This window comes from Prosopis cineraria, unplaced genomic scaffold (assembly GCF_029017545.1).
Source record: "Prosopis cineraria cultivar Desert tree isolate PC_DT_omini unplaced genomic scaffold, ASM2901754v1 PC2, whole genome shotgun sequence".
NCBI lineage: Eukaryota > Viridiplantae > Streptophyta > Magnoliopsida > Fabales > Fabaceae > Prosopis > Prosopis cineraria.
In genome coordinates, this window is record NW_026555333.1 from 42,801,444 (window position 1) to 42,873,025 (window position 71,582).

Here is a 71,582-nt window from a genome sequence, read left to right on the forward strand (position 1 = left end):
ATACCTCTTTTATATGGTAGAGAATTTTTTTCCTAAATTTTGCTTTTCCATTTTAAAACTATTTCTATTTAAGTTTATTAAAGACACTTATACATAATTTTAGATAATAGGATAAGTAAACTTTTACAAGGCATAAGTGAATTTTTTTGAAGTGGGGGGGGGGGGAATTGAAATTTTTTAGGGAGGCAACTAAGGTATCCTAAGTAATATCTTCTTAGCTTAGAGTGGGCAATTGCCCCCTCTATGATAAGGGGGGGGAATTGAAATTTTTAAGGAGGCAACTAATTTCCTAAGTAATATCTTCTTAGCTTAGAGCGGGCAATTGCCCCCTCTATGATAAAGGTAGATACGTCCCTAACTACTAAGAAAGTTATTGGCCACAGCCATCATATGATAACCATTCATCTCGGTAGGTGTCACCCTTACTATGGCTAATATTACCAAATTATCATCGTTGTAGCCATTGCCTCTTACATCGTGGCTTGAGGCATAGATGCTTCCTCGTTGCAACCAACACTAACACATGGTTGCCATGACCACAAGTATATGTTGCTACATTGAGGCCTATGTTATTAGCACAGCCATGTAGTAATCAACCTCTAACTTAAAACACCCGTAATTAATCACTCAGACCTCTAGTTGTAATAATCTAAGTATCCACATGTAAATAGTTAAGAAATCTAGCTATTAGATCATTTTCCTCATAATTCGATGCCAAACAAGGATCTTGAAACGCTATGTGCCAACCTGAGTATTAAACTCTTTGCACAATACAAGTGTTTCCCCTTACAACATACTTACTCAAAACATAAAAATGTAATCATGCATGAGTACTCCATTCAATACTACAACATACCTATACAAGTAACTCAAGTTAATCATAATGTGCGCACATTTGCATGGTTGACCTCCTATTCAAAAATGAGGTCAACAATATTATAACATAAAAGAAGTCGCACATCTAAAGATTTAAAGATAGATCATAAATAGATAAACTTAGGAAATATCTAACTAAATTACTTAAATTATTTTGGTGGAGTATACTATCTTTAAACATACTTAGTATAAGAAATCTAATAAACAACCACTAAAATTGCCTAAGTTAACATTTAAGCTCCCATGCAAATGAAATATAATTCTCACATACACAAAGATATGCATTTGTCTTAGAGTTGGCAAATTAGAATTCAATTACACTAGAGTAAAATTAGAGAATATACAAAGAAAACTATAGTTCTTGCACATTGATGCCTCTCCCTTTCTTTTAACCTTCTTGTCCCTTGGAAAACATTAAGTAATGGAGTGAAATTAAATAATCTCAATAATTAAAAAAATTTTAAAAAAGTATATTACAGTATGGCAATCACATATAAGGAAAAGCAATAGCATATACAATCACATTATCACATAAACTACAATTTTGCCATATGTTAATACTTATGATTTATACAATAGCCTTATATCCCTCCTTATATCATCTGACTGAATCCATGGGCTATTAAATCATATAAGCCTAGTTCATGTGATTTAGATTAAACCCGCTCTCTAAATGTGGGGGGTTGCCCAACCAAGGTTTCTACACACACTTTTAAACTAATTGTAAGATTGTCCTTACTAATCCAATACTTAACCACATATACCTTTGGTAATTATGGGAATTAATCCTAAAAGATTACTCAACCAAAATTAACCATTTAAAAGTATTTCAGAAATCTAAAAGCATTTCTTTCAACACTTGAAATCCTAAGTTTAATCTTTGTAAAACAAATCAAATGTAACTTTATTAAGTCAAAAACTAAGTGTAATTGCATATGGAAGCAGGGGATACATGTAGGAGTCAAAAAGACTTAAAACTAGTTGAAAAACATCAAAGAGTGAAAGACAAAGGAATGCTCTATGACATTGTGCACATGTGTTATGGCTTGTTCTTCTTTATGTTGCGCGTCATGATGTGTTGCATAGAATTTGATGGCATTGTGCTGTCAAGGGCAACTTTCAATGGCCCTATTTCTCTATTCGATGTCTGATTGAGATAATTTAGGTGCATTTAGAAAGCTCTTTTTAAAATCTAATTAATAGCACTGGTTTTACTTTTAAATTATTTCACACAAGGAAGTTAGATACTCAAATGCATTTTTTTAACTTTTCACATTTTTTACAATACAAGGGTGTCCAAAACCCCACACATGTGCTAAAAAGCTACCATTAATACCTAAACCATACTCAATGAAATTAGGACTACTTGTTAACCATATGCCCATAATAACCACAAAATCTCATTTTCACTTCTTAACCACTTTAATGCTAAAAATAGCAAGGGAGGTTTAGCATTACATTAATTACTAAAATTTATATACAACTATATAATAGTTTTCTCTATATTTGGATAGTATTTTGGCTTTATTTGGAACATTCAAAATTCTTATACAACAATTCAGGGCCCAAAGTACAACAATCAACTCACACATATAACATGGTGCAAGTATGAAAAAAGAATGCAATTACTAATTGACAATATCTTTCTAATTACATGAAATAAATTTAGATGGGAGGATTTACTATACGAATATCAAGATTCCTAAGCCTCCAAAGCCTTTCCCTTATCTGCACTAAATTAGAGCCTATAAAATATTAAGAGAGAGATGATATAACCATTTAGTAACTAAGGCATACTTATCCCATACATGATAGATGAAAACTCATAAGCATTTAATCACATATAACACATATCATAGTTATCAACTTCATCTTATTTTCGTTTTCCATGGATCATCTTATCAAACACATTGTCATAATACTATTAACCATGTGACAATAGCCTAATCAAACATAATAATGCACATTGCCATAATAATAACAATCATATAACAATACTAGAGTCAACTATTACAACTTGCCACAAATTTATCAACTATGTGACAAGTTGAATAGGAATGCATGATCGATTCTCCCTTATATCCTTCAAGACTAAAACTATAGACTATAAATCAATTAAGGCTTTGTCCTTGTAAATGGATTGCCCAAACTCACCAATTGTGAGGTGCAACATGGCTAAAAGTCACTACACTCACCCTTGGACTATGGCTTTTCCTATTCTCAAATCCCTGGAGTATCGTAAACTATAAACTAATCTCTTGGACAAATAGGTGGAGATAGTAGTTTCAAGTTCCTTGACAAATTAATTAATTAATTAAACCCTAATTAATTAATTAAATTTTGAAATGTTACATATAACACCCAATTGTATGCCCATAATCCTCCCCAAGTGCTTTCGATGTGGGATGTAATAGCTATCTTGACCAATCCATGATGCCCTTGTCACGGGTGGCCACCGAAAGGGCCTACCAACTAGGCAAATTTAGGTCTAGCTTTGATATCACTTTGTCACGAGACTATTATTCTTTTCCTAAAAAGCTAGCTTAGTAGGATGCACACTGCTTATATGCCTAAGACCCTCCCCAAGTTCTTCTAACGTGAGATGCTCTAATTAGAAATCAAAGTAATATCTTTAACTTTCCTCCGCTTTGGTTAGTAGGGATGGATGAAAGGAAAAGGCGAGGGTAGGAAGACTATCAAGGGCTACACCCCCACCCCCTAACTTTTTATTTTTTTATTTGTAAAATGTAGAGATTATATATTTTTGACCCTTTTAAATTAACACATTATAGAAGTTTTGAGACATTAGATAGAATTCTCATTTCAATTTTATATATAATCTTTTATGCATGTATAATCCAACTATTTCAGTAGCTTAAAGGCATAGTTGTCATATGATCTGCTTATTTTCAATAAGATAATGCTACACTTAGTCTTAAAGCATTGATGTCATTTGATTTTAGTTTCATTTTATATTTGATAAAAAAAATTATGAGAATTATTACTAACAAATTTTGTCAAGCATTGCAACAAAAATCTTAAAATATATTGAATGTTATATGCTTGATATTTACAATAAAATCACTTATCTAAAAGTCGAGAGATTATGGTTAAGATATGTTCTTTTAAACAAATTATTTTTTATAATAATCAAACTATTGAAATGTATTATATGAATGGGTTTTACTATGATATACTTAGATATAATCCACATAAAGAATTTATTATAATTGAGCATTATTATCATGTCAATATATTTATTTACTATTATTATCAATTGAAAGAAATAAATAGTAAATTCAGTAAGTAAATAATAGAGTTTTTTATATCAAATAAAACTTTAGATTCCAAAAATGCATTTAAATCATTCAATGCTCATGGAGAAAATGAAATCTTAGCCAATTTCATGATATTTTATATTGAGAAAGAAATTGCTAAAAAATTTTATCATAGACATGATAATTAATTATTCATATACCATAAAAAATTGATGAGCAAAACTTAAAAAATAAAAATATATATTTATTTTTGTTATATATATTTGTAAAATTAAATATAAATATATACATTATATTAGTGATATATATAATATGTATGTATGTATGTATAATTTTCTTTCAATATCATAGATGCTTTGTTATCTCGACCTTTCCTAATAAAATTTTCTAGCTCCACCGTAGGAAAGATATATGCTCAATAGTGGAAATCTAATGTAAACTTTTTTTACATATTATGATCTTTTATAAAAAAAAAAAGATTGTTAGCTTTTTTTGCTAAGATAAAAAAATTTTATTTAAAATTTTAATTTTTTTAATAATTCTATATTTTTCACCTCTACTCTTAAGTGAAATAAATTCCTATAATTATCAATGGTTAATTATCTTAGCGGTAATGTCACTTTCCTTACTTGGAAGAAGTCTTGGGTTCAAATCTAGTATCAGCATGTTTATTAGAAGTTATGATTGATAAAAATATAGAATAATGAGTATTTTTATAATTATTTTTTTAATTATACTTCTATTTAATTTATTACTCTTTGGAAAATATGATGCAACGAAATTATGAAACACTGATACTTCAAATTGCCTCACATATCTATATCAGTATTATGTCTGATATCAATATTCATTAATACTTTTTTTATATGTATCCATAGAGTATTGAAATATTTTTTTAATTTTAAAAAAAATTAATTTTTGATACATATCCAATACTTTTAAATTGTGACTTAATATTTTAAATCAATATTACAAGGCTTTTTTAAAAAAATTAATTTTTTAAAATATTGAGATATTAATATTTTTTTATTCCTTACATATTTTTGTGATTTCCTTTTAAAGTCAAATATTATAAATTTCTTAAAAAAAGTTTAAGATATAATATAAAGACAAAAATTATATTTTTTAATTATAAAAACATAGGAAAATAATCTTTTGGCAAACAAACCCTAAGTAGGGATTTATTGGCAAAGACTAGATTGTAGATAATTAGATATAGATAGAATAAGCATACAATTAATTATTATATTTTTCTTAATTAATATTACTATAAAGGACTATATATGCATATGAGTTTGGATTTTTTAAAATTAAAATTATATTTTATTATTTTTATAAATCTATATATGTATGTTTTGAAAATATATGATATCCTATATTTTTAAAAATCAAAATATTGACATGTCGGATATGTATTGTATATGATATGCACATTGGAATCATTTAAGGAATTTATACAAAATACTTAATGAGGCTATAATTGAAAAATATAAAAAATTTTAAAAATTAAGATTTCAACTAATTTTTTTTTAAGAATCATGGAATAGTTCTGTTGTGGTTAGGAGAGAGTATTATATTATACTCATTCTCGATCACAATATATGTCATGATTATTAATTAATTTATGTTTCTAAAAAAAGTTAGTTAAAATATTGTTCTTCTAAATTTTTTCACATTTTTCCAATTAATCATACCCTTAAATGAAACAAATATAACATTTAATATATTCAAAACATCATCATTAATAACTTGAATATAGTATAACAAAGTAAAAGTATAATAGAAAAAAAATGTATATAAAACTTATTTAGTATCTTATATTCTAGATCAAGCAGGATTTCTAAAAAATATTTTATATATTATGATATGGAGCAAGTTGATTGAAAGTTGTGCGCTCATTATTTTTCCCCTTTCTTTCTTTTTGTGCAAGAAGCAAAGAGATTTCATTAACAAAACCAAAGGATTACATATCCTCTGAAAGCAAAACAAAACGTAACCAACTAATCAAGAAGCTATATAAGAAAAGGAATCATCCAAATAGAGGAAGAAATCAAATTAAGTGAGATTAAGGAGTTATTGACAACCCAACCAAACAGGCACAACTCTTTTACAAACTCCTTAGCTTTCATCCTACAAAACTAACTTTTGAAATCAAGTCACCATATGCAAAGACAGACCTGTAGTGATACACTAAGCCAAAAAGAGGTTCGATTCCTCTAAATCTGTAGTCAATGGTCTCCTCAAAGGACCCCCCCCCCCCCATATTTTCTATCAATCACTGTTAAGACCCTGGGAGACAAAAGGCGGAGAGAAATGTCCAAAACTACATATGTGTTCATTCTGACCATTATTAACTATAGTAATAAGAATTTTTCTAGAAATACCTTTACCTGTGAGTGTAATTAATAATTTTTTTAAATTTTTCTGGTCATTTTTTGTAATTTTTAATATATTTTTTATAATTTTTTAATCAACTAACAGTTAAAATTAATATTTAGTAACAATAAAAATAATATTGCATCATTTTAAAATATTAAAGGGGAACATTCCACCAATAAAAAGTTTAGGTTTCAAACACTTCTGAATTTATAATTTAAAAATAAATTTATTATTTAACCTCACATTTAAGTAGGAGAATGACAATAAAGTTTCAAAACTTAAAATTTATGGCAACTAAATTTTTGACATAATTTCTTAAAAAATTAATTGTATATTGATTCAGATAGTCATAAATTTAAGAGTTTTAATTGTAAATAAAATATTTATAATTGCTGTTATGTCAGTGTTGTCGTCGTTGCCGTTCTCCTTAGTTCCATCGTTCATGCTGTTTCATTTTTATCTTATGTCACAGTTCATTCTTATTTAAAATATGGGAATATTTAATATTTTAATCTTTTTTTTGAAATTTTAAAAGACTTTATTGCGCATCATCATTCCAATACATCTTCAAAATTTATTTAATTAAATAAATATGACAAATTATTTTAGAAATTACCAATGCAATGATTCCTAATAATAAAAAATGTAAATTTATTAAAAAATAGTAAAATATTTTTGACATAAATGTATGAAACTAGAAATTATTATGGTCATAAAATATATAAAAAATGTATATGCAAGTCCTTATAGTTTTTCTTAATTTTGAATTAAGTCCTAGCAATTTATTTTATTTTAAGTGAGTGCTTATAATTTGATCAATTAAATTTTTTAAATCATGAAAATTAAAATTCATGAAATTTTTTTATAAATTCTAAAATTATTTTTGTTTAGAAAATTTAATAATTCATTATTAATTTAAATCTTCAAAGACTAATGTAATTAATAGATCAAATTATACTCCATCTGTTAAAAAATATAAAGTATTTTTAATAGAATCTCACATCCAATAAAGTAGTTACTTATTTTCAAACTAACGATATCTTTTCATATTTATTCTTATTAAATATTCTATAATAAATATAAAGTCATTATCAATAAGAGTACTTTTAAAAAAAGATAATGATTATACCTCAAAAGATTAAAAATGCTTTATATTTGTTAACATCCATCTCATCAAAAAATGTCTTATATTTTTAAATGAAGGGAGTAATATTTTGATTAAAATAAAATAAATTATAGAAACTTAATTTAAAATTGAAGAAAAACTGTAAGAATTTATAAATTAATTCTCCTTAAAATATATAGTATTTTTTAGTGAAAGATAAAAGAAAATATAACTTTAGACCCTATATTTTTTTTATATTTTAAATTTTTATTTTTTAATATTTTATATTTTATTCATTATAAAGATTTATAATGAAATATGAACATAGTGTAGGGGCTAAAATTATATTTTTCCTAAAGGTAAAATACTAATATTTTTTATAATATTAAAAAAATGGAAGAATCCACGTGGCATTATTTCTGGGAAAGCAAGTGAGCCGCGTGGTGGGGAGTGGGGACCGCATTGTCGTTTGCAGTTGCGACTTGAGAAGGCTCCACCGCCAGACGAGTCATGACATTGACACCGATTTGTTTTATTACTATAATGTTACTCTCTTTGTTTTGGGAGAATGGTAGTTACATTTCAAAACAGTAAATTAATATTTTTTTTTAAAAAATATATATGATATATTTAATAAAATTTTATTTTTAATAAAGTGAATACTTACTTTTAAATTAATTCTATCTTTTAAATTTATTCATATTAAATACTCTATAATATATATAAAATTATTTATCAATTAGGATTCTTTTGAAATAAAAACAATGATTATATCTCAAAAGATTAAAAATATCTTATATATTTGAACGGAGGGATTATTAGTTAAGTTTTGATAAATCTTTTATAAAACAAATTATAAGCATCAACTTAAACAATTATAAGAAAAAATTTTGTTACAATCTAAAAGTTTCATTTAATATTTAAATATTTATCTATAACTAAAATTTCTGAATTTGTAATAATTTATATTAATATTTTCAAATTTTTAAAAAAAAATTATGAAGAACTTAATTGGTATTGATTTATTATTTTAGAACCTAAATGTCATTCTTCTCCTTTTTTCCTTTCCCAACTGTGATGTTACTTGCTCAAAAATATTATACACATAATTAATAAAAATGGATTCAGTAGTGTGTTTGGATGTGTAGAAATTTGAATTTAGACAAAATCATTTTATTTATAGATATGAAAGTCCTAGGCCAAATTCATATTTTATAATAATTTATTTATAATTTTAAAATTTTTTTAGACTCTAGTGATTTTCTTTAATTCTATTTATAAGTTACTTTCAACATATTTTATCAAAATTAAGGAAACCTTAAATCTCATCAACTTTATCTCAAATTTTATGGTTAATATGCAATTTAAACTATGAACTATAAGTCCAAGAGTGATTTGAATCTTAAACTTTTAAAAAATATATTATGAATATTAAACAATTAAAATTAGGGTAATTTCACTCCACTATTAAATTTGAACAAATATCTGTCAATTATTTTAAAAATGAAATCTAATGTGCCATTTTTTTCAAATGAGGGTAAGGAAGAGAGAGAAAGTGAAATTTTATGAAAATTATACATTAGACCTCAATTTTTAAAAAACTAACAGATGTTTGTTAAAATTTAATTGTGAGGATTAAATTGCTTCAACTTTAATTATTTAAGGTTTAAAATATATTTTTTAAAAATTTACGAATTAAATTACCTTTGGATATATAGTTTAGGGTTCAAATTGTATACTAACCCTAAATTTTAATAAGTTTCCACTTTTATCCATTAATAAAGACAAAATGAACTATTTTTGATAAATTTTTTAGTATTTAATAAGAGTAGCAATATGAGAATGAATAAAGAAAATAGTGAAGTATCTTATAAATAAGATTAAAATTAATTTTTTTTCTGCCTCATAAATACAATAAAAGGAGTATCGAAATTTTATCTACTCCAATCCTCTTTTTTTTTTTTGTTCATGTTCTCACTATCGGTGTCTGTTTTTTTTTTTTTACCCCTCTCATCTCTCATGTCTTATCAATTAAATAACAGAAATAAGTTTGTTGTTTTTAATATTCCGTTTCTTTTTGCATTTTAGCTCGTCTCTTTTTCATTTTTAAAATTTTTTACACCATCCATATTTAAATAAATAGATTTTAAATCTAAAATTTGAATTCAAATCCATCTATTTAAATGCTACCTTAATTTATAACCTATATTGTAATAAATTTAAATTTCATTGTGAATGAGACTAGTAAGCAATTTATAAAAATCTTTATAAGTGTTTTTAGAAGCATGCCTTATTTCTATTAAGATTGGTCTCACATAAGCTTTGTCTATTAAAAAAATCAGACAATTACATACATAAATAATTAGCAATGAAAAAGGAACGCATAGCAAAATACTAATATGAAATCCTTGTAATGACAAAAATCATCATATATAATACATCAATAAGTTATTAAACAAAAAACAACATAAGTATAAAAAAATTGAGTTTTATATTTTTTTTGGTCAAGTACAAGAATTAGAGTTTATCGATGGTAAAAAAATATCTCTCGAGGTATTAAAAGTAATGAGTAAACTTTCCTTAAGTAAATTACTAAATATACATAAGAATTGACGAGAGCTTATATTATTTGCACTAATTTTAGTTGATTTTTCATACATTTTAAATGATTGTAGATTTTCTAATTCGCTCCAAATGTCACTTTTTAAATTAGGAAAGTTGATAATATAAAGTCTAAACCTAAGTAGGGTATATTTTGAGGGTACGATAATTGAGATTAAAAATAAGTTTTCTTTCATGCAATCATGACAAAAAGAGTCTTCTTAAAATAGGGCACAATATATTAGAAGAGAAAAATATATTAGCAAATGAAGATTATTCACCCTCAACTACTTGCTCTTGAACTCGCTTTATGCGCATCAAGTTACTTGATATGTGCCTTAATATTCTGTACAATTTCAGTGTCTTCTTCTCCAGCATTTGCTTCATTATATTCTTCATTTCTTTATCATTTTGTTCAATTCACGTGATTTTAATTGATGCCAATTGCCAGTGCACCATATTTGATTATTATTTATTTAAATCAATTATTCCCTTGCATCAAAGTTGGTCTTATTTTTTATTTGCAAATGAATATATTTAATATGAAATCAAAATATACATGATAAAATTGAAGAAAAAAGAATACTACATAATTGTTACTCCCTCCGTTTAAAAATGTAAGGTATTTTTTAAAGAGTTGGATGTTAAAAAATATAAAGTATTTTTAGTCTTTCGAGATGTAATCATTACTTTTTATTTCAAAAGTGTCCCTATTAATAGTGATTTTAAATTTATTATATGTTATTTAATATGGGTAAATATAAAAATATAGGGTTCGTTTGAAAGTAAGTAACTATTTTATTGGGAGTGAGATTCAATTAAAAATATTTTATATTTTTGAACGGAGGGAGTAATTAATTTTGAAATATAGAAATAATTTTATTAGATTAAAAAGGCAAGTCAATTTAGTAGGCATGTGAGAATTATTTATCAGTGAATTACTTAATTAGCAGAACAAATTCCATATAATGAAATTATTAATTAATTAAGTGAAATAATAACATAAACGGCTTACAAAGTTGAAAATAACATTAACGGCTAGTAAAAAATTTTAACTCAAGAACTCATTAAAAAAAACTCAAAAAAAGAAAAACGGCTAGTAAAAATTAAAGAAGTTAAGAGGAAGAGCCGATGAGGGAATCAGGAAAAGGCTTATAGCCGTTAGATACATCGGTCATCCAACGGCATAGATGCGATAAAGAATTGACCGTTGGAGCTGGTGTCCGCTCGACTCCAAGTGACACACCCTTTTGGTATATAACAATCCTCTGAATGCAGAAATTCCCAAATTTTCATATTCATTTTCAGAACTCAGAACTTATCACCGACAGAAGGAAAAGGATCATCTGAGAGAGAGATAGGAAGGAAGGAGTTGAGGAATTTTGTGTTCTGAATATTGACCGACGGTGGCGACGGACACGGACTCCGACGGAGGAGAGACGCGCAACAGTCGTCTCCAGGTGTTCCTCTCGTCGCTGTTTTCGACTATTGGAGGCGTTTTCGGGAATAACCTTCAAGAGCGGGACGCAGACATGGCTACGGGAGCTTATTTGCCAAATGAACTGCAAAGGGGTATGCGATCTTCTTCGGCTCTTCTTTGAGATTTTATGCAATCTGTTCTTCAACTTCTTTTTTCATGACTTTCTTAGGGTTTTATGACTTCAAATTTTTACTTTCATTTCAAACTAGAAAGCATACTCCTCGACGAGTCTTGTTAAAGTTTCTAGTGCATCTTTTTGCGTGTATCTTTCTGAAAATCAGGGCAAAAAATATTTCTGAAAGGAAAAGCGTTTTGTAGGTGAAAATAAGCCGAAGAATGTAGCAGCAGAAGGACGGAATCGACGTGTTCTCCAGGATATTGGGAATCTTGTGTATGTTTCTAAGCGCATCACAAGGTTTTGTTCTGTCGTTTTCTTATTTCGCTTCGCAAACCCATGTTTTTTAGTTATTAGTTAATAATAGTTTAATTGTTCTTGTTTGTCTTACAGGCAAGAAGCAGACAAGAACAAGGTGAGATATATATATATATATATATATATATTATTTTGTATTAATGATTAATAATTTTGGAAAGAAATAAACTTTTTTTTTATTTGTGTATCATATTCCAGAAACCAAGCTTTGCAACAACAAAAATATTAGCAGCAGGGAAGACTGTTCACCCAGAAGAACGTGAAGTTATTATAATTAGCTCTGATGAAGAAAGTGAGGAAGGAAAGGAGAAGGAGAAGGAGAAGGAACCAGGTAAAGCAAGGAATACAAGACAGCACTCAGCTAAGAAGAATGTGAAGACCCTCAGTGCAATCCTCTCTGCTCGAAGCAAGGTATTTCATTTCTTCTTCCTCATCCAAAGCTTCTCTGTTTCAGAACACAAATCTTGTCGTACTGTGGATCTGTGATATTGATATCTCAGAGTGGTGTGATAAATTTAAATGACTGATGAATCTCAGGCTGCTTGTGGACGTACTTACAAGCAAAAGGACCACGTGGTAGACGTTGATGCAGCCGACATTGACAATGAATTGGCAGCTGTTGAGTACATTGACGAACTCTACAAGTTCTACAAATTTGCAGAAGTAATAATCAATGTTCAATGTATTCGTATAATAATGCAACCCTTGACTCTGTCTCTCTTTGATTCAATTAACGTTTGATTTTTGTGAACCCCAGGATGATAGCCGTGTGCATGATTACTTGGGATCGCAGCCTGATGTGAATGCCAAGATGAGAGCAATCCTTGTGGACTGGTTGATAGAAGTACATCGTAAATTTGAACTCATGCCTGAAACTCTTCATCTGACAATAAACATTGTGGATCGCTTCCTTTCCATGAAGGTTGTGTCCAGAAAGGAGCTTCAGCTGGTTGGCATCAGCTCCATGCTCTTAGCCTGCAAATATGAGGAGATTTGGGCTCCAGAGGTACACTTCATTGCAACTACACTGGTGTTTGACTCAATTTATAGCTTCTTAATTGGAATTTCATATATAAAGTATCTGAAAAAGCACCACATATTGCTCATTTGTGTTGTGTAATCTAAACTATCAAAGACATGTTTGCTAATATAAGACTTGAGCAGAAACATGATAATTCATATCATATCTTTAGTCTCTAAACATGATGACATGATGGTAATTTTATACAATTCATTGCATCTAGGTTGATGTTTTACTCAATTTATAGCTTCTTAATTGCAATTTCATGTGTGTGTATATGTATAAAGTAACTGAAAAGGCACCACATATTGCTCAGTTGTGTTGTGTAATCAAAGGTAACTGAAAAAGTACCACATATTGCTCATTTGTGTTGTGTAATCTAAAGTGTCCCAGACACGTTTGATAAGGAGAGTTGAATAGAAACATGATAATTCATATCATATCTTTAGTCTCTAAACATGATGTATGTATGTATATATGCGTATAAAGTAACTGAAAAAGCACTACATATTGCTCAGTTGTGTTGTTTCTAAAGCATCAGACATGTATGATATGAGAGTGACTAAAGTAACTGATGTTTTTGCATAATAATGCAGGTGAATGACTTTGTGTGCATATCAGACAACGCCTATAAAAGAGAACAGATTCTGGTGATGGAGAAGACAATCTTGAGGAAGCTGGAATGGTATTTAACTGTTCCTACACCATATGTCTTCCTTGTTCGTTATATCAAAGCCTCTTCTCCCACTGATAAGGAGGTATGTTATTATATTGTTCATTTTGGCTGATCTAAAAGATATTCCAAGTGCCAAATCTTTGTCTTCATTAGTGTTCAACAATTTTTCTTTCTGGCAATGAATTTTTTTATAGATGGAGAACATGGCGCATTTCCTGGCAGAACTGAGCTTAATTCACTATGCCACAGTAATGTTGTATAGCCCTTCTGTTGTTGCTGCTTCTGCTGTGTATGCTGCTCGGTGCACACTTGATAGGAGCCCTTTCTGGACTGAGACTTTAAAACATTACACAGGCTTTTCTGAGGACCAACTAAGGTAGTTACAGTTATTATTATTATTATTTTTTTTTTGGTTTCAGAACACACACACACACACACACCCACCCACACGAAGAGATATATGATTAATGAGCATGTAGCAATGATGTGGCAAACTCATGGTGGTGTAGGGAATGTGCCAAGCTCATGGTGAGCTTTCACTCACTGGCTGGTGAAAGCAAGTTGAAAGCAGTGTACAAAAAATTCTGCAATCCAGATCGCTGTGCAGTTGCTCTTCTTCCCCCAGCAAGAAGCTTGTTAATTCCACATGAACAGATTTGATATTTTAGCCTGGGAAATTTCTGAGAATATGATGGATATAGTAGTAATATGGTTTTTTTATGTAGTACAACATCAGTGTTGTTTAGGAGGAGGATCATGTCTGTAATGATCACTAGGTTTCTTGGTTTGGATTTTGCTGTGTGAAAGAAACTGCAGTATTTGGTTTCTGGATAATTGTTGCCAGAATGAAGGAGAAACGGATATGCTTTTCTCCATTGCATTACGCTAATGAATTTCATTGATATGTGTAATTTTGTCCCAAAAAGAGGTTTACAAATTGAAATGAACGGAGTATTAAAATTATCGTTAAAATCGACAACTATATAACAATAATTTAAAAATAAATTAAGATGGAATTTCATAAAATTATAATTACAATGTGACCGGAATTCCATGTACCCCAGTGGCACCTGTAAGTGGCCTGTACCTGCATGTGAAAAAAAAAAAGGCTTAGCTTATAGGATTTATGGAATTCTCCAAGTATAAAACGATTTGAACTTTTTTTAATCCAGATCATACATATAAGGAAATGTAATTTAATATTTTATCTTGATTAAAAATAAAAGACAAAAGTTCACATTTAGTATTCAAATTCGATATAAAATTTTAATTTAATCTTTTAAATTTTAAAGATAAAAGATTAATTTTTAATCTTAATTCAAATAATTTTTGCTATCGATAATTGTATTTACAAAAAATTAATTTTGATATCAACATTTAAGAGTTTTGCTATTACGCACTGTTTCATTAATAGCAAGAGACAAATTAAAAAACTCATTTAAAATGGAGCCAATATCACCATAAACCAAAACATGCAAGTTTACACTCCAAAAGGGATAGAACTAAAGCTAAATGACTCTTCCGATTGGTTAGGTTAGATACAAATAGCTTCGTTAATTCTTTTGGTACAATTTTTTATGGCGGTCTCATACGGAGCAAACAAGGCAATTGAAACAAAAGTTTTTTTAAATATATTAAATATTTTAAATATAGTTAATGAGTTCATGGGTAGTTTGAGAGGACTCAACATTTGTTGAGTAAAAAAGTTTAACAAATTTAATAATACTTTGACTCAATTGAAACTCTCTCATTAATTCATAATGAGTTCTACTAATTACTTATTTTTTATTATTATTAATGAAATTAGAAATTTTATTATGTAAAATTAGACTGTTACTTTTGATTATGTACCCATCAAATCTCTATCAATAATTTTAATATATTTATTTTTGACATTGCCCCTTTTAATTATAAGAATTTTTTGTACTGACATGATTCAGCATGTCATGTCAGTTAGCACAGTCTTTTCACGGGCTTCCATTCAAAAAAAAAAAAAAAAAAAAGAACATGCAAGTTTACCAAGCCGACGGAAAATTTTTGAAACGGCAGTAGTGTCTGCGAAGCGAAACTCGCGCCGAGGGGAAATACCGGAAGAGCCAACACCCCCACAGAGACGATCGATTTCTCTCCGATTTGAACACACGCAGAGACACTAGCCAATTTTCCATGTTCGTTAGCCATGTTCTCAAGAAAAATCCTCTAACCTCAATATTTTCTTCCCCCATCAAAATCCAATTCCTCTCATTCTGTAGTGCCTCCTCCTCGCTTTGCAATGTTCAGATTCAGATTGACCCAAATCTTCTCGAACTCTGCTCTCTCTCCCACAACCTACCCCAAATCAAGCAAGTTCACGCCTTTGGGATTCTCACTAGCTTCCTCCCCGCTAGTGTCTCTCTCGCTGCTTCCCTCATTCTTCAATACGCCTCATATGGAGATTCCAGAACTTATCGGTTTCTTTTTCAGCAAACTGTGGGGCTATGTCGCAATGCTTTCTTCTGGAACACCCTTGTACGGGCTAACTCCATTGCTGGTGTTCGCGATGAGTTGAGGACCTATAACCAGATGGTTCGTTCAGGCATTCGACCTGATGGACATACCTTCCCTTTTGTTCTGAAGGAGTGTTCGGATTTTTCGGAGCTTCAAAAGGGTATGGAGGTTCATGGTGTTGCGTTTAAGCTGGGTTTTGATGGGGATGTTTTCGTTGGTAATACCCTTATGCTGTTATATGGTAATTGTGCACATATAATTGATGCAAAGAGGGTGTTCGATGAAATGTGTGAGAAGGATAAGGTATCGTGGAATACCATAATAGGTTTGTCTTCTCTTAATGGTTTTAACGCGGAGGCACTTGAGTACTTTAAAGGAATGAGTATGATGTCTGGCTTTAAACCGGATTTGGTTAGCATAGTCAGTGTCTTGCCAGTCTGCGCTGACACTGGAGATCAGATAATGGCAAGACTAGTGCACTGTTATGTTTTGAAGGTTGGTCTGTCGGGCCACGTAAAAATTGAGAATGCATTGATAGATGCTTATGGGAAATGTGGGAATGAAAAAGCTTCAAAGAAAGTGTTTGATGAGATGGTTGACAGAAATGAGGTTTCCTGGAATGCAATTATCACTAGTTTTACTTATACTGGGCGCAATATGAATGCCTTGGAAGCTTTAAGGTTGATGATTGATTCAGGAATGACACCAAACTCAATTGCCATTTCTAGTATGCTGCCAGTTTTAGGAGAATTAGGACTTTGTAAACTGGGAAAGGAAATTCATAGCTTTTGTTTAAGGATGGGGTTTGAATCTGATGTTTTCGTTGCTAACTCGTTGATAGATATGTATGCAAAAACAGGGTATCCAAGGATGGCATGCTCTGTCTTTCACAACATGGGTGTCAGAAACATCGTATCTTGGAATGCTATGATTGCAAACTTAACTCAGAACAGGTTGGAATTTGTAGCTTTAGACCTAGTAAAGAAAATGCAAACTTATGGTGAAATTCCCAACTCTGTAACCTTCACAAATATTCTTCCAGCTTGTGCAAGATTAAGTTTCCTGCACACTGGCAAGGAACTACATGCCAGGATAATTCGCGCTGGATATGCCTTTGATTTGTTTATTTCTAATGCTCTGACTGACATGTATTCAAAATGTGGGGGCTTAAGTCTTGCTCAAAATGTCTTTGACATATCTGTTAGAGATGAAGTTTCCTATAATATACTAATTATAGGCTACTCTCAGACGATTGATTGCTTGGAATCGCTAAATTTGTTTAAAGAAATGAGACTTTCAGGAATGAAGCCAGATAATGTTTCCTTCATGGGTGTAATATCAGCCTGTGCAAACCTGGCTGCAATAAAGCAAGGCAAAGAGATTCATGGCTTTCTCGTAAGGAAGCTTTTACACACTCATCTTTTTGCAGCAAATTCACTCTTGGACTTGTATACAAAATGTGGTCGAATAGATATTGCTTCTAAGATATTTGAATGTATTGAAAACAGAGATGTAGCTTCATGGAATACAATGATTTTGGGCTATGGAATGCTAGGTGAATTGGACACTGCAATTAACTACTTTGAGGCAATGAAGGAAGATGGTGTGGCATATGATTCAATTTCATTTATTGCAGTTTTATCAGCTTGTAGCCATGGTGGGCTACTTGAGAAGGGAAGGAAATACTTTATGGAGATGAAGGATCTTAATATCGAGCCAACACACATGCACTATGCTTGCATGGTTGATCTCCTTGGAAGGGCTGGTCTTATGGAAGAAGCAGCAAACCTTATTAGGGGACTCCCTATTGCACCAGATGCTAATATATGGGGTGCACTGCTTGGAGCATGCAGGATATATGGCAATGTAGAATTGGGACGTTGGGCTGCTGAACATTTGTTTGAGTTAAAGCCTCAGCATTGCGGGTATTATATACTTCTTTCAAATATGTATGCAGAAGCTGAAAGATGGGAGGAGGCTGACAGAGTTCGGCAGTTGATGAAATCAAGGGGAGCGAGGAAGAATCCTGGTTGTAGCTGGGTTCAAATTGGAGACCAGGTGCATGCATTTCTTGTTGGCGAGAAAATTGAGGGCTTAGATTCTGGCGTTTGGCTATCAGAATGTTGAATTTCCTGTTGTGGGGACTTGGATCCTTTCATTGTCTTGGTAAATTGACTGTTTAATGTTTCGTGTGAGAGAGAGAGAGAGAGAGACAGAGAGCTTGTGTGTAAAATTTAGATGCACATTGTAAAATCTACTGCTTAAGTGGATTATACAGAAAGGAATCTCTCTCTCTCACACAAAATTGATATGGTCAATTTTCTAAGAAATTGAGAAAGATCCAAATCTTTTGGCTTATTGCTGTGACCTCTCTGGAGCAATGTCTAAGAGATAGGATTGTATAGTTGAAGGCATCTGACCGTATTACTTTATACTCCTTCAGTCCTCTTTATAAATTATTTCTATTAATCTCATTAATATCAATATTCTTATATAACAAATTCAAAAGGTGGTGTTATATTACTTCTTTTCTTTCACAAAGAGTAATTTTAAAAATATTTTTTAAATATTATTTAAAAAGTCACACCGTAACTTAGAAATGAGAGTAAATAGATCTTTTAAAATTTGTCTTATAAATGAGACCGGAGGGAGTATTTTTTTTGGCCAAATAAACCACATTCTATTTACTGGCATGAAATTTTTCAAGACGTACGAGGCATGTATAGTAGTTGTAACATGGAACAGAACACAAGGCAAGCAGGGATTTTTGGTTTGATTTCCTTTAATTAATCGTTAGTGATGCATGCTTCATCTCAACAAGTCGAGGCTTTTTGTTGGATGGTGAAATATGTAATCTTCAAATTTGATTTAAATGGTTCGGATTTATTTTTTATTTATATTTTTATATAATGAAATAAAAATTTTAAAAGGATATAAAAATAAAATAATATTAAATTTGCATTGTTCAGTTTTAATTTGGACAATTCAGGTGATAATCACTCACTCAAACCTTATTTTGAGCATTCTTTCCTTTGTTGACAAATGGACTTTTAAGCGTCATATTATCATTTGCATCATAATTTAAATTATTTTATACTTTGAAATAGAGGGTTGTCTACGATGTAAAGGAAGAAAAATATGGCCAACTCGCTTTTTCACCCATTTACATACATACCCATAGAACGTTTTCAAAAATGCAGTTAACAACGTTACGCTTATCATAACATAAAGTGCATTATTTGAAGTCCATCTAAACTTCTGATTCTTTAGGTTATTTAAGTTCGAGAAAGATTTGCCCATTTTGATATTTTCAGAATATACTCGAGCTCGGAGATCACACGAAAGTTAGACAGCAATATTCACCTGCTTCACGAGTTTAATTCAAATCTGTTTTGGCTTGTCATGTTGCTGAAAGATTATTTTCTTTAGAATGCACTATCCTTTGCATGATATTCCTCAGTTTCCTGTATCCTAAAGATCTTGCCAATGCAGACACTTGGGGAAAAAAAAAACTGAAAATACTTCTATCACGTTGCACACCAAAATTTATAATGGATTATAAGAGGAGATAGAGTCGGTCAACAAACAAAATTAGGGGTCTAGAATGAGGCATTAGCGTCTGGCAGGGCAAGATTTCAGAGGTTCAGCAACTCAAGTATTATGCATCAAACTCTCTGTTACCAAGAAAATAATCATGTATCCAACTTACAAAGGAAGATGGTCAAGAGTATTCCTTTACTTACTACAAACTTTTCAAGCTGCTTTCTCAGGTTCTCTAGCTTCATCTTGCCCAAGATGCCTAAGATTCATACAGGCAGAAATTTTTAACTTTGTTACAAATGATAGTATACTGTTAATGGAAACATATGTAAAGCAAATTAAGATAGAACGGGGCAAAAAAAAAAAAAAAAAAAACTTAGAGCTACTCCTAGCTGCCACTAAATGCTACGATTTGTGACAGACCACAGCAGTGCATGAGGATTCCTGGTCTACAACCCACAAATTCAACTCTTCAAGCCATTTCTGAATTGATTCGAGTCCCATTTCAGTTGACCAATACACCAACTTTTTGTTCCCTAAATAAGATTTATTAACATTACCAGATCCAATCTTCACGCCATAAGTAGTCTCATCAAGTTTTTTACACTTTGCACCATTTTCTTCTAACAGGTTTGCCATAACATGCACAAAACTTGGCTTACCATGGGAAAGTGAAATTTTTCTGGCCAGATCCTCTACCATGGCTACGACTTTTGATACGAAGTTATTGTCCCACATTTTCTTAGCAGTATTTGAGCTTCTGGCATAAAAGAGTTCCAAGCTTGTTGCAAGAAAGAAATCATCGTTGGGATCCTTGGACTCTAAATCTAAAAATAGATCAGCACTGAGAAAAAGCATGTTCCCATCAACCACCCACGAGTTATACCCATTTTCCATAAATTTTTTAATTATATAAGCCTTTGCCAAAATGCTCTTGACGGCCTCAAACTGTGAACCTTGAGAAGTAAGCTTATACAATCCAACCGTTTTGACAAATTGGTCTATATTAATCACAGGATGTCCCCTCCTTGCCAGATCAAATAAGAAGTCAGACTCAGGGCCAAAAAGTATATAATTCCTGATATTTAACCTTTCAAAGTGACACAATAAATTTCTAGTTAGAGAATCTGAAATCTCACAAAGGTTCACCAAAAAGACACTGTCCTGATTCTTCAAATAGGGAAGCAAGAGTCCAAGTTCATCCATGTTCGTGACAACCCTTCCAGGGATTACTTCTCTGAAACAAAAATCAAACCATTTTAAACTACTCAACGGGTGCATTTCCAAAATATTGAAATCAAGAGATCTGTCATCTAGTAATTGAGAGTCAGGTCCAGCAGTTTTCCCATAGTTGACTCCAGGATCTCTGTGAGAAACACTCAAAGCTCTCTCATGCAAAAAGTTTGTGTAAATATTGAAGTAACCACGGGATTGAATAAATTTGATGAACCAAGGAGTCCATATTCTCTCTCCCATTTTTTTGTACCACCCTGTAGTTACCTGCACAAGGTTTTAGAACTGAAATTAGGTACAAACTGCTAACTTAACAAAGTTAGGCGGCCAACAAAACCAGAAATGGGATGAGAGGATAGTACAAAGAATTTTTAAAACATAATTAAGGTGAAGGTTTATGATTACCATCCCCTCAAGAAGTGGCCTTATGTCCTTTGCCTTGTTCTTGTCATACCACAACCTAAACTCTTTCCATGGCTTTGGAAAAAGAATTTGACCCCATGTGCCAACCAATTGATACAGGAAAAGTCTTGTCTCATCACCCAATTGCAATTTGTTTCCATGTTTACCTGAGTTGGAAACCAATGGTTATTAGTAAAACATGGGTAAATAAAAGTTATGAAAGTTTTAGTGATTAACAATAACCACAGTCCACAAATACAGTCTTGGAGCATATATATTTGCCTTGTTTCTCACTGACATGATATAATGTGAAGTGAGTTAAAAACTTTCGGGACTGAATTATGCACGGATAAAATTCAGGAACTAGATAGTGAGGCAAATGTTTTTTAAAAACTGAAAATCATATTTCCTAAGTACTTTTGTGATAAACCAACAGAAGAAAATTACCAGAGGAGAGAATAACGTAGTGAAGAAGAGGGAAGTCACAGAGTTATTCTTGCCAAGAGTTTGACCATTCTCTAGTTTGTAATAACCATAACCAATTTCAAAATAATACAAGGTGCAACCATGTGGAACTTCTTTTCGCTTCATAGATGTCTTCTACATCTACACAACAGCTAAGCCCCAAATCCTGAATACATCGTGAAGGGCATAGTCACACCCAACTAGAGGAGTTCCCTTACATTAAAACAATGCGTCCGTAATACCATGCTTTAACTTATTATGCTATGAGAATAACTTTTATTGATGCTCTGACTAAAGATCCAAACTAGGCCTGCTTGAGGGAACACCATAGACTACATGCGCTCCCATCTAATTACCCCTAGGATAATTATCAGGTTTGTCCAATAAGGAATTGAATCCAAAAACCTCAGAAGCAGTGAGCAATTAGTTAGTATAAATCTGATTGCTCACTTAAAAGAGAATCTATAGAAGTCATTTATATCATTATTGTCTCTACTTTTAACACAGACGATATCATCTATGAAGCTGCCATATTTTTGGAATATTTACCTTCAGCCGATTTCAACAAAACAAGTGAAGCATGCTTCTTAAGGTGAAAAAAATGAGATAATAGTACCTGGAACAAACCTTGGTCGTTGCAATGAAGCTCCATAAATTGATGGGCTATAATTCGAAGCATTGTAGTAGAAATTCACAATCAAGCTCTTAATGAACTCATAATAAAGCGGCGAAACCTCCAAATCATCTTCAACAATAAAAACAAACTCGTTATCAGAACTTGGCCACCACGCCTCCAACCACTGCGCCTGCAAACCTACATTGGTCGTCCGATAATGCACAAGCTTCTCACCGAATTTCCAATCAAACCCATCAACAAATTCCAAAATCCGATGCGATTCGCTTAGTTTTTGATCCAAAGTAGTAGACGACCCATTTTGGTGGGCGAAATGGTCGATGTAAACATGGAGGTGGACACGATCGCCAAGGTAATCGGCATTGGCCAGGGACAGGATGCACCGAGAGAGTGAATCGAGGCGGTTAAAGCCAAGAACTTTGACGATGAAAGAAAAATTGGTTAAACTGGGATTGTAGCTTTGAGCGTGGATGGGGTTAGAGACAGTCAAATTAGGGTTAAATTCAGAGGTTGAAGGTGGGAGAGAAGAGTGGTAGTAGGAGTAAAAGAAGAAAGCAGTGAGAGAGATGAGAACGAGAGGGAGGAAATGCCTTTTGGGTCCCACCATTGTTGTTAAGGTTTCATGGAAATTCAAATTACAAGATGGAAAGTGAAGGCTCTCTACCTTGCTGGTTGCCTGAGGGGGAGCTGATGTAGAAGAAGCCGAAGACGAAGATAAATCCTTGCCGATAGGCGATAGAGGATCTTTTTTTCTTTTTGACTGAAGAAATCGATAGAGGATCTTTGGCAAAATGTTCTGTGCTTCCTTCTATTTTTTTTAATACATATATATATATTCAAAATTTTCAAATATTTAAATTTAAGGAAAAAGAAAATGACTGAGATGCACCTGCAAAACAATTTTTGGAAAAAAAAAAAAATGATTGAGAATAGAAGAGAACGGCTTGCACATGCTGGTGAGACAGATTTAAACTTGTATGTGTAGTTGTGATCGGCGAAGAAGGACGTAGACCACGGAGCAATGGTCGGTGACGTTGAGGAGTATTCAGTCGAGTTCGACGGTGACGGCATTGGAGGTTTTTGTTAGGGTGGGTTCGACGAGTGTTGTGTGAAACTAGTGTTGCTGGTGTAGTTGTTGTCCTGAGGAGTTTGAAGACACTCTACATGTGATGAGACAGTGCCCTGAAGTTAAGGAAGTGTGGATGAAATTATTACGCCCTTCTCAAAGACGGGCTTTCTTTACCACAGACTTACGTGAATGGTGCAAGATGAATCTCAAGATTCAGGTAACAGTTAATAATTTCAAGTGGTGTGATTTGTTTGCTGTTCTGTGTTGGGCAATATGGAAACGTAGGAATGAGAGAGTTTTTGAGGGACGAAGATCGACTACAGTGAGTGTCATCACACAAGCTACTGTTATCCTTAACTGCATGAACGTGGCTAACTGTCGTTTATAAAATACATCTATTGCTGGCATTCGTCCTAATAATCAGGTGGATATGACTATCTTAGCTACTGATGACCTCTTTGTTTATGTTGATGGGGCTTTTGCGGCTGCTACTAATTCTAAGGGTTATGGAGGTCTAGTTAAGGATACCAAAGGGAATATCATTGAAGCTTTCATGCTTCGTTTAGAGAAGGGGGATAATCTGACGGTAGAATTATGGGCTTGTTATATGGGTCTAAAGTGTGCTTGGGATATCAAAACCAAGCATGTAAGAATCCATAGTGATTGTCATGAAGCACTGTCTCTGTTAAGAGCCAATAATTACGACCTTCATGAAGACTGAGAGCTTATTGCTGAAATTCAACAAATACTTCAAAGAGACTGGCAGGTTGATATGAGATGCATTGGAAGGGAGTTCAACTCAGAAGCTGATTCCTTAGCGAAACGTGCCTTATCTCTCCCCATGGGTCTTCACGTAGTGGCTGGTGACTCTATTCCTTCATTCATGGAGGAGTTTTAGTTTTTATTTGCTGTTGTTTTGATTGTTTCTTATTTATAAAAAAAACTAGTGTTGCTGGTTCACTTCTGCCATTTCTTCTCCATGCTTGTATTGTGTTTTATAAGGGATTTGAGGGAATAAATATTTCTTCTCCATTTGGTTTCCGTAGTTACATTCAGTTGAGTTTAGTTGTGAAATGTCTATGCTATTTATGTTAATATTATGATAATTTTTAAGCATTATGAATATGAAATGTGCTGAAAGCAGGTTAAGAAGTTCAGAAGTCTGAAGTCTTCCCCAGCTCTTCCTGTTGAAAAATATATAACATATTTTAAAGATTAAATATTAAAAAATATAAAACATTCTTAATGTTTTAAGGTGGGTATAATTAATTGTTGAAATATTTATTTATGAATTAACATTAATTAATAAGTAAAAGTAAATTGGTTTTTATGATCTTGTGTGGACCGTGATAGGTGGACCACACAAGTGAGCCCAATGGGTAGAGGCCCAACCTATAACCTAGTAGCCGTCAGTTATTTCCTATCTCTTAACTAACTGAGTCAAAGATAATAAAATATATAATTATTTTATTATTTAATAAGGCGATTATCAATATGATCCTTATAAGTCGATCAGTCGATAACCATTAAACACACGACTCATTTTTTTTACTGCTCCATTATCTCTACACTCTCTGAAGACTCTGGGAACCAGTGGGTTCTGCATTTGTCTACACTTGGGGTAATCGAGCTTTTTCAAGCGATCAATGAATTCTTCATGTACGCATACATTACTTTACTTATTTATATGAACTGAGATATACAAATTTAACACGTGGCATCAGAGCCTCGTTATAATCATTAATTTATATATCTCAATTCCTTTTATGTATATGATGATATATATTGATAGCAATTCATGCTTATATGATAATAATTTTTCTTATGAGTCTAAGAATTTTATATCTTGTCATATTTGCGAAGAAACCATAGACAAGATCTTCAAATATTTTGTTATGTGAATTTGTTTTTCATGAATTTCTATCATTTTTTCTTTTCTTCTTGGCATCATCATCATCAAGCTTCACCAAATTCTTCAATTTTGAATGAACTTTCACCTTCTTTGTTGTGAGTCATTGCCATTGTCAATCGGCGAAAATAGCTACCGGAGATTCTCCTTCACAGCGTCACTATTGTTCTAGTTGATGTAGAGTCGCCTTTCTCCTTGCTGTGACCTCACTGTTAGAAGTGACTGCGGCATCATTTGGAGCTGGCGGCGCGGTGGAGGTTCTAAAGTCTCTAGAGATAGGGACGGCATTGTCTCCCCTAGCTCCAAACGATGGCATCTCCCTGTCTCTGAGCTCTCTTGGTTCACAGCTGCCCCCTGCTGGAAGGGGAAGCAGAAACGGGTTAGAAATCGGATCCTAGAGATTCGATTTCATGTATGTTGGGCCTAAAATTTCGTCTGGGCCCAAATCTATTTTAAAAAATAGAGAGAGAGAGAGACAGTTATGTTTTAATGGGGCTGGTCCACTTCAATTTTTTTATCAAACTAGTATTGGACCCAAATCGTATGGGCCCAATACAATGCGACAAATATTTTTTTTTCAGTTAATTATGTTTTCAGCCTCAATTTAAATTACCTCCTGGGCCATAATTTCTTGAATTTTTGCTATAACCCTAATAAATTTCTTGAAATTATATTTGGTCCCTTAACTTTTAGAATTATAATTTTGACCTAAATCTCTTTCAGAATTACCTATTTACCCCTAGACACCTTTCAATAAGTCCTATATTTGTTCCCTAATTCCTAAAAGACCTCAAGGACTTTTGAAATTATTTTGTTTTATCCTAAGGTCATAAAACTTGTGACTTTGTGAGTTATTGATAATATTTAGGATCTTGTAACATTGATAATGGACATATCCTATAGGTGTGACATTATTAATGTGATTTTGATAGTTGGTTTTGAGGATAGACTAATAGCACTCCTTTGATATGTTAGATATTTGTTGTACCCTATAGGTATGGAAATGTTTAATGCATTATTTTGCATGGACTTTTGTATAAACTAAATCTTTATGATATGTGAGCCTTCTTGGTGCATGATTATAGTTACATAATTGATAATTGCTTGTTGGGGAATTTTATTTTTATAATTATGTTGTGCACGCATAATTAATATTTCTCATTTTTTGTTTTGCGATTTCAGTTTCTGCTTTTACGTAATTATCTTTTGTAAAGGCTCTCAATGAGACTAACTATAATGAGTGGAAAGAGTCCCTGAATATGTATCTGACCATTTTTGAGAAAGATTTAGCTCTTAGAGAACCCAAGCCTGCGGATCTCTCTTCAAAGTCTAGTATTTCTGAAATGGTCTTCCATAAATAATGGAGTGAGTCCAACCGAATCTATCTAGCGTTCATCAAGTATACAATTGAAAAGGAAATTAGGGACAACATTCCTAAAAAAGATACTACAGTGGAATACTTGAAGGCTATTGGTAACAAATACAAGAAGCTTGGCAAGACTCAAAAGAACTACTATTTATCACTTCTTGACAATACTCAATATGACAGAGTTTCTGGTGTCAGGGAACACATTCTAAAGCTTGTTCATTGCTATAACAAGCTTAAATGATATGGAATTGACTTGGGTAAAAGTACCTTAGTTACAGTGTTCTTCAATCATTGCCACCGGAGTACGCATTCTTGAGGATTTCATGCAACTCACAAAAAGTTGAATGGTCTATTGACCAGATGATATCAATAGTTACTCAAGAAGAGGAAGCTATAAAAAAAAAATTTCTCTTACTTAGTAAACTATGTTTCTCATGGCTCTAGCAGTAAATTTGGAGGATCGTATAAGAAAAAAGGGAAGAAGCATGAGGCCCCAAAACCTAATAATCCAACTTGTATGAAGGATGGTGATAAGAGTAAGAAGTCAAGGAAGAAATCCTTTAAGGCGTTATGCAATTATTGCAAGAAATCAGATCACATTAAAGCTAATTGCTTCAAATTGAAGAACAAACAAGAAAGTGAAGGTATAATTCTTCCAATTGTCCCTCTAGCTCTAGTTTGTTTTGAATCTAACACCATTAAAACTTCCTTTGACTCATGGTGGCTGGATTTTAGTGCCACTGTACATGTTGTGAATTCTCTACAAGAGTTAAGAAACCAAAAGATTCTAAGTGAGGCATAGAGGTCGATCTTTGGCATAGCAAGGAGCAAGGCATCAGTTGAATGCATTGGAAGTATTTCTTTATATTTAAAGTCTGGTCATGTTTTAAATTTGAACAATGTTATGTATGTACCTTCTACAAAGAGGAATTTAATTTCAACTTCTGCATTGGATATTTATGGCTATTCATTCTTCTAAGAAAATGGGAAAATTGATATTTGTTTTGATTCCATTAATGTTGGTTGTGCTTCCTTGATATATAGTTTATATTGATTGAATGATTGGTCACTTGAACTTCCTAATCTCCATATCAATGCTGCCATTAGGCATAAACGTCAAAGGCTCAATGATAATTCTTCCATGTTATGGCATCGTCATTTAGGTCATATCTCTAGAGAGAGATTGGAATGCATGGCCAAGCAAGGTGTCTTACAAGATCTTGATTTCTCAAATTTTGAGACTTGTGTTGATTGCATAAAGGGAAAATTTCCTGCTAGAGCTAGACTCAAAGGGCTAAAAAGGTCTGAAAATACTTTAGACCTAATCTATACTGACATCTAGGGACCTATCACACCTCCAACTATGGGTGGTTTCAGATATTTCATTATCTTCACAAATGATTACTCTTGTCATGGATGAATTGAACTTTTGCGTGAAAAGGGCAAGTCTCTTAGTGCATTTAACGCAGCAGTTGAATTGAAACCTGGCATGTTGATCAAATGTGTGAGATCTTATAAAGGAGGAGAATTTTATGGGAGATATACTGAGACTAGCAGGAACCTTGGACCATTTGCTTTGTATCTTTAAGAGCATGGCATTGAAGCTTAGTATACTATGCCTAGCACCCCACAGCAAAATAGGGTTGCAGAAAGGAAAAATCATACTCTCATAGATATGGTTGGAAACATGATCAGTCACTCTTCATTGCCAGAATTCTTGTAGGGTGATGTGCTTAAAATTACTGTTTATATTTTGAATGAAGTTTCTAGCAAGTCAGTTTCAAAGACTCCATACGAGTTGTATTTTAGAAAGACTTCCACGCTGAAGCATATGCGAGTTTAGGGTTGTAAAGTACAGGTAAAACCTTACAATCCATAACAGATGAAGCTTGATGCCGAAACTATTAATGGTTTCTTTATCGGCTATTGCATCGGGTCTCGTAGGAACAGATTCTATTGTCCAAATCACACTACCAGGGTTATTGAATTTGACCGAGCTTATTTCTTTGAAGATGCCTTAGACAGTGGGAGCTCTGTGCTTAGGCATATCACTTTACATGACGAAAGCAATATTTTGCCTATGCCTATCGTGGCAACCCCTCATGTTGACAAAAATAATTCCATAGATTAGGATGAAGTTAAAGATGAACCACCTTTAGAGGGTGATGAGGATCTAGTTGTTGAACTAAGATGGTCTCAAAAGGTTCACAAATCTGCTATTCCAGATGATTACATGGTGTATTTGTAGGAATTTGATTCAGATGCTATTGATATTTTAGATCCGATATCTTATCAAGAGGTTATTTCTAACTCGCATTCTTCTGAATGGTTGGAGGCTATGAGTGAAGAAATTGCCTCTATGTACCGCATTCACTTATAGGAGCTTGTAGAGCTACTAAAGGGTTTTAAATCAGTGGGTTGCAAGTAGATCTTTAAAACAAAATGAGGAGCTAGAGGTGAAATTGATAGGTACAAAGTCAGACTTGTAGCTAAGGGCTACAACCAGAAAGAAGGTATTGATTACACAGAGACCCTCTCTTCAGTATCCACTAAAGATGCTTTTAAAGTGGCAATGGCTTTAGTTGCACAATTTGATCTTGATCTTCACCAGATGGATGTCAAGACTGCGTTCTTGAATGGTGATTTGTATGAAGAAGTCTACATGACACAACCTGATGGTTTTGTTAAATCTGATAAAGAACATCTAGTATGTAGATTGAAGATATCCATCTATGGTCTAAAACAAGCCTCTAAGCAGTGGTATCTGAAGTTTGATAAAGTTATCACCTCACTCAATTTTGTTGAGAATGTCTTAAATCAGTGTATCTATCAGAAATTTGATGGGAACAATTTTGCCATTCTTGTTCTTTATATTGATGATATCTTGTTAACCAACAATTCAATGAATTTCCTCAATAAGATAAAATACCTATTATCTCGCCATTTTGACATGAAGAACATGGGTAAAGCCTCCTTCATTCTTAGGATACAGATTCATCGTGATAGATCTCTTGGTATTCTTGGTTTATCACGAACCACCTATATTGAGCGGGTACTTAGGAAATTCAGAATGGATTCATGTTCTCCTTCACCTGCTCCTGTATAGAAAGGTGAGCTATTGTCAGAGTTATAGTGTCCCAAGGATGATAAGAAGAGGGCTAAAATGAGAAAGATACCATACGCTTCCATTGTCGGCAACCTAATGTATGTTCAAGTGTGTACTCGACCAGATATAGCCTTTGCTATTGGAGTGTTAGGTTGATACTTAAATGATTCAGGTCTGGATCATTGGAAAGCTGTTAAGAAAGTTATGAGGTATCTTTAAGGTACGGAGAATTATATGTTAACTTATAGAAGGTCAAATTCTCTTGAGGTTGTTGGGTATTCTGATTATGACTTTAAGGGATCAGAAGATCTTGAAATTGTTAGCTTTTCAGATTCAAATTTTGCCTCTTGATTAGATGATCGTAAATCCATGACCAGCTACATTTCCATGCTATCTGGAGGAGCTATTTCTTAGAAAAGTGTGAAACAGATACTTACAGCAATTTCATCTATGGAAGCTAAGTATATTGCTCATTTTCACGTTATATGGCTAAGAAAGTTGATATCTGGCATGTGCCTAGTTGAGTCAATATCACATCTTCTAACAATTTATTGTGATAACAAATTGCAGTATACTATACTAATAACCATAGAAATTCTAGTTTTACAAAGCATTTTGATATCAAACTTATGTTTGTGAAAGAGAAAATTATTAAGTTTTAGACCCGTGTGGTACACATTCTTGGCACGTAGATGCTTGCAGATTCGCTGACCAAGGGTTTACTCGTAGAAGTTTTTTAAAATCATGTAATTTATATGGGTATTGTGAATTCCTTTGATGCCTTGGTTTAGTAGGAGTTTAGGAATCTTTGTGTTATAATTTCTCTTTAGACTTTGTTTTCTTTTGTGAGTTATGTTTAGTTCAGTTAGATGCGTCTATATCATTTGTATCTCCGTAGGATTCAATAATTTCATTATGGTACGCTATGCATGTCACTTATTTCCTTATAAAAATCAGTGATTTATGTTGTTATCTTACTAAGCTGTGTTTGAAATAAAATTTCATATTTTATTCAGATTATGAGACATCATATCACTTGTTTTTCCATAAGATCTAGTGATTTTGTGAAGTTTTATTTTTTGAATTTTGTTTGTGGCTTGTTTATACTACTTGCTTAATTAATGCAATTCAAGTGGGAGATTGTTGGAATATTTATTTATGAATTAACATTAATTAATAAGCCCAAGTAGATTGATCTTTATGATCTTATGTGGATCGTGATAGGTGAACTACACAAGTGAGCCCAATGGACAGAGGCTCAACCCACAACCCAGTAGCCGTAAGTTATTTCTTATCTCTTAACTGACTGAGTCAGAGATAATAAAATATATAATTATTTAATTATTTAATAAGGCGGTTACTGATCTGATCCTTTTAAATCGATTAGTCGACAACCACTAAACACATTAGGTTGTGCATCTAGAGACTCCATTATCTCTGCATTCTCTAGAGACTCTAGGGACCAGTGAGTTATGCATCTGTTTACGCTCGAGGTAATTGAGCTTTCTCAAGCGATCAATGGATTCTTCAGATACGCATACATTACTTTACTTGTTCATATGAATTGAGATATACAAATTTAACACTAATGTGTTTTTCTAAAAAATAATCTTAATAAATAAATCACTTTATATTTATTTTTTAAAATATTATATTAAATAAAAGTAAATATAAGAAGATAATATTTATTTGAAGACATGTAAGTAATTTATTCGAAATGAGATTTGGTTAAAAATACTTTACATTTTTTTTAACAAATGGAGTATAATTTTAGGAAGAAAAAACAATGAAGGGGAAAGAAACATGGAAAGGGGAAAAAAAACAAATGTTAATGCTTTACATAAGTTTAAGTAAGATTGTTGATTAAACAAGAAAGGAAAAGTGATGTTCAAGAGGATACAAGATGCAAACAAAGTTACTAAAGAAGCAAGGAAAATTTTGAACGAGGAAGAGAGAAATGGCTATGTTAGAATGATTTAAGAAGAAAGAGAAATAATACAAGAGCCATTGTAAAAGTGGTAAAGTATGTGAAGAATAATGAAAATTTGAAGGTTAAGAATGATAACATTGGGTTTGATAAGATATTGGATGTTAGTTACACAAAAATCCACCATGCGCCTTGTGCATAATTAATTAAAGTGATTAAGCCCGTAAAGTCATCGATACGTATAATAAGTGTTTGATTAGAAATAAATAGAAAGTTTGTTGGAATGTTAATGAGATTGTCTAATCAGGGAATGGAAGTTGTAGATGAGATAGAACATGAGAAGGAGTTTTATTCGAAAATTAAGAAAGTATGGCAAAAATGATTTATTAAGATAAAGAGCATAATCAAGTTAGGGGAAAATAGAGAAGTGTTTGAGTCAATGTTGGTGTAGTGCATTTTCGGTGTGACGTTCAATTTTGGTTTTAAAATTTAAATGATGCTAGAAATTAATTTATTGAATAAATTGAAGCTAATAAATATCAATTAATATTGATTTGAGTTTGATAAGATTATTTCATAGTAATTGAAAATTTTCAGATAATTATTTGAGGAAATAAAATTTAAAATTTAAAAATATAGCACCAAGTCATGATTTTTTTAAAAAGGGAGAAAATTAAAGAGATTAAGGGAGATTAAATAAATTATGTAATTGTATCTTCCAAAATAAGGGCAAAAGTTCATGTGAAATAGTCATACAATTAGGAGACGTAACAAATAGCTGATATATAATACCCAACTTGAGCAGTATAGCACGCATACGAATTTTAATCGATTTTTTGAGTTAAAAATAAATTTTCCATTATCCAATACCAAATAAACCAAAAAATCGATTTTGCCCAAAAAATCTATTAATTCCCTAAGCAACAACACTTGGCTTCTGCATTGGAATAATAAAAGCATGTGAGAAAATTATAAAAAAAGTTCAAAAAAAAATTATAAGAAAGACACAATTAATAAAAATAAAATTAAACTATCTTCTTTTCTATTTTTTTATATAAAATTCAAAATTTGGATCTTAAAAAAATTACTAACATAAGTTTCTGTTAATCACTACCTTCCACTTAATGCTTATGATAAAACTAATTTAAATAAAACATTAAATGATAGAAAAAAATTAATTTAATCTAATTTTAAATTAAAGGTCATTACAAAAATTGTTGCAAAAGTTTAGAGAGAGAGATATTTTACATTATTTATTATATTGCTACATTTTTTATGTTGTTAAAATTTTTAGGCAGTGCTTAACATCTTTATTAGATATAACTTATATTCGTGATGTCATTAAAGATCAATTTATATATTATCATCTTCATTAATTATCATAAAATTGATGTTTGGCATTTAAGAATTAAATTTTTTTATTAAATTTATTTTAATTAAGACACATTGAGTTATTTGACTAGATGAGCTCATGGGATGAGTTCAAGAAGGATATGAGTAAGGTATTAATAACCAAACCATTAATTGAACTAATTGAGATACTTATTTAAAAGTTAATGATTAAAATTATAATCAAGAATAAAATCAATTATAAATAAATCATTTTATATAGTTTATTTGTCTAATCGGGAGGGTTGGCCAAAATTTTCATACTATAAAAATATAGATGTGAGAGCCATTTCACATGTAACCTTTTTAATAACAAAAATATAAGAATCAGTTTATATTCAAAAAATTGTATTTTTTTTTAAATTTGTTTTAAACCAGACATTACCTTTTTATTTGTTTTTACCAGCTTAAACCAAACATTACTATTAGCACATAGGCCTAGTCCATAGGCTACTATTAGGATCAGCTTTTTAAAAGGCTCTAAAGTTTAAACAGAATGTTATTCAAGCCAAAAAAAACAATGCTAACCAAAAAAAAAAAATTAAGTCGTAATAATGATCATCACAATGTAATAATTCTATCTCCGGCCCCAACCTAAAATAAATGTCAATCTAATTGATGTCATAACAACTACTAACTCTTTTGTTTATAGGCATATCTAAATGCCTTGTCTTCTACTTCACATTCCTTTTCGTTTTTGGTGGTATTTAATAGAATCAAAGTCTAACCAAAACATCTTCATAATCGTTGACTGGCTTGGCAATAGAGGATCTGATTCGGTCAAGCTAACATGATCAACTCAAATAGCCAAGCTAAAGAAAATTTTTTTAGATAGTGATATATACTTTATATCAATAAGAGTTAAATATTTTATAAACAATATTATAAAAATAAATTATTAATTTTATTGTTTAGAATTATTAGTTACATTTTTTATAATTTTTTTATCAAATCTATATAATATAACAAGAGTGGTTTCATTAAAAATTAATCATAAATTTAAAAATTATTACACAAACATTGACAAGGCTAAATTATACTTCAAAGTTAGATAATCTCTCAACAAAAATATAAAAGTTCTTAATTTTATTTTTTTAAAAAAATTTAAGCATTTTAATTTTTATAGATTAACAAATTTAATAAATGAAACTAGAAGAACTCGATTAAAATAAAAAAATATAAGAACAAAATTTACAATTGAACAAAATATAAAAGCATGCTAATTAATTTTCTCTAAAATTAACTTTCATAGATTCAATATTTAGAATACTCTAAAATATCTTTTCATTACAACAAGTGAATATGTGCACTGGCGAGCTTCATCAAGTATAAATAATAACCACAAAAGGAAGATAATAATTTTGAAAAATATAAGTTAAAAATCTAAAAGTTATAATTTGGGATAACGTTCATATTTTATTCCAAGTAATAATTTATTATATAGTCATGATAGCATAAACAATTAAGTTATAATTTTTTTTTTGAATAACAAGGCACAGACAAGCCATGAAATGTATAAAAGAACTATGTTAAGTCCTGATATGTGAGATTCCTACACCCTTAAAAGTGGATCATTGGACATCTTGATATCAAGACAATTATGGTCAACCTGAGTTGAGTTATAATTTTATAAAAATAGAAGAAAATTTAAAAGAATAATAAGTGATAACTAAATACATATTTTCTTTTTTTATGAAAACTAAATACATTTTACTTGCATTGCTTAAAGTGTGAGAAATGACATGCATTGTTCATAAATTGTGAACAATGCAACTTACTAAAAAAATTATTATATAAATGGATAACACATACACAATATTGATGATTATTTTGGATATTTTCTCAATTTTTGTTTAAAACATTTATGATATTCTTGTGCAACGTTCAAGTAAATAATTATTTTTATGAATGATTAATAATTTATTTTTACTGAAATTTTTATTACATTGGAGATGATATTACATATTATGTAATATTAAAAGGAAAAGAGTCGACTAAGATGGAGTTTGTTATAAATTTAATAATCATAAGTATATTACCAATGCAGTAGATTGACCGGTCGGACCCGCTTGAAGAGTTCTTAGTTTAAAGCACAAGGCATCACAACAACACAACACAACGCATTACAGAATCGCAAAATCAGTTGAAGCTGTCCGTCAGTGTGTCCCCTTCAATCGGAACAACCAAAAACGCCAAAGGCTTCCGCACAAAAACTAACGGCCTCGGACGGCGCCGTCCTCTTATTCCGCTTTCTCTTCTCTTCACTTTTCTCTTTTCAAAAAGCATAGTTTCCATCTTTCTTTCCTTATTCTCTCCTCCAACCCTTTCTCTCTCTCTTAAAGCATTGTTCTGTCGTAGGATTATCACCAAGTGGAGCTGGCCCTTTGCCTCTGATCCAACAATCTCAAGTCTAACTGAGCCTACTATATTATCTTCTCATGATCTGTAATTCCTATTTTCCTTTTTTTTTGAAGTTTTTTTTTTAATCTGGGGTGGCTTTTGCTTGATTATTTCAGCTTAAAAACACAGGAAAAGTAAAGTTAAAACAATCGATAAGTAAGGGAAACAAGGAGAAATGGGGTTTAGCTGTTTCTTCTTCCATTAGCCTTGACTTCGACAAGCTTAATGAGTAGTGTGATATCTTTAGAAGTTTCTGATTTTGGCTATGTTTCTTAAACTGAATGTTTCTCTTCTTTTAATATATTTTCAAATTCTTTAAACTTAGATTCTCTGAACTTTAACCTGCTAAATTGTACTGCATTAGCTAAAGTTTGTATTTTGTGATGGCCATAGAGTGAATATCTTGGAACAATGACGAGGGTGTCCCGTGATTTTGGTGACACCATGCAAAAGGAGGCAGTGCCTGTGGTATCGGCAGATGTGATATTCGCTTCTAATAGGTTTCCTAATTACAAAATTGGAGCTAACAATCAGATCATAGAGACAAAGGATGACCCAAAAGTGCTATCTATGAAAGAAGCTGTTGCACGGGAGACTGCACTACTATTGGAACAGCAGAAACGTCTCTCAGTTCGCGATCTTGCTAGTAAATTTGAGAAGGGTTTAGCTGCTGCTGCTAAGTTTCTGAAGAGGTTCCATACTTTCTATTTAATTGCAGTTCTTTATTAATTTCAACGTAGTTGTCAGGGTTTTTTCAATAGGTATGCGTAATTTTCAATTGAAGTTATTAGTTGTAATAGTTTGCTGAGAAATTTACATTCTCATATTATTTAATTATGTTATATTCTGGAAAAATGACAGGCTAGACTTAGAGAAGCAGCATCATTGGAAAAACATGTTCTTTTGAAGAAGCTAAGAGAGTTGCTTGAATCCCTAAAAGGGCGTGTGGCAGGCAGAAACAAGGAGGAAGTGGAGGATGCTATTGCTATGGTTAGTTTCAATTTTTTTTTTGGGTACTGTATTACTTTTTTGTTGTCTTTGTTCACGACAAACATCTTATTACATGTATTTCACTATTACCACGACTTTCCATGACTTCACTTTCTTTTTTTTGGAGTTCCTCAATGGCTAGGTTGGCTTCACTTTAAAGTTTTTCTTGACCCCTCGTTCCAGTTAGCATGAAGAAATATAGCTTTTAATCTGGAGTTAATTATTTATGTTCTTGGCCTGTCAATGAAATTGCCTTGGTGTAGTATGTTCAGGAGATGCCAATGTCAATTTCTGCATAATATTCATATTTTAATTGAGTGATTTCTGGATGTTGTTAGAATATTCTGCTTTTGCCGTGTCTGAAGCAGTTTCATTGACACACGTCAGTCATGGTTGAAAAGCTCTAATATCATGATATCTTCCCTTTTTTTTTTTTTTTCATTTCAAGAAAGATGTAGTGTGTGTGTGTGTGTGTCTGAAGTACTTCCATTGACTAATATCAGTCATGATTGAAAAGCTTTGACATCATAATGCCTTTGATTTTTTCTTTCAAGAAATGTGTGCTTGCGTGCAAGCCTGTGTAAAGCTTTCTCATTTTATCAGACTCTGAAGGTTGTTCTAGCACCAGTTAGTTGCACTTACACCATCTTTTCTGCGTGTATCTGAGACTGCCGATTCAAGCTCTTGATTTGATTAGTGAAAGTAAAACACTTTCATCATCAAGCCACAAGTTCAATAGGCTACTTAAACTCTCTTTTAAGAAGTGGTTTTGTAACACATTACATGTCTTCTTTAGGTTGAAGCTCTAGCAGTTCAACTAAGTCAAAGGGAAGGGGAATTGATACAAGAGAAGGCAGAGGTGAAGAAGCTGGCAAGCTTTCTTAAACAGGTGATTCAAGCTTCATGGAGTAGTGGGAAATCTATATTTTCTTGGGTGATAATTGAGTAGATGTTTGAACCTAAGATCTCTTGCTAAAATACTCACATCCCTCACCACTAGACCACACCTAGGAGCTTATATCTTTTACCCTTTTTAATTGTAAGCAGGGTTGTCCTTTTTCTATACCCTACATAAGAAATTTCTTTGTCCATTGTTGAAATCTTGGATTTGATTATAGGCTTCTGAAGACGCTAGGAAACTTGTAGATGAGGAAAGAGCGTTTGCTCGTTCTGAAATTGAGAATGCTAGAGCAGCAGTTCAGAGAGTTGAAGAGGCTCTTCAGGAACATGAGAGAATGAATCGAGCTATTGGGAAGCAGGTTTGTGCTATTTGCTTGTCTTGTTGAACCCGATTTTCTTGATTATGTATTCTGTACCAATGCTTTTTCTTAATAGTCTAACTAATGCATGAAATCAGGATCAAACCTTAAACTAGGTACATGTTTGAATTTGTCTAGCTATACTTAGTTTGTCCAAAGGTGGATATTTGAATTCAGTGGCTTTCATGAATTCTTTGATTTAATCCTCATCTATTTCGAACTAAGAAAAGGAAAGGGTAAGCAAATATGCTTAAGAAGTTTTCTTTTTTCCCTCCAATTTGATAACATTTGCCGTTTTCTTTCATGCCTTTTTAAAGTTTGAGCATAACATATCCAATATGCTATTATTGCCTTGCTCTCCTCTTTCTTAGTTGTCCCTTCTTCACTGTTATTGCTTCCTCTTCAATGTTGTGACAGAAGCACTTAGTTGGTAGGATGTACTTTCTAAAGCAGTTAAAATTAGGTTGCTGGTAGGCATTATTGTTGGTGAGTACTGGGCTTCTCATTTCTTTGTCAGCTGGATTCTTGTTTTGTCTGACCATATCATTTTAGTCATTAGATAAGGTATTTGGTTTCTTTTGAGTGTATTGGATCTTGAGATCTAAATGTGAAAGTCTGAATGACTAGGAAGTTCCAGCTCCTAGCCTCCTACAACTTCTTTGTAATTAAAATGTAGTGACAGCAGCTTTGGACTGTAATGCATTCTGCAATGTATGAGATTTTACCGTTGAAATCTTTGTATAAAGTTGTTGCACCAGGGGCATAAGCTTGTTTTTTGTCTTGAAGAACCCCATAATTTATGAGTATCTGTCCCTTTTACTGTTTCCTGTCCTGTCCCAAAGAGATTGGAGAAATGACAGAGACTTTACTCTGGCACATTGATTGCATCACGCTTACTAGATGAAGCAATTTTCAGAATGACTCATAACACTGATTCCAACTTGTACTATAAGGATTACTTAGTGTTAGCATAAAAAATGGAAAGACGATTAATCTCTTTTTCCTTCCCGGGATAGTAAGGGCTAATAAAAGCTTGATCCCCTTTTGGAAAATTTCACCGACACTTAGACATCTAACTGAGACCCGATAATGCTGTCTGTGATCTTGCAATGTTAAGACTATTAATATGCCCCTGGAACAAAGAGGTGCAGCTGATTGAAGTAATAGCAATCTAATTACACAAGGCTAAACAGTTGTGAAAATAATATAGTGAGGTATTTGGAATATTACAATCTACTTCAAAAGCAAAATGAGTGCAACATTCTGAGATGATTTGATCTTTAAGGCATATGCTTGTACTTTCCTGTTCTATTGCTGACTGTCTATTTGTTTGTTGGTTGTCATGTGGCAAAACATTGTACAAGTAACCATTAAAAGTTGGGGGGTGGGAATTACAGAATTATGTAGGAGAGTTAGAAAAGGGTTGTGATCATTAGAGACACATAACTGATGCAGCAGAACTAGCCATTCTAGCTGTATAAAAGAAGGGATGGCTGTATCAGAATCACTTGTAATGAATGAGATGAAAGGCTGGTGAGTTACCAGATTAGCAATACCACTGTAACACCTGTGTTCTCTCTTAGATTAATGGGCATCTTGAACTTTTTAAACTTAGTTTCCTGTTGCTGGTGTAAAATCCAGAGAGGTTGGGGAGCTTAAACTTTAAAGTTCAAACCCCTTTTTTGCTTGGAAGGGAATAGATGGACATTTCAAATCAGGTTTGAAGAGAATCTTTTTTGTAATTCTTAATCAGACCTGTTCTAAGGAATCTTTACTCCTGAGACTTACAAATCTAGACATAACTTTTCTGAGTATCTGGTCATATATGATGTCTTTTTAGGCAATAATTTTGTACATTCTCTCTATTTAAGGATATGTTTCCCTTGGTATTGTTTGATATATTATTTATCAAAAGAGTGGTTGCCAGGAAAACCATTTAAGCCGTGAATACAACAGATCTATATCAACTATATATTTTTCATTTTCTGTCTCTGTTGGAAATTTTAGGACCTGGAGCAATTAATGAAGGAGGTTCAAGAGGCTCGAAGAATCAAAATGCTTCATCAGCCAAGCAGGGTATGTGTCAATTAGCTGTTTCTATTTTGTCTCACATGAATATAATTGTGTTATTCCTTAAATTATCTTGTCACAAGTCACAACCTAGTTTCCCCCCCTAACAATCCATAATTCCCTTCCATACTTATTGGTAGCTTATTTGGGTATGTTACTTGGTCTAAGGTCTCTTAGATATGTTTTTTTAAGAAGACGAGGTCAGGTATCAGGTTGAGTTTCTGGGAAAATACTTTACCTATTTGGTTCATTACCCATGCTTTAGGCTCAATGAGCTTTAATATGAGAGGGCATGTTAAGGGATGTGGAATAAAAAAATATTCCTTGCCTTATCCTAAGTCCTAACAGCTTAAGCTTTTGGGGTAAATGTTGTTCTTGACACAAATATTTAATGTCAGCACTAGAAAATTATTTTTAGAAGCTGAATGTATTGATTGTTGATATATAAGGTTATGGATATGGAACTTGAGCTTCGGGCATTGAGGGCTCAACTTGCTGAGAAGTCTAGGCATTATCTTCGACTTCAAAAAGAGGTACTCCTGCCATCATACACCATCTTGAAGTGCTCATAGATATGAACAGCATCCTTGACCTCTATAAAATACTCATGCAAATGATGAATCTTATAGATTAAAAAGGTTGCAGGTCATTATTGTTGAGATGGTGCTTGATTTCTATACTAGTATTCTGTTCAACTATAATCTGTCTTCAGTATAAATATGTTTTTGGACATTTCAATTTCTATGTTTTCATTCTTTTGAACTGGCTAACTTTAATTTGGTTTTTGGTTGGGTTGTTGAGAAACCAATCTTTATCACACAGGAAGAGATTTTAAATGGATTCTATTTTGATCACTTTGGGAATGAAATATTTTGTTATATATGATAGAGCACAATGGCGTCTTGCAATTCATGTAGCCGACCCCACCTAGTGGGATAAAGGCTTGTTGTTGTTGTTGTAGATTTCGCACTAATAGTGGGCCATTTTTGCTACTATTTATCTTTCAGTAATTTCCTTGATTTGCTTAATGCCTTCTTGTTTATCTAGTAACTAATATTATCTACGGTTATGTGACAGTATACTGTATATACTAGTAGGCAGTATCCTGCTAATTGATTCTGTAAAATACTCAAATCTAATCAGCAATACTGAAAATATGGTCTTGGATTGCTCTCCCTCAAAAAAAAAAAAAGAAAGAAAGAAAGAAAGACATCTAAAAGAAGGAAACTGAAATTATAGAATGATAACCTTTGGGGATCTATGACTTGTTTAAGAACGATACTGTAATCGAGCTTCACTGTTCTATAATTTTGTTTGAAGTGAGTGGTCCTTTTTGTTAAACTGAAGAGTAATTTTACTTTCCAGCTAGCAAGGGCAAAAAGGGCTGAGGAAAATGTTCCTCATTTGTACGAACTAGAAGGGACTGAAACATTAGGTTCATATCTGCAAATTCAACCATGTTCTGACCATGCTCCTGAACTTTCAAAATGTTCAATTCAGTGGTATCGTGTAGCATCTGAAGGTGCCAAAAAGGAACTCATTTCAGGTACTGCTGCCAATAATTTTGCAAAATTTCAAGATATAATATTCCAGTGGTGTTGTTTTTATGTTCAGTTTCAGCTAGCCATAGATTTGATCACAGCAGTCTCATAACATTCCGGTGGTGGTGTTTTTACAGTCACTCCCGAAGGAATGTGAAAAGAGTAGCATATTTGGTCATCATACGTTTGTCCTTTTTGTGTTATAGCAAATTAAAGCAGTCATTAATTAGTTATTAGTATTCATATTAACATTGCGTGCTCTCTCCCATTATTAAAGCTCTCAACAACTTTTCTCTAAAAGCTAATCTTAAACCTATTGATAATTATCTCCATGCCCGTTGGTCTTTAGTGTCCAAGTCCTCTGAAATTTGTTCAAACTGAAAGTCTGACAAAAACCTCTTTTTTTATTTTGTTTCTATTTTAGATCAATGTTCATATTGACTTCCTGTGTACATACAGCCAATTGTTTCCAAAATAATCGCATGACTTTTCTTTAAGGACTATTTAACATATTGAATTAACTATTCTTATCTATTGGTGGGGTTTATTTTGTTAGCTGTGCATTGTTCCAATTCTAAGGTTGCATGGTGTTAGTACAATGTAATATGCCTTTCTCTTTTTCAGGAGCTACCAAACCAGTGTATGCCCCTGAACCTTTTGACATTGGACGTAAATTGGAAGTTGATATTATTTCAGAAGGCCAGCACATCATCTTGTCAACCACTGGTCTGATAGATCCAGGTTTGGTGCTAGCCCTGAATCTCCACCAAACACTTTGATCTAGTATTCATCAATAGGCATGATTTCTATGTGTTTTCTTTAATTTATAACTTCTACCTTATTTGTTTTGCACAATTTTAAGAGATACGCGTTTCTTTATTCAATCAAGTTGATGTTAAAACATTGGTCTAACATTCTTGTGCAGCTGCTGGTCTGGGAAACTATGTAGAGGCACTTGTGCGAAAACATGACACTGAATTCAATGTATGTCACTTTGATCCTTGACTTTCCTTCCTGTAATTAGCTAATTCCTATATGAGCTTTCAATATAAAGATGTTGCTGAGGTATTGGTCCTGAATTATTATATGTACCTATTATTTGCTACTGTTATGCATATCATGTAGTTTTAATGGGCTAGAGTTGTAAAAACTACTCTTGCACCCTTGCTTAAAAGCTTTAAGCTTTCGTGACTGCAAATTTGATTGGCCAATTAGTCTAGAGTTTGAGAATTTCACCATGCTTTAGCTTTAGATCAACCAGTTTTGGAATACAGCCTCGTTGTTCAAGAGGATATTGTTTGGCTTAATAATTGAAAGTTCAATATGAAGTATTTTTTCTTAGTAAAATGTATTCATGTTTTTCCTACTCTGCAATTGGATATAATAGTTTAAGCTAAAAAGTTATAAATGATTGGACTTGTGACAATAATATCATAATTGTACGCAACACTCTGTACATTGCAGGTGGTTGTAAGTCAGATGAATGGTTCGCATCATTCAACTGAATCTATTCATTTACTTCATGTTGGAAAGATGAGGATGAAGCTCTGTAAAGGAAAGTCAACAATTGCGAAAGAATACTATTCATCTTCAATGCAGGTATGCCAAGTTTTGCATGCCATTCTAGTTATAGATTAAGACCTGTCAATTAGGGCTGGCCCAATCAAATTCAGACTTTCTTCATTTAAGGCTAGCAAGTGACTTATTTCAAGTGCCGTTTAGTTGATATGATCCGTGTATATTTCTTCTTTTGCTGAATATAAAGAATTATTTTTAATAAAGTTAGACTGTTTTAAGTTTTATTAAATGGTTAGAATCTGCTCAAAATGACCGTCATTTTTTTCACAAAAAAGTGAGAGTATCCTTATGTGTCTCAACCTAGCCTAGAGACCCGACCTTGCAGCAGAGTTGACTTTTTGGGTTTTTTTAATCAGTCCTATCGACTATCGTGTCCCTTATGAACTTGAATATGGCCAACCAACAAGCTTTGTTCTTTCTTAATAGCTCTGTGGAGTTCGAGGAGGTGGAAATGCTGCGGCGCAGGCGCTATTCTGGCAAGCAAAGCCAGGGCAATCATTTGTGTTAGCGTTTGAATCGGAGCGAGAAAGGAATGCAGCTATCATGCTTGCAAGGAGGTTTGCATTTGACTGTAATGTACGTGGTTCTGACCTTTCTAAACTGCTTCTTATGTTGAAACTCAAAATTGTTAGAATCTGATCTTTCATCAATGAGTTAATTGCATTTTACCTCTGGCTTTGCCCAATATCAGTTTGCTTCGATCAATGAGTGAATTGCCATTAAAGTCTTATACATGGAACAATTTCATAATATTCTGAGAATTAAGATGGCAATGGCTAGAGAGGACTGAAACTGTTGAAGGTAAGGAATGAGTGAAACCTAGTTTTCATGATAAGTAAGGACTCTGTAATGGAGGTTTGAACTCTGTATGTATCAAGAGATTTCAGTCTCATCATGTCTCAAGATCTTTGCTTTCCATTTCATGGCTGAAATCTTGAACAGAACAAGACTGAAACTCCTAGAACTGTACAGAATCTAAAATCCCGGAGAGGCACGAACTGATTTCGGCAAAATGACAATAACGATAGACTAAATTTTTGCAGCATTATCTCTTTTGATTGCCATTGCTGAGTTTGGAATGCATAAAAATGCAGATCTTGCTTGCTGGACCAGATGACAGAGCTCCATTAGGGACATGAAATGAAGGGCCTCCTTAAATATGTCTAAATTTGTGAAAATGTAATTAGAGTTCTTGTATTATAAGTGTGAAGATGTATGACTGTGAGAGAAGAACATGGCTTGTAATTGTTTCGTGGTGTGGATTCATGCCTTTTGTGGTTTTGAATCCCTTCATATAGTTTTCTTTTGGTTTCTTTTTTTGGGGGTTAATTTTTACTTCAACACCAAGGCATTTTTTTTTGCTTGCCTTTGTGAGTGATGGTTGAGAAAATTCCAGAGCTTCTTAATATTGTAGAATTGGTGGTAACTACATCTTGTGTTTGCAATGCTAATTGATTGCTTTTTGATTTGTTGATAATTTCTCATAATTATTCACATGATGATCATCTCAGGACAGACCAGGCAAAAATGATTAAGTAATTAATTAGGAACATTTATTGTTGGCAATTAATAATAAAATATGGCAGTAATAAATGTAGTAGTTTGATATAATATATTTGAAAATAAAAAAATAAAGGATGAGAATAACTTTATATACGTAACTATATAGTTCTGATCTTCTAGTACAAGTATTAGCTTATTAATTTTTATAGACTAAAATATATCATAGTATGTTTATGTATAATAGTTATGTATTTTGTTTTAATAATTTTACCTCGAAACCATATCTAACGCACAAACTTCTATAAATAAAACAGTTTAAAAATGCTACATAAATTTTTATCATGTTTACAGGATTTTTCATGAGAATTGAGGAAATCTTTTTTTTATTTTATTTTTAAATCTAGTGATTCTCAAGTCGTTTTCCATAGTTATATTAGGTTTTAATATTAGTTATAGTAGATTTTTAATTTTTATAATTGTTTGAGAATAACAAGATTTAAAATGGGATGATAGTTTGAAACACTTAAAATTTTGAGAAAATATCAATTAAGCATTTCGGAATAAATTTAATTTCTTAAAAGAATCCTGACAAGTAAGAATTAATAAATTGACAAGTGAAATTAATTTTTAAATAAGTGCTAAATGTGTCCAATATCTTTTTAAGAAATTAATTTTAATATTATCCCTTTAATTTTTTTTTAAAAAAAATTAGGACGTTTGATTCATAGTTGCAAAAATTTGATACTACAAAACAATTTGATACTCGAGTTTACCAAATTTAAAACCGTTGCTCTCACATTTAATCCATAAGTATAGAGACCTTTCTTTTCCTTCCTCCCTCCTCCTTTTTTTTCTTTTTTTAATATAAAGAAACCTTATCTTTACAATTTACGACTTAAGAATATATGTTTAACACTTACTTTAATGTTTATAATAAGTCATTTTCAACTTCATAGGAATCACTAGTGAATGGTTAACTTATTAAATCTGTCTTAAAATCAAAAAATATTTAAACTTTTTCCCTATTAAAGAATATGGATTTAAGAAATAATATTTTTTTCCAAATATGTTGCATTCTCTTTCAAGGGAATGAAGTTTTGGAGGAAAAGAGAAAAACACATTATTAGAGAAACTATATAGAACAATTAAATTAGAATTAAACCTTTTCTTGGTAACTTGCAACAAGGTAAAATTGAAAAAATGGTTAATGAATACTTCGTTTGATCCAAAATATAATCATTTTTTAACAATAATTTACATATTAATAAAATCCTTATTCTTATGAAAATATATATTATTTTTATCCTTAATTTCAATTTATGATGAAGGAGAAAAATGCTATAAATTTACAAACACAAGAATCTATATTAATAAATATAAGAGTAAAATGGGAATTTTTTTATAAATACTAATTTACTTATATTTTGGACCAATGTAAATTGAGAGAAAATGTTTATATTTTGGACTAGAAGGAGTAATTCTATATGTGACTTATATTAAAGATTAAAAAAGTTTTCTAGAAAACACCCATTCCCTCTGTTAAAAAATATAAAGTATTTTTTAAAAAGTTGAATATTAAAAAATGTAAGAAATTTTTAGTTTTTTTGAGTTGTAATCATTGTTTTTTTTTTCAAGAATACTTCTATTGATAATGATTTTATATTTATTGTAGGGTGTTTAATAAGGGTAAATATAAAAAAAATAAGATCAGTTTGAAAGTAGATAATTACTTTATTAAAGGGTGAAATTTAATTAAAAATACCTTACATTTTTGAACGGAAAAAGTATAATAAAAGTGATGGATATACATGAACTAATCCTAAATTGAAATTAAACAATTTGTTAGTCTTAAAATGAAATTAAGTTGTCATAGTGGTCTCAAGTAGTCATTCCTTGATTTAAAATATACTCTATTATGAGGATTCTCTCCTCTTCCTTTTCCATTCTCTTCTACTAATTTTTCTAATTTTAAACCATGGATTAATATTAAGAAGGTTCAGATTTGATCTTTTTTAAATATAATATTTATTTTTATTTTTTACTGCAGTATTAAATTATTCAAATTAAATTTTAGCAGTTTAAATTTGATTATTTATTTTTTATAATTTAATATTTTACTAATAATTTTACAAGAGATCAAATATAAACTGCTCAAAAAGGCTGGAAGAGGAGAGATTCGTCTCCCAAGCCACTGCGCCTGCTCCGCTCCACCTTTTTTTTTTTTTTTAAGACAAACAACAATTACAAACTTTGTAAAAATATTAATAACAATTAAAGACATCACATTATTAAAATGTCATGAAAGGTCCATAATCTTTATATGTAATTAAAAAGATTATTGAAATAGTTAATAGAAGTTCATTGATGAATTTAAGAAACATTAATTATGATTTTAAAAAATGTTACTTGTAAAGTAATGAAAATTAATTGTGAATAGATAAATAATAGATATGTGTAGGTTGCTGTTATCTTTGTCCTTGTAATGTTTCCAGTTAATTAATAGAATTCTTTCATACAAAAAAATACGTGCAGGTGCTTCTGAACCAATTTAACAAGTACTTAATAATAATACCTAGTACTATACTCAGAGACTGCATGTCCAGTAAAAAAAAATTAAATTAAAAAACATCTATCATAGATACATATATACATATATAATAATCATATATAAGGATATATTGTCTTAAAATGCACAATTCTTTCTATATATTTGATGTGGTTAATTAGCATAGACATTGCAACGTAAACACACATCCCCACTCACATATTATTAGATTGCATGGTAATTATATGGAGATTATACGAAAATTGCACAAAGATCACACAAAGACTATATACGAAAAATGCATGGATATAGCATAAAAGTGGAATGTTTTGTGTGTGTGGGGTTTTGTGTGTTCTTCAAGGGTTTTCTTTTCTTCTCTGCTTTGTTTTTTTTTTTTTTTTTGGTTTTGGGCTTCTACTTGCTTATACACTTGTGTGTGTGAGACTGGTGTTAGAAAGCCTATGTGAGAGAGAGAGAGAGAGAGAGCCCATAAATACGTCTAACGTAAGTCACAGCTCACATAAAAAAAAAAGCTGATAACTAAATATTTAATCATCTTCTATAATGGCAACAATTGTCTTTGCTATTACCATAATAATTTTCTTGTGCAACACCCAAGCAAGAGTTGTGACAACTCTTGCACAACCTGAGGCGCCTTCCATGCCCTACCCAATATAAATATTACCATTCAATATTATATCTTGGCCTTATAATAGACAAAATTTGTACGTGATAGGAACTATTCCCCACCTTTCCCATCAATTTTCACCATTCATTACTTCTAGCCATAGCTCAATAAAAGTGACTAAATGCATTGCCAAAAAAAGTCCAATCCCGGAATAAACACTTAGTTGAGAAACTAGCTTGTCATGTCTTGGCTTAACTTCATCACTTCCATAATTGACATAGCAGTAGTTTCTATTTCTGGATTGGTGAGTGGAAAAAGCATGACAAGTGTTACAACCTTCCAAATGTGACATACTTCACAAAAACTATACAATTCATACATACTTGTTTATATACTTAGAATGGTATCAAACTTGTTCTGATCACACATGACATGGCCAAATCCTGCATTTGAGGTTCAGTAAAAGTGTAGTTAAGGTTCCATGCACGAAGAGTTAAACATCAAGTTTTCAATTATTTACGTTATTACGCACGGCTGTGCGCCACGGGACCCATTTCTTGGTACGTTTTAAACGTGTAGATTACACCAACATTGCACAGAGATCACACGAAGACTATGCAAAGAATGCGGCACAAAAGTGGTATGTTTTGTTGTGTGGGGGAGTTTTTTGTGCATTCTTCCTTCTCTGTAGAATTTGAGGGAATTTTTTTTTTGGTTTTATTTTTTAGCTTCTACTTAGTATACACTTGTGTAAATAGTCTAATGAATTTAAGAATAGTTACTTGTAACTTTTGAAAGATTACTTGTAAATTTTAAAAAAAGTTAATTATAAATAAATGGATAGTTTCATTAATTTATACAACATCATTTGTGATTTAAGGACAACCAGTTGTAATTTTAAAAAATATTATTTGTGAATTTATGTAATGTTAGTAGTAAATGAATATAAATAGCCGTAATTGTAAATTTATAGTTTAAGGATTCTCTCATTTTTTAATATCAATTTATAAGTGACTTTTTTTTAAGATTCACAATTGATTGTGTATAAATTAATGAGACTACTATTTGCTCATAATTGGCTTTGAAGGAATTTACAAGTGATATTCTTAACCTTCCATATTTCAATAATGAGAGATCTTTTAATGGCAAATAAATAAAACAAAAACATTGCCCTTCCACAGCATTTTACCAATTTAAATCTTCAATTGTCATTAATTCCTTTGCATGGTCTTGATCTGGGCTTTCTTTGAACTAGAGCTCAACGGCAAGAAAAAGGGTGGGCGTAGGATGAATCTGTGTGCCGCTGACGCCTGGTTTGGTATGAACGTAGCATATTGGCAAACTTGTTGAGACCAAGAAGTATTTGGTTCAATTTGCCTATAATATTTTATTCATTTCATTCCATAAAATAATTAAAGAAAAGTTCTTCAACAATCAATTATCATAAAAAATAGTTGGGAGTTCAGTAAACCAATGTACTCCATAGTTGGGGAAAAAAAATGTAACCCGATTTCATACAGAGCCAAAAGTCCGAAAGGTGGGAGTGGGAGGGTAGTTGGTGATGACAGAACCATTTTACCCTCACCAACCCCGCTAGCATTTAGCAACCAAATTTGCTGTTCTCAGTCTCACCAACCTTCCTTCAAATCCAACTCAATTTAAAATCCCTCACAAGGGTCCGCGATTTCCGAAAATTTTCAGCTTCTTTTCTTTCCTCCTTCTATCTCGTCTCTTCTTGGCAATGGGAGGCGACCGTAAGTCCTACACGTTAGGTGAGGTCTCTCAGCACAACCACCGCCACGACTGCTGGCTCGTCATTGGTGGCAAGGTATCTGCCCATTGTACATGCAAACTCGATCTTGTGTGATTTGGGTTTACTTATTTTAGTGTATGGGATTTGATTTTTAAGAGGAATAAGATTCACTGGAGTTCGAGTCATGTAATGACTCGGTGTGATCCAGTGAGATTCATGTCGAATCGGTTGAATCTGGGCTCAAAATGCAGTATTTTTGGGTTGATTGGCTCCTTTTTGATGCGATGAATGACTAATACTGTATCGTGTCCATGTGGCGATAGAGCACTGCATTTAGGCACTGTATATTATGACTGTCATCACGTGTGTTAGTATCAATGCTTCTCAGCTTGTACCTGGTTTTGAAATCCATAGTCCCCCCCCCCCCAAAAAAAAAAAAAATTGACTGTGCATCTGAAGGTGCATACTTTGATAGATAGACTACTTGTCATTTATTCTCCAACCTCTCTTTTCTTTAATTTTGCATAACATACCCCCGATGTCCTGTCAAAAGTCTTGTTTGGTACGCAAGTCTAAGATTACGCGGCTCTGGGGTGATTCTCTTGGTCCCTTTTTGCATTGATCCACTGTTGTAATTTTAGTCTATTGTGCCTTGTATGTGTATATATATATAGCTATTGCACTTGGTCAAATTTGAGTATTGTGTGGCCCAATTAGTAGTAGTCCGGCTCTTTTTGCATTGATCCACTGTTGTAATTTTAGTCTATTGCGCCTTGTATATATATATATATATATATAGCTATTGCACTTGGTCAAATTTGAGTATTGTGAGGCCCAATTAGTAGTAGTCCATTAAAGCTATTGTTATAATATTGACACTGTACAATTTATGTAGCACATCTCATCTAGTGAGATTAAGGCTTGTTATTGTAGAACTTCTATTATTAACAGCATGAAGGACCTTATGCACCTGGGGCTTTCCCATTTTTCTTTTGTGCTGGCTTGTCAAAACAAGTCCTGTCGAAACTCAAAAGTCTTAGTTTGAATCAGAGACAAAAATTTCAGTGTTTTTAAGTAGCCTCTTTTGCTATGCCTGGTAGGTACAGAAGACTGTTTGGTACACAATTCTAAAACACCCTGATAGAATTGCGTATTCATTATATGGTTTTTAGTATCGCTGCATAATTTTGCCTATTTACTTGATTTATCTATCATACCTAACGTATGATTAATACCTAACGATTAATTTTATTGATCTAGTTTCTCTTTCAAAGTAAACCAATTGATACAATTGATAGTCATCGTTCATTTAACCTTACCAGATTAAAACATAAGGTATTTAACAGTTTCTCTTTCATGCTGTGAACAGTCTACGTGTGCATTTTAGTTATCCAATATTATTCATGCTTATAACGTGTATAATTCCTGAGGTTGAGCATGCCTCATTCTCATACAAGTTACCTCACACAATCACATCTACTGAGTTTATGCTAGGGAGTAGTGATGAGCTTATGGGGTTCAAAACATTGCCTTTATGCCTCATACAATCACATCTTTTGATTAGATTAGAGACCAAGTCAAATTTTTTTTAAAGAGTTGTAACTAGTAGGCCTTCAAACTTTGTTTGAAATGAGAAGAAAATAGGGAGGAAAGAAGATTAGGGGAGAAAACTGTAAGAAAAAGACATTTTCCATCCTTGATTTCCTCTAATTTCCTTCTTGAAGAGGAGAAAAACCTAATGCCAGGCCAAGAGAATGTCATTTTGTTATACTTTTTCCATTAGTTTTCTTTCCTTTCTGTTTTCCTATCATTTCAGACAGTGTCAGTGTATTAGTCAAATTGTGATTTTCATTACCTTGACATGATTCCTTGGAACAGGTTTATGATGTAACAAAATTCTTGGAGGACCACCCAGGTGGGGATGAGGTTTTGCTGTCAGCCACAGGTATATAGATATCAACTATCAACCATTTTTTTTTTTTTCCTTGGGTGTACACGAGCGCTGGTCCTTCAGACCCCAACTGATCCAAATCGAGCCGGGTCAGACCATGAGCACAGCAAGCTTTCCAAACTCGAACTCAAGAATCCTAATTAAGCCAGCCCCTAACCAGCCGAGCTAAATGCTCATTGGTTATCTAGCATTGTTTTTTGAATGCACGTAACTCATTTGCCACTTCTCTGCAGGAAAAGATGCAACTGAGGATTTTGAGGATATTGGTCATAGTACCACAGCGAAAGCAATGTTGGATGAGTTCTACGTCGGAGACATGGATTCATCGAGCATCCCGACCAAGTTCAAGTACAAGCCTCCAAAACAGCCTCACTATAATCAGGACAAGACAGCAGAGTTTATTATCAGGACCCTTCAGTTTCTAGTTCCGCTGATCATCTTAGGCGTGGCGGTCGGTATCCGTTTCTACACCAAATCAAAATAACCATTGAAACTGGGAAAGTAATTGATAGACATTATGAAAATATGGTAGTGTTGAAAGAATCCTGCTTGTTTTCTGCTTTGGAAATTGAACTGCAATTGCTCGGGATTGCCAGGATGTGATCTTTCTCCGTCCCAAATAACATGTTAATGTATGCACTGTCAATGTATTCTGCATTTATATATCCCATCATTTTTCTCATCACTAATGCTGGAATTGTCTTTTTGGAGTTTTAAACTTTGGTACCTTCATATTTCTTCTTTTAAAGCCGATGAGGTTTTCATTTCCGGGGTTGAACTAGTGACTTCTGGCAAAGGGAGAATTTTTTTACTAGGGGCTGAGATTCTGTATGATTTTGGATGTATGAATAAATTATTTGTGAACAGCTAGTTATTCCACTGGCAGCCTCCTTGCTGCCACTCTTGCCTCTTGAAAGACGTCCCAAGCTTGAACCTGGGTTTGAAACTGGTGTTAGACATGTTTGTGCACGTGCGTAGGCACGCGTCTCCTCCACTATAGGAAAGAGCTCAGTTAAGGGTAATTTTTATTTAAAAAAAAAAGAATAAATTAATTGTTCAAGTTGTGGGAGCCAACGCATTATCAATTTATGTGGAAAAAAAGCATGGTATTAAAAAATCTGGCTAATGAACCAAATAGTTTTATGAGAGAATGACCAAAAAAAAAAATCAAAATATGCAAATGACAATTAAGTAGTAGCAAATTAAGAATTTAACATGCAAGATTATTATTTATTGTTACATTATTACAGAAAAGTTATGATTGTTCAAATAAAATTTGTGAATTATTTTATTTTTAATAAAAAATAATTTAATAATTTATTTAAATTTATTAATGAAAGAAAATTTTTTAAAAATTTTAATAAAATTATAATATTTTAAGAGATTAAATTATTATTTATATAATTTAAAAAAATTTTATTATTATTATTTTTTATTTTTTTTCAATAAAAGTTAAAACATGTCATAATCCACGCAAGCTTTAGGTGTCCAAATAGCAGGCGTGGTCGATGCCCGTGTTGAAAGATAGATAGGGCCCGTCAGTGTCGGCGGTGCAACGTGAATGGTGGTGCAGCCCGTATAATGCTCCATCAACCTCAAATATCAATTCGTTTCCCTTTTTTTTGCTTTCTAAATTAATTGAATTAATTAATTAATACAATACAAGAGCCTTCCCGAATTCAATCTACATCAACGGCCTCAAATCGCTACCCTCTTCGTACCATCGATCCCCTTGGCACGACCCTTAACATAAAATCTTGATCCGTCAGTTTAGGCATTGTTTGAACTGTGGAGTGTAGAGTTTTGAGTGAGAATTAGCCGATCTTCTCTCTTGCTTGACTTTCCGATCACCACTGATCAGGTGCGGCTCTATTCTCTATCTAATCTCTCTCTTCTTTCATTTATCTGCATACTGCGATCACGATCAGTATCCCTCTTCCGGCCATTTCTGTTGTTTTAATTTTGCAGAACTTTTTAAAGACTTTTTATTTATCTAATTTGAATTATGCGTTACGAATGATCTGTTTGTATAGATTGTTGATGAATGCGATCCGAACAGTTGCAGTAATTTGCTTTACTTTACTAGTCTTAGTTGAAAGTTCATTTTGACTTTTTTGTGTTGGCTGGATCTTGCTCAAGCTGATTGATCTACTGTCTGCTATTTAGATATGTCTTCGTCTGATAAACCGGAAGTAGTTGAAAGGGATGTTAAGGATGAAGAGCACAAGGACAAGGATAAAGAAGAAGGGAAGGGTGGGTTCCTTGAGAAGGTGAAGGATTTCATTCACGATATCGGTGAGAAGATCGAGGAGACAATTGGATTTGGGAAGCCGACGGCGGATGTTACTGGGATACACATTCCCGCTATTAATCTTGAGAAGGCTGAACTTGTCGTGGATGTGCTTATAAAGAACCCGAATCCGGTACCGATTCCTCTAATTGACATTAACTACCTGGTTGAGAGTAATGGGAGAAAGCTAGTTTCGGGATTGATTCCAGATGCAGGGACAATCCGTGCACATGGAGAAGAGACTGTCAAAATTCCTGTTACTTTGATTTATGAGGACATAAAGAAACTTATGATGATATTAAACCTGGAAGCATCGTACCTTACAGGGTTAAGGTTGATCTCATTGTGGATGTTCCGGTCATCGGAAGGATAACTATACCTCTGGAAAAAACTGGAGAGATCCCCATACCATATAAGCCTGATGTTGATCTTGAGAAAATTCGTTTTGAGTCATTCTCTTTTGAAGAGACTGTCGCAGTTCTTCATTTGAAATTGGAAAACAAGAATGATTTTGATCTGGGCCTCAATGCACTGGATTACGAGATCTGGCTTGCTGATGTCAGCATTGGAGGTGCTGAACTCACCAAATCTGCTAAAATTCAGAAGAGCGGAATTAGTTACATTGATATTCCATTCACCTTTAGGCCTAAGGACTTTGGTTCTGCACTATGGGACATGATTAGAGGAAGGGGCACTGGTTATTCCATCAAAGGAAATATTAATGTTGACACTCCCTTTGGAGCGATGAAACTGCCCATCAGCAAGGAAGGAGGCACGACCCGTCTCCAGAAGAATAAAGAAGATGGTGGCGATGATGATGATGAGGTTCGTTAATTATATTTTACTCTGTTTTTACTGTTATGTGCCTCCAAGTTTTATTTTTCTCTTGTGCAAGCTCATGCATGTATATTCAAGTGTGTGTGTGTAACCAGTTTAACCTTTTGTCGGCGAGAATGACAAATCTTTACTGACCTATGTGCTCCTTGTAAGCGACCCCATTGTTAGCAATATAATTTTTTCGTCTATGCTGATTTCTTTGGCTAAATTTTTGTGACATGGAAGCTGTAAATTCGTCTCATTTCATACTCTAATCCTCGGAATTGAGATTATGACAAGTCTTGAATATTGCACAATATACTAAATCGTGGCTTTCCTTTGCCTAGAGAGCACATAGGATTTAAAGTCGGGGCGCAATATGATAATTGAGTCTCATGCTTAAATCTTGGATTATAGATATCATCACGAGCTGTCAGGATGAACTTGTATACAGGGCGCCCTAATGGTTGCAAAACTTTTGAGTTTTGCTTGATGCCTAGATCAATACTTAGGGGGCCAATCTTATTTTCATAAGTATAGGGCATGTCAAGCAAAGTTTTTGTAAATACTGGCATATATTGTTTTAAAATTGCTTTTTTTAAAAAAAAAAATTGTTTTAAAAACAAGTCTGACCTTGTTCTTTCTCTTTGACATCAAAAAACAATGCCGAAGATTGATTAGTCAATGTTTTGCCGTTATTGTCTGAATTCAAGCTTGCCTGTAAAATCTCGCCCTTGGAAATTTCTGAAAAGTTTTCTTGGAATAGCTTGAACCATTTTCCTAATTTTATTTGTTCATATTTTTCATGAATAGAAAAGCTATTGAGAATGTTATCATTTAAAATGATCAATAACTTTCATTGTTCCTCGACTGTATTTGTTTGTTCTATTTAACTTAGTTCTTGACTCTCTCTTTTGCAGGAATGAAGAAAGGGTAGAAAGATTTGCAGGTAGTTGTTGTTTCATTGACAGTGAAGATATATTAAAATTTTAATTATAAGATGAAATTGAACTTCGGGGCATTACTTGATGGTTGAGTCATGTATTTCCATTGGTGTGTTTTATTCAGAATCAGATGGGTTGTACCCCTGCTTGTGTTTCCATGTCCATGTTTGAGTTCTTATTTGATGATGAATACATGCTGTTGTTATTATTTGCCAAATTTAATAGTCGAAATGAGTTTAGCCTATGAATAATGATCTATAAGTATGATCCTTAGGGGCTCTCCACAGAACCACCTATACTGGGATAGCATATGGGAAGCTAGAATGATTCTAGGTAGGGAACAATGAAAGTATATGAATAATCATGATGCCCTGGCTAAATTTGTTCTAACATTTACCTGGAAGACCATTTTTTTAACCGTTCTCTTCAGTTTATCGAGGAAGAGGAGGAATGGGAGAAAATTATCTATTAGATGTATCTTAATCTTTTAAGCTTGCGTTATGAATGAATCACCTTTTCACTAAAAAAAAAAAGAAAAAAAAAAGAGTTTAGTCCATGAATAATGGCCTAGTCATACACATTATGAATCAAAGCTCAGCGTGTGAAAAAAAAAAAGGGAAGGGAAAAAAACTAAAAAAGAAAAGAAAATGGTTGCCCCTAAAGCCAAAACGCATCATCATGTACTCCGCGCCATAAGGTTGCTATTTGTGCGATAATCATGCTTCAATTACGTTTACTTGTAATCATGTTCATAAGGAAGTCAATAAATAACTCTCCATTTTCAAATATAAGAGAAAATAATTAATTTACATAGTTTAGGAAAATTAATTAAGTATTATAATTATGTCTGAAAATTTAAAAATTGGACTAAATTATCCCTACAATTAATAAAACAAATGTATCTAGTAAAAATAATTATTGACTTTATGGGGGATAATTTAAAAAAAATTGAAATAAATAGTTGAAATTTGTAGTTTTGTTTATAAATAAAAAAATAAGAAACATAGTTTCTCTTATATTAAAAAACGAAGGGAGTATGCAGATTAGCTTGTTCACGGAGCATCCCATAATATTTTAAAATAAAGATTTTCAATTATCCACCTTTAGGATGAAAAATTTATTAAACTCTTACATGACTTGATTATGTTGGTTTTTGCATGGATTTTTCCGTGAAGTTAAAAAAAAAAAAATATTTCCTCAGAAGTCATAAATTCTTTTTAGAAAAACATAACTTTAAGTTTTTTTCATTTTGCTTGAGTTTTACTATTTGTCTCTATACTTTTTTTAATATTTTAAATCTATACACTTTTATTTTTTTAGTGTTCTAGATCCCTTCATGAACAAAGCATGGGGACTTTGAAAAAACCTAAAACACCAAAAAATAAAAGTGTAGAAACCTAAAAAATAAAAAAAAAAATACATGAACTATAACATCATCAAAATTTAAACTTGATTAACTAAGTCTAATTAGAGTAATTAATTTTATTAGTGAGATGTGTGGCTAGAAAGGTCTAACGGGTGTGTTTGGTTGTAATTTTAGCCTTAAATATGGGTTTGAAGTAAAGTTGGGTAGCTTGGATGTGAAAGGAAGAAAATCTAAAGGAGGAAGTTTTGTGCCACACGCCATGGCATGTGGCTTATCCACCGCGGCGCATGTGTGCTAATGTGCCTAGGCAAAACTTTTCTGTGCCATGTGCCGCGGCGCGTGAATTAATAGTAATAATTATTTAAAAAGGGGTTTTGATGAATTATATTGTGATTAATTATATAGTGAATATAATTGGCACCATTCAAGCTTTGTGGAAGCTTTAGGGATGTATAATTGAGGGGTAAAACTTTTAACCTTTCAAATATTTGAGGTAACAAGGAAATTCTCTTCTGTGCTCTGTGTGTTAATTGATTTATTGATTTGTGCTTTACAAATGAAATGTGTGAAATTTCTTAATGCAAGTGTGGCTTGAAATGTTTAAAAATTTATATTAAAGTTTTACAGAGTTCAATGACATAATTTGTGAAGTTCAATGATTGTGAATAGGTGGAGTACTATGATAGTGAAAATGTGAAGTTCTATGAAATAATGTTAATATAGTTCTATAGCCTGTTTTATTTAAACTTCAATGATGTGATTTGTTGATGGAGTTCAATAATTATATGTTTAGTGGAGTTCAACGGCTATGTGATAAATGAGTTTAATGACATAATGTGTTGTGGAGTCTGATGATGTGTATGAAATGTAATTATGTGATGAATATGTGTAATAATAGTACAATGAGATAATTGAGTATGTTTGGGTAGTGAACACTTGCATGCTATAAGTTATTGCATATTTATATATTGCATGATCACAAGAAGTGGGAGTTCGACTACAAAGAGGAGTAGAGAATTAAAATTTACATGGTAAGGCTTTCATCAAAGCTCGATGATTAGCTTGGATTTATTGTTTATATAGTCCCACTTGTTCAATGAAGGACTATCTCACTAGTTCAATGAGAAACTCAATCCTAGTTAGCTATCTACTTGTTCAATGAAGAAGTTAGTCTAAAAAGAATGAAACCCCATAGTGTGAGAAATGGGAAAAAATCGTGACTCACAAGTGAATTGGAAAACTTTGGCCAAATAACCTCTCACAGGTGTTTGGCAAGGGTAGTCTCAGTTTATAGACAATCTCAATGTATTATAGCCCACAATTTTGTGTCAGGGGAATAAGGAAGATATAATAAAGGTGTGATCATATATATAGTGTTAAAATGACACATATCTGTATTGTGACTCTAATGATGAAAATCATGAGATTAGTTTTATATCTATGTGAAAATGTGATAATAAGTCATTATCTTATGAATACATGCTAATATATGAGAATTGTGAGTTGTGTTCTTGATCATGCTAAATGAATTGAGACTAATATCTTGCCACTTGCATTTAAATTCATTGACATGCATTAATATGAAGTAGATGGACCTTGGTTACTGCATTGTTGTACTCACTCTACTATCTTCAATATTATAGAAACTAGCTTAAAGAGACATAATAGAGGGAAACAGCCTAAGGCATATGATTAATATCCTATTAGTAGGCTTCCTTTTCTTTTTGAGTATTAATGTGTGCATTCTTGCATGATATTTCTAACTAGAGATAATCCATGTTGTGACTTACTTGCATTATGTGTTTTGTTAAATTATATATTGCATTTTAGGCCCTAGAGTGTATGTGTATTGATTGTGAGACCTAAAGCAAGCTAAAATACTAATACAAGTAAGAGTTTTGTATGATACTTGGATTATGATGATTAATTGATAAAATGGTGATTAGAGATCCTCCTTTTATTTTTGTGATTAAGGGATTAAGTAATGAAAATGTGTTTTATGTGTATTGTGATAATGTGATATGTTGCACAGATTTGCTTTAGTTCATTGAGTGTGATCTGGGTAGTATTTGTGGCTCTTGACTTTTGGTAAAAATTTTGGAGACTTAAGTATTGTGTAAATGGTAAAAATAAGTAAGTTTTAAAAAGAGCGTTCAATTTTTGATTGAAAGATAATTTAGTTATAAAATTAAAATCATTAGCTAGAGTTAAGAAAAATTCTTTATAAATACTTAGATCTCATCAACAGAACATTGGACGAAGAAATTGGGTCTAGTTACTATCAAATGACAGTAAAATTTATTGCCAAAATCATGCAATGTGCTACAGTGTATGGTGCTTGAGCCCGGGCACATGGTTTTTTTGCAGCCCGGGCACATGCCTTTTTTTTTGCATTGAATAACTATTTTTCAATTTTACACAAATGCCTTGATTTTGTTTTTTTGGTGATCCCATACTTTTGCATATCTACCAACTCTGATTTGTTGTAATTTGTAAATATTTTTTGAGGTGTTTTAAATGATGAAAATTTGGAATTTTATTTGTGTAATTTGACAAATTTGAAGGTTACATTGATGTATGGAAATTAGAGATGATTAGTAAGGATGTTTAACTTAGAGATTTTACAGAAATTAATAACAAAATGCAAGTAAAATACAGAAATTTAAAGTTATATTTTTTTATTCCTTTTTCTCACAAAAGCCACATTAACTCCCGTATCGAATCTGAAAAGTTAAATTCAAACGTAGCATCCAAGCAAATAGCGAAAATTATATGTATCTTATTAAACATAATTTCTGGATAATTGAACCAGCAAAAATCAAATGGATTGCAATTTTATCCCCCGAAAGAAAAAAAAAACTACTAACCAAATGGGGGAAAAAATCTAAAAGAAGAAAGATGCGAATGCCTTTTTCTTTCTTTCTTTTTTTGGTGAATGCCTTTTCCATTGTGCAATTCTTATGCAACATGCAGTAATGTAAGATTTGGAGTTTTTTTTTTTTAAAAAAAAGAGGAGCCCTCTGTTTTGGGTTTGATCGAGGTTAGAGAAGGAATAATATTGCAGTCAGATTACTTCACTCCGAAATTCAAAACTAGATATACGAATACCTAACAGAATAGGAATCTTGAACTCTAAACTTGATATTAGTCAATAAATGTTTCTTTTGAAATACCTCTAAGCTATTTCATTTCAATACTTTTGGTAGACCCTATCCATTTTTGCACATGAAAAAAAAAAACTTAGCAATAAAATTAAAAGAGGAATCCGGAACTCTAAACAAGATATAAGTCAATAAATGTTTCTTTAGAAATACCTCTAATAAGAACATTCTATTTCATTTCAATGTTTTGGTTGTCCATCTATTTTTAAAACAGATGAAAAATAGTTTGAAGTATTACAAATATTTTAAGATTTTTTAAGTACATAAACTTCACTAATACAAGCACTAAAAAGGCTCATAATTTGATCCAAACTTACCTAACAAATTACATATCAAAAAATGGGTAAAGAAGGGTAGACAAAAAGGCTCAAATTACAATAGTGATAAATAGTCATTCAAGATAAAAAAAAAAGGGAAATAATGCCAAAGGAAAGTTAAAAAGAGAAAAGTTGGATGAAATAAGAAGAATTTGGGAGGAGAAAATAGAATTATCAGCTTTCTTATTTCCATAATATCTGGGACATGAACCATCCCTCCTCTTGCTTATGTACATAAAAAAACTCACACTCATGAACTTAGTATATTCATATTTTTTTAGAGTATCCAATATTTTAAACTTCCCTCATATAAGAGTAAATGAACTTTAATAAGGACCACAATTAATTCAAATCGAGTTAAGACTGAATCGTTTTTAGTGAAGAGTTCTACTATTAACACCGTCATATTCTTTAACCTTAAATTTAAATTTTTTGTTAAGCTTATACAACTTTCTTATCAATTAAATCAAACATATGAATATACTCCTTGTGGGGCATGACTTGGCTGCTTTCAGGATCTGATTATCTGACCTTTAATTTAAGACCCTTTTTACAGGCTTTTGCCTCTTTTTTTATTCTGAAAACAAAGAGAAATTAAAAAAAAAAAAGGAAATAGGAAGCTAAGTAAAAATGGGAGGCTTGTGGGCTTTAAATAGGGGACACATAACAGTCACATGAACAAAGCTTGTAAAAGTTGTCATCCAACTACTCTCGCGTGCGTCCCTGCTCCCCCCTCATCCCAAACATGGGTTTTAATTATCGCTTTTTCCCATAAGAATTATTTTGTTAGTTTTTATTCTTTTAGGTAATCGACTTTGTTAGTTTTTAATATTTATAATTTGTGGTAAATTTTATATTTTAATGGAAGAAAATATTTTTTTATTTATTGTTTTCATTAAATTTGTTCAAATTAATACATCATGTAGTCAAAAAATTTAATTTTACGCTCTTGTAATTAAGACTCATCCCATGCATTGCATGAGCACAGAATTAACGATTAATCCTTCCAGAAAGAACTTACTCTGATGTGTGGGTTAGAAAGAATTGGTAATAGTTGGCTAAAAAAGAGTTAGAAATTCCATTCTCTCTCCCCCTATCTCAATTTATAACATATTTTTTTTAACAAAATTATACTCCTACATCACAATAAAATTTATTAAATACAGTTTTTAATATTAATTTTTCTCTAAATTTTCAAAAATAACCTTCGTTAATAAGAAAGAGGGAAGGAAATTTATTTAAAGAGTAAAAAATAATGAAAGATAATATTGGATAATCATCATTAATAAAATATTTTTTAATACTTTATATTTGGAGACACCAAATTACCTTAAAAAATATTTTATAAAACGTATTGATGTTGTAGCCTTTATTAAATCACCTTATGCAAAATATGTATTAAGTCAAATTATTCATTTAATTAAGTTATTCTGGCCAATCTAAATTATTGTCTTAGATTGATACCATTATTAATAGACATGTTTATTTAATTATATGATTAGCATCAATTATATATTACCAGTAACTTATGAAATGTGATAAAATATTGTAATATAAACAGACAAAATAAGAGTTTGATGCAAAAAGAATATTACTCCTTTCGTTGTAAATTATAAGATCTTTTAGATAAAATTTACATATCAATAAATCTCATTAAATACACTTAACAACCTTATCTTTTCAAAAAAAAATATAACTTTTAAAAATACTAATCATTTAATACATTGAAAAGAAAAGGGATAAAAATTAATTATAGAAAGATAAAGGATAATATTAAAATTGGTGCATTTAGTAAAATCTTAATCTATCCAAAGTATCTTATATTTTAAGTGTAGAAATTCTTAAAAAAATGCTCCATAATTTAAGATAAAGGGACTATAATTTAGTGTGAACGATATCTGTTAGGAAAAAAAAAAACTGACTAGAAAAATACATGCATAAAAAATACATGCATATATATCAAACATATATAGTTGTTTAGGCATCACTTTCTACACCCAACCATACTCACTGGCAAATAACTGTTAGTCAAAATTAAGTTGGCGCATTGATTTGTTTTGGTTATGAAAATTATTGTTTTGGTTAACAGAGTTGAACTTTTTATCCCCATTATATTAATTTATGTTTGTCCTTATCAATATAACCAATACACAGATAAAAAGTGTTTTTGTCTAATTTTATTGTTTTTCTTGATAATAGTCATTGAATAAAATAGTTATACGATAATAAAATGTGTCAATGTATTTATTGGAAAATTTGATAAGAAGTAAATAAATTATTCGTAATAAAAAAGTAAATGAATTATTTATATATACAAGACAAACAAAAAAAAAAAGGTGTAATGAGCAGAATTATTTACAACTTGTTTAATAATTCAATTCATTTTATTAAAAAAAATCAGTTCATTTCCTACTCAATATGAAAATTTGAGCTTAGTCAAGTCCTAAACAGGGAGAAATTCTTTAAACATATATTTTTTTTTACCGGCATTAAGCTTGAAATATTTTTTATGCAAGCTAATACGGTACATGTAAGAATTAAAAAATATTTTCGACTTTTTAAAACAATTTTTACGAAAAAATTCTATAGTGATGATGATGATGATAAAATGTTAGTTAATGATAAATTATAATCAAATGAATAAATGCTATGGAGCATTGGAGCTATAGAAAAAGCAAGAAAAATAAAAGGAACAACAGGAACATCAATCATTGAGAGTAACATGAATCAGGAGTTTAGTCACTCGAGGGAGTGGCACCTGGCATGGCGTGGCGTTAGCAATAATTTTTTTAAAATTTATCTTTATTTAAAAGCACAAATCTTTTGGTAAAAAAAAAAAAAAAGCACAAATCTCAAAACAAAACAAAACAAAAAAGGGCCCCTCCGAAGTGTACTCCAACAAGGTAATTTGCCGGGGAATGATAAAAAAGTCGCAAGCTAAAATTAATGATAATTAGGTTTGATATTTTTTTAAAAAATGAGTTATTAATATTGATTCAAAAAATTATGAGTAAAAATCTCAATTGCAACCAATTAAAATTGACTTGAGAGGTAGGAGACTTCATCATTAAATAAATAGTTAAAAGTTTAAATTATAGCTTTTTTTATACTCTCCCGGTCTTATGCATAAAACACTTTTTAGAAGTAATTTTTAATTCAAAATATATAATACATTGTAATAATTAAACTACTTCGTTCAATTTTACTCCTTTTTAATTAGCATGAAGCTATTTGATGTAATTATATATTATTTAAAATCAATAGTAAGAATGAAAGTACATCTTATTTTTTTATAATATTAAAAAATTAAATTTTTTTGATAAAATAGTTAAAAGCATCTTATAATAAGAATGAAAGGAAGTATGTAGCAATTTAATTAAAAGTAGTTTAGTATTTGCCTTCAATACTGCAAAGGAGATAATCTATGAGTTGGACGGAATCAAATATAAGGTATTAATTAAAAATTAATTTAAAAATTTAGAATTAGCATTTATCTAATAAATCTAAAATTAATATATTATTTATTTAGTAAAATTTTATGATTAAAATGTAATTATACTAAAAATATTATGATAAAAATAAATAAAAGCAAGAGGCGGCAACAATAAAAACTAGTAGATAAATTTAAAAATAAAATTTCCTCTCCAAAATCTTTTCAAGGAGACTCTCACTTTTCTCTCCACAATAAAGTGAGAAAAAATATTTTTTTTTTGCTTTTGCTTCTCATTTTTCTCTCCCTTTCACTTTTCTCTCTCATCAAGCATAGCATTAAGAGTTATATTTAGAATTAAATATTTTATTTATAATTAGAATTTTTGAGTTTACAAACAAAGGTCAAGTATAGTAGAAGAAGTTATTTTCTCACAACACAGTAAATCAAGATTTAATCCTCTTACTTTTCTCTCCACAATCAAGTGAGAAAAAATAATTTTTTTTTTCGCTTTTCCTTCTCATTTTTCTCTCCCTTTCACTTTTCTCTCTCATCAAGCATAGCATTAAGAGTTATATTTAAAATTAAATATCTTATTTATAATTAGAATTTTTGAGTTTACAAACAAAGGTCAAGTATAGTAGAAGAAGTTATTTTCTCACAACACAGTAAATTAAAATTTAAATTCTTACTCAAAAAGATATTCATATTTAGTGTTATGTTTTAAATATAATCTCTTCCCATAAGATAATACATGAGGTAACAAAAAAAATCCTGAATTTATAATTATTTATTTGGATTGCTATTTTTTTAAAAATAAGGTGACTTGTACACATTACTGCATGTTACTTCTGCCAGCGTTAATACTGATATTATAAATAAAAGATTACCGCCATATCAGACAACACCACCATCTCACATTCTCATTCATTTCTTGTTTTCTTAGGAAGTCAGAACCTCTGCGAATTCAACCACTGATCCCAAGGGGCAAGGGCAGAAATGGAACCCAGAACAGGATCCTCCTCCTCTGCATTTCTATTCACCAATCTCTCTTCTCTTCTTCTTCTTCTTCTTCTTGTGCTCTGTTTCTCAGGATCTGCCAGAGCTTACAAGAACTACACAGTCGGAGATTCTCCGGGTTGGTTCGACAATCTCGAGAAACCTGATGTTGATTACCAGAATTGGGCTTCTGACAAACACTTCTCCCTCGGAGATTTCCTCAGTATGTATCATCTTCTTCTGTTGATGAGCTTCTCTTGATGTGCTCTGTTCATAACTTTCTTTTAATCTTTATTATTGACTCAGACTTTATATATACTTCTCCTCGACCCTTTTCTTTCTTTATTTCTACTGTATAATTACATGATTTCAGTTGTTTCATCTGATTCTTCCAAATTGTCTTGATCTATTTCTTCCTTGGGTTTAAATATTGGACACTGATCTGGTTTCTGGACAGAACCAGATTGAGGTAATAGTGTAATACAGAGAACTGTGATCACCTTTAGTTATATCAGTTTTGAATACTGAGTTGAGGGGATTTGGGGATGAAAAAAAATGATAAAAGGTAGGAGAATTTTTTTTTAAAATTTAAATAAATATTGCTTTTTTTATTTTTTAAAAATATATTTCAAGAAATTAAAATATTGAAGTTAAATTAAATAAATAAAAAAATGTCCAAATTATTTTCCTATTAATTTTCTTGCATTCTCTTCAGATCAAGCATATTTCAGACAGTAAAATTTTATCTTATTTGAAATTTGTCTACATTGTTCGATATTATATTGATTAATATAATAATATATGGTACCATGAGTTGCACCAGGATAAATATACATATAAATAAATACCTTTGGTGAAAAAACATTTAAATATATTATTATCATCAGAATAAAGTTCGGCACAGTAAAAGTAAAATTATGCACTTCGTCCGCTTTTATCTATAAATTATTTTTTAGAATAAATGGACGGTGATAAGTCACTTCGCACAAAAAGATAAATCATTAATTATTTTTTAAATTTAATTTTTTATAGCTTTTTATGAGTAGATTAAAATCTTATATGTAAGAGAGAAAATATTTTAAAATATGATAATAAATTGAGAAATTTTTTTCTTTTCCAAATAACATCAATAGTTTAATTACCTTGATAAGATAATTAAAAATAACTTATTTATAAATCCTATAGCAAGTACATGAACAGTATACTGTTAAACACATAATGAATTAGGATTGACACGTAAGTTGAATTTTCTAGTATGCATATTTATTTCACAACTTGAAAGCTTGACCTCACTTTGTTATATCATCGATTGCTTTTGTGTAGTTTTCAACACAGATACCAATCACTCGGTTTACAAACATACAACCACACTACGTACATACTATGTGACTATGACGATGCACAAGACAAAGACACAACCGAGTGGTCAGCTTCAGATCCGTCGAACACTGAAGTCCGACCGGTGACGGTGGCTGTGCCGCTGGTGAAGGAAGGGATGACATACTTCTTCTCAAGTGACTACGACGGCGAGCAATGTCAAAATGGGCAACGTTTTCAAATAAATGTGACGTATGGACAAGGGTTGCCAAAAAGCTTGAGAGATAACCCTAGTTATGTTGATTCTTCTCCTTCTCCTGCATCAAGCCCAGTTTCTGGATCTGATGACGTGGCACCAGACACGATCGTTAATGGAAATTTTACAAACCCTAAAGGATCAGCAACAAGTGATAAAGATGATGATGATGATGATGTGAAGGTCAATTCTGGTTCTGTTTCAGTATTGATTCTGCAGAACTTCATGACAAGTTGTGTGGGATTGTTGTTTTGCTTGGCTTTGCTTTCTTGGTTTTAGTTTGTTATGGGAATTTACTTTATTATTATTATTATTATTTTTAAAAATTACAGTTTCCATATTGCTTTGGTTTATTTCAAAGATTTTTCTTATTATTGTTATTATTTATTGGGAATGCTGAGCCATCAAATTAATCATGGGGGTTAATTTGATTAGATGAGGTTGCATTGCTGTACACTAAATATATAATGCAGTATTATATTCTCTGTCCTTATGGTGATTTATTAGAGATCATGGTTAATTATTGCCTAATTTTTGTTTTTTTGGAGAATGACAATAAAGTCCTATAACAAAAACTTTATGACAATTAGGTACTCAATATTTTTTTAAAAAATTAAAAATATTGATTTAAATGGTTATGAATTGAAATTCTAATTACAAACTGAGATTTATATTTAAAATTTAAAATTTTTATTTGTAATTAGAACTTCAGAATTTATAATTGTCTAAATTAATAATTACAATTGATATTTTAAAAAAATTTATTGGGGATTTAATTGTTATAAATTATTGTTTTAGGACTTTAATTTCATTCTCCTATCGTTTTTTTTAGTGCTTTATGTTGTTGTTGTTTTTTTTATTTTGTTCAATTAAAAATATTTTTTAGAATTCAAAATAATTTTTTTTACCATGTTTCCTTAAAAGTCAAAAAACAGAGTTTTAAAAATTGAATAAAAAAATCTTTTAATTGCTTTCTGAAAAAAAAAAAATAGACCAGTATGATTTACTAATCTCTATTTCTAAAACATATTTATCCTAATCCTAGCCAGTAGCCAAAAGAAATACTCATCTTTCTTGGTTACATAACTCAAGTAATTTGATAACTTTCATTATAAATGGTGAAATATGTAAAAAATCCACTATTTATCAGCTATACATAGCATGCTTTGTTATCATGCAATTCAAGCTTTAGCTACCTAGCCTTTTTTTCCCTCAGAATCGTACCTTCCTTTTGTACTCAGATTCTGTGGTACAGAACAAAAAAATGTTTTGTAGATGCTAACGGAAGCCTACTCTGAAAAAAAAAAAAAATCACTTGCAAGTTGCAAATGGAAGCTTGTTATGTTTTTTTTTTTTTTTAAATCTTGCATGAGGATAGTTTCTTTCCTTTTTTTTTTTTTAATTAAATTTTTGTTTAACGAGGCCAATCCTTTATCATGTTAGACCAAAACGTTAAAGGAGCCCAGCCTAAAACACAAAACAATCCCGCGTTTCATATGAGGAGGGGCAGATTTTTGCAAGGACCAAAATGTTGACAGTTATTTTTTAATTACAAAAATAACCTTGCCAATCCCTCTTTGGCTCGTTGCTATCACCCTTCTGTGCTTCCTCCGTTACCTCTCAAGCCACATCGTTCTGCAGCCGCCAGCCCAGCCTTTGTCGCTAGCCGGCATCGCCATTCCTTTCTTTCGCCATCAGATATCGCTGTCGGGTATGTACCGGAACTAACCTCCTTTACGAACTCAGGCAACTCTTGTTTGCTTTTCTGCATAAACTGCTGGTAGTCTACAAAATCGCGAGCATCCATAAATATCCAGAACTTTCAGGCGCTTCAATTTGTGAATGTTCAGGGGAAGGGCACGAAGATTTGGGCATCCCCTTAAATCCAAAGTTTCCAGATTAATTAGGGATCCAAGTGACTCGGGGAGTTCGGCTATACTTGCCTTCTTAACGTCGAGTACTAAGAGAGTTTTCATAAATTCCCCAAATTTTGTAATTATTTTTTTTACTTTAATGGAGCTACAGAGAACAAACGCTTTCAGAGATGCCATTTCCAATTATATTGGAAGGATTTTAAGATTTATGCAATCTTTAAAATTTATTTCAACAAGGCTTTTCAGCTGGCCAAGAGAAGGATCAATTTTTACAAGTTGCTTGCATCCCTCAAGAACTAATCTTTCTAGTTTTCGACATATTGCAAGATTTGGAGTTTCTCACGTCCAAAAACTTTAGATTATCCATCTGATAAAAATATAAAGATTGGAAAAATAAGCTATAGAAAACACTCTGCTTAATCAATAGAGATGTGTGAGAATGGTCAAAGTAACCTACACTGCAACCATGCCCAAGTGGCTTTATTTTGGTATTTTGCATTTTGAGATGTATGAGTTTATCCAGCTTTGTACCTGATGGAAGAGTTTGTAGAGATCCATACCAATAGAAAATTTTAATTTGCGAGGTAAGTCTTGGAGACCTGGGAGAAGGTCAACAATCACTATCCAACCCTCGTTTTCCTTTGACACCAGTGAATGATGGGGGAAAAGCATCTTACTCATTCTTCTTGAATGATGTTATTGGTAAGAGAATGCAAGGAATTTATAATGCCTGATTTTATAATTCATTGTCTGCAAGTTGCAATTATCTTATGCAGTATTAGTTTTCTTTCTTTTCTGGCCTGTTTGATAAGGATTGTATAATTTTGTTATAGAATATAGAACTCCCATGAACAGGCTCAAATGTTTTGGTTGATGAAGGCATCAATTTGCATCCTTCTCAAATCTGAATTGCTTCCTAGAGTTTCGTCATTTACTAATAGTTTATTTCTTGATATCCTCTCTTTTGACTTTCAGGTAGTTCTTGGAAAAAATGTACAAGAAGAAGAAACAAGTTGATAAGCATGGACCCTTACATGGTCATATGGGTGCACAGGATCAAGAAATGGACATAAGGAAGATTATGAAAGATGTCGAAAATTTTGGTACTTTTCTTCCATTGCCTTTTGCACCACCTTCTTTTACCTTTTGTTAATTATCATCCCCTATTGTATTAGTCTTTTCGTTTACTATGATATGCTTTTTGCTTATTTTGTTATGCTCTGGTTCTCTTATGGAGAATTCAAACTGGACTTCAGACTACACAAAATTGTGGATGATTGTATTCTTGGTCATGCAATTTGAATATCTGGGTCTTGATTTCTTTGGTTTGGTCTGTTGCAGCTCAACCTATACATGTTTGGTAACTAATATTCATGATATTCTTTAAAATACTTTTTTTTTTAGTGAATTTAAGATTTAGGATGCTATTTTTTTTCCATTCTTGATATGTATTGGTTCCCTTTTTTTCCCCTTTTCTTCTAAAGTACTCATAACCTCCATAAACTTGTGTGAAGAACAATCTTTTTGGCTCTTTTTAGCTCGACAATAAACTTTCCTTAACGTTTATTTATATGTACCATGTAGAGAAACCCTTACTGTTGGTGAAACTGTTAAATTATTTATGGAAACTGCCATGTCAGAGTTAATTGAGCCACATTGCATCTTACATCCTGGGTCATTTATTAATTTCTCTCCCCAATCAAAAAGCACATTTTGTTTTCTACTCCCTTAGAAAGTCAAGAAAAACCCATTATTTTTTCCTTCCCTAGTTTCCAGATTTCATCTTCTTCTGTCTCCATCACTGGGATATACCATTTCCATCTCCATTGTGCACCTGTATCAAAGTTGCTCAAGCCCCAAATTCCATCTTCCTCCTCTATCCTTCATGCTTTGGATTTTGAATGCCCCCTTTTGCACCTATAGCAAAGTTGTGGCTGGAGGAAGGTGTTGCACCCGGGTTTTTCATGATAATCTTGCAAACTTACGATACTCTTTCTTGTTGGATTTCTTCATTCCCTTCATGTACCTAGAAAGCTGCACTCTGTTTTTTTTTTGGTTTTGTTTTGGATTTCTGCAGAATTGCTGGTGGTTCAACATGTAGATTTTCTCTTTGTACGTACTCTAGTTCTTGGATTCCTTTGTTAAAATAAACATTGTTGGTCTTTTAAACAATGTTAAAGGAGAAAATTATAATGGATCTCATGTTTAAGGAAACTCAGTCTATGAGTTTTTCTTCAAATTATTTTCTTCAATTTTTTTAGCTCTCTTTGCTTGCTTTAATGAAATCGCCTGCAAGACATAACACATTTAATGGTTCTCGTTGATAGTAATATGTGCTGCTATAATAATGCCCCTTTTGAATGCTTTGATGGCACAATTACCAATAGCAAAGGAAATTGGTTTGGGCTACTAGATGGCATTGATGGCAAAGTTCCTTAGAACAAACATTTCCTGCATCTAAACTCAAACTTCTATTGAAGAGTTATGAATCAGATGTTAACGGGGATGAGAATATATCTACTAGGAGAACTATACTCTCAGCTTTTTAATGAAGAACAAAGGATGTTGTGCGTTTGTGCGAGGAGGAAATAACTAAAATACCTGAGTCCAAATCAGGTGTCAAATAATACCCTTATAGATAACATAGCAATTTTCTTTAATGACTTAACGGATTCTCTGAAGGGAGTTCTTTGCTTATAAAGAAAAGTTGAGGAGAGTTTATTACAACTATAAGACGTTAGAGGTGTCCTGTGCATATGACTCAAAGTTTGGGGGGCTTATATTTATTTTAACCTTTGTTTTTAATGGAGAAGAAAGGTGGCATGTTAAACTGCTTTAGTCTTGGTTATAGATTTGAAGCTGTTCAATTATGAATAATGTGTAAGATTGTGCTTTCACCTTGTGTGTGTAAACCCTTGAATTATTTCTCGAACTATCAATAAATTTCTCTAAACTTTAATTTCATGAAGTTTATCTATAAAATATAGTGAATTCTGAGCTTCATTGTATGTCATACCAGGTTTTACATTGCAATCCAAGGTTAATAATCCACAGTGTGAACTCATACATAGTAACTGGTCAAAATTCCATAGAGTCAAACGCTACATAACAGCTAGTCAAAAGTCAAATACTAATAAAGTTCATACCTGATCAGATTTCAATTTTGAGTTGGCATTTTAAAATAAAGCAAGAGCACTGGACATTATTGGAAGAGT

The 71,582-nt window shown here is 31.9% G+C and overlaps 6 protein-coding genes and 2 pseudogenes across 8 annotated transcripts in view; 7 read left to right on the forward strand and 1 right to left on the reverse strand.

The window, feature by feature from the left end:
• Positions 1-11,550: 11,550 nt before the first annotated feature.
• Positions 11,551-14,710, forward strand: LOC129303739 (G2/mitotic-specific cyclin S13-7-like). Of its 2 annotated transcripts, none has more exons than XM_054943244.1 (9): positions 11,551-11,811; positions 12,038-12,110; positions 12,228-12,249; positions 12,351-12,563; positions 12,690-12,815; positions 12,910-13,158; positions 13,770-13,931; positions 14,044-14,225; positions 14,359-14,710. In XM_054943244.1, exons 1-9 carry the CDS (start codon positions 11,772-11,774, stop codon positions 14,507-14,509), a joined length of 1,218 nt encoding a protein of 405 aa, XP_054799219.1. In that variant the 5' UTR covers positions 11,551-11,771; the 3' UTR covers positions 14,510-14,710. The 2 variants fall into 2 exon arrangements, with proteins under 2 accessions (XP_054799219.1, XP_054799218.1); XM_054943243.1 differs by having other exon boundaries at positions 12,038-12,134; positions 14,359-14,709.
• A 1,196-nt stretch (positions 14,711-15,906) lies between these two features.
• On the forward strand, positions 15,907-18,832 carry LOC129302155 (pentatricopeptide repeat-containing protein At4g14170-like). The gene has a single exon (XM_054940836.1). The coding sequence runs from the start codon at positions 16,016-16,018 to the stop codon at positions 18,461-18,463; it is 2,448 nt and encodes an 815-aa protein (XP_054796811.1). The 5' UTR covers positions 15,907-16,015; the 3' UTR covers positions 18,464-18,832.
• A 1,160-nt stretch (positions 18,833-19,992) lies between these two features.
• Positions 19,993-23,397, reverse strand: LOC129301855 (uncharacterized). Its single transcript, XM_054940467.1, has 3 exons — positions 22,593-23,397; positions 21,515-21,678; positions 19,993-21,376 (listed from the first exon to the last, which is right to left on the reverse strand). Exons 1-3 carry the CDS (start codon positions 23,215-23,217, stop codon positions 20,282-20,284), a joined length of 1,884 nt encoding a protein of 627 aa, XP_054796442.1. The 5' UTR covers positions 23,218-23,397; the 3' UTR covers positions 19,993-20,281.
• A 12,091-nt stretch (positions 23,398-35,488) lies between these two features.
• Positions 35,489-44,694, forward strand: LOC129303901 (stomatal closure-related actin-binding protein 1-like). The gene is made up of 14 exons (XM_054943480.1): positions 35,489-35,824; positions 36,173-36,471; position 36,527; positions 36,641-36,769; positions 37,566-37,658; positions 37,888-38,028; positions 40,036-40,104; positions 40,548-40,631; positions 41,464-41,644; positions 42,264-42,380; positions 42,565-42,623; positions 43,104-43,238; positions 43,644-43,793; positions 44,312-44,694. The coding sequence occupies exons 2-14, from the start codon at positions 36,191-36,193 to the stop codon at positions 44,354-44,356; spliced, it is 1,485 nt and encodes a 494-aa protein (XP_054799455.1). The 5' UTR covers positions 35,489-35,824; positions 36,173-36,190; the 3' UTR covers positions 44,357-44,694.
• Positions 44,695-49,436: 4,742 nt separating this feature from the next.
• On the forward strand, positions 49,437-52,282 carry LOC129304185 (cytochrome b5-like). Its single transcript, XM_054943874.1, has 3 exons — positions 49,437-49,721; positions 51,525-51,591; positions 51,831-52,282. Exons 1-3 carry the CDS (start codon positions 49,635-49,637, stop codon positions 52,079-52,081), a joined length of 405 nt encoding a protein of 134 aa, XP_054799849.1. The 5' UTR covers positions 49,437-49,634; the 3' UTR covers positions 52,082-52,282.
• A 967-nt stretch (positions 52,283-53,249) lies between these two features.
• LOC129301688 (uncharacterized) lies at positions 53,250-55,864 on the forward strand (annotated as a pseudogene).
• An 8,970-nt stretch (positions 55,865-64,834) lies between these two features.
• On the forward strand, positions 64,835-66,982 carry LOC129304168 (blue copper protein-like; annotated as a pseudogene).
• A 1,066-nt stretch (positions 66,983-68,048) lies between these two features.
• The window catches only part of LOC129302021 (uncharacterized), a 4,716-nt gene continuing 1,182 nt past the window's right edge, over positions 68,049-71,582 (forward strand). The window contains exons 1-3 of one of the 2 annotated variants that reach the window (XM_054940687.1): positions 68,069-68,204; positions 68,957-69,069; positions 69,343-69,470. In XM_054940687.1, the coding sequence (XP_054796662.1) occupies positions 69,359-69,470 (112 nt within the window). In that variant the 5' untranslated portion in view covers positions 68,069-68,204; positions 68,957-69,069; positions 69,343-69,358. Of the gene's footprint in view, positions 68,205-68,956; positions 69,070-69,342; positions 69,471-71,582 lie in introns of both variants that reach the window. The other variant, XM_054940686.1, reaches the window with a different exon arrangement.

What these genes read in the sequence shown, in the direction of transcription:
- LOC129302155 (XM_054940836.1), top strand. Translation starts at nt 16,016, where the DNA reads ATGTTCGTTAGCCATGTTCTCAAGAAAAATCCTCTAACCTCAATATTT.
- LOC129303901 (XM_054943480.1), top strand. Translation starts at nt 36,191, where the DNA reads ATGACGAGGGTGTCCCGTGATTTTGGTGACACCATGCAAAAGGAGGCA. An exon ending in TGGCAAGCTTTCTTAAACAG is followed by an intron (nt 37,659 to 37,887) that starts GTGATTCAAGCT and finishes ATTTGATTATAG; the next exon opens with GCTTCTGAAGACGCTAGGAA. An exon ending in ATCGAGCTATTGGGAAGCAG is followed by an intron (nt 38,029 to 40,035) that starts GTTTGTGCTATT and finishes TGGAAATTTTAG; the next exon opens with GACCTGGAGCAATTAATGAA.
- LOC129301855 (XM_054940467.1), bottom strand. Translation starts at nt 23,217, where the DNA reads ATGGTGGGACCCAAAAGGCATTTCCTCCCTCTCGTTCTCATCTCTCTC. An exon ending in ACGACCAAGGTTTGTTCCAG is followed by an intron (nt 21,679 to 22,592) that starts GTACTATTATCT and finishes TTTCCAACTCAG; the next exon opens with GTAAACATGGAAACAAATTG. An exon ending in GGCCACTTCTTGAGGGGATG is followed by an intron (nt 21,377 to 21,514) that starts GTAATCATAAAC and finishes AACCTTGTGCAG; the next exon opens with GTAACTACAGGGTGGTACAA.
- LOC129303739 (XM_054943243.1), top strand. Translation starts at nt 11,772, where the DNA reads ATGGCTACGGGAGCTTATTTGCCAAATGAACTGCAAAGGG. An exon ending in TCCTCTCTGCTCGAAGCAAG is followed by an intron (nt 12,564 to 12,689) that starts GTATTTCATTTC and finishes GATGAATCTCAG; the next exon opens with GCTGCTTGTGGACGTACTTA. An exon ending in AGGAGATTTGGGCTCCAGAG is followed by an intron (nt 13,159 to 13,769) that starts GTACACTTCATT and finishes ATAATAATGCAG; the next exon opens with GTGAATGACTTTGTGTGCAT.
- LOC129304185 (XM_054943874.1), top strand. Translation starts at nt 49,635, where the DNA reads ATGGGAGGCGACCGTAAGTCCTACACGTTAGGTGAGGTCTCTCAGCAC. An exon ending in GGCTCGTCATTGGTGGCAAG is followed by an intron (nt 49,722 to 51,524) that starts GTATCTGCCCAT and finishes TCCTTGGAACAG; the next exon opens with GTTTATGATGTAACAAAATT. An exon ending in GGTTTTGCTGTCAGCCACAG is followed by an intron (nt 51,592 to 51,830) that starts GTATATAGATAT and finishes ACTTCTCTGCAG; the next exon opens with GAAAAGATGCAACTGAGGAT.